The sequence below is a fragment of the Grammomys surdaster genome, unplaced genomic scaffold, assembly GCF_004785775.1.
Source record: "Grammomys surdaster isolate TR1022 unplaced genomic scaffold, NIH_TR_1.0 207, whole genome shotgun sequence".
Lineage (NCBI taxonomy): Eukaryota > Metazoa > Chordata > Mammalia > Rodentia > Muridae > Grammomys > Grammomys surdaster.
In genome coordinates, this window is record NW_021604652.1 from 664,267 (window position 1) to 736,355 (window position 72,089).

General features: G+C 40.1%; 1 long non-coding RNA gene across 1 annotated transcript; it reads left to right on the plus strand.

The window, feature by feature from the left end:
* The first annotated feature begins 41,347 nt into the window (after positions 1-41,347).
* On the plus strand, positions 41,348-58,204 carry LOC114624455. Its single transcript, XR_003711929.1, has 5 exons — positions 41,348-41,627; positions 43,183-43,256; positions 45,173-45,227; positions 47,994-48,190; positions 55,411-58,204. It is a non-coding gene; the product is annotated as an uncharacterized LOC114624455 (long non-coding RNA).
* Positions 58,205-72,089: the final 13,885 nt, after the last annotated feature.

Sequence of the window (72,089 nt, forward strand, 5' to 3'; positions counted from 1 at the left end):
ATGCTACAATGTGCTTGCAAGCAAGAGCCTAGCATAGCTGTCCTCTGAGACACTCTACCCATCAGCTGACTAAGATAGATGCAGATACCCATAGCCAAACATTGAACAGAGCTCAAGGACCCCTATTGAAGAGTAATAGGTAAGATCGAAGGAATTGAAAGCAATGGCAACCCACATGAAGACCAACAGTGTTAACTAACCTGTACCCCTGGGAGCTCCCAGAGACTGAGCCACCAACCAATGAGCATACATGGGCTGGTCTGAGACTCCTAGCACATATGCAGCAAACGTCTGTTTTGTCTGGTCTCAGTGGGACAGGATGTGTCTAATGCTGCAAAGACTTGATGCACCAGGGTGGGGAGATACCGAGGAAGGGTACCCTTTCAGAGGTGAAGGGAAGGGGGAGGGGGAAAAGAACCCTGTCAGGAGGGACTGGGAGAGGGCAGCATTTGGGCTGTAAATACACAAATAAAATTTCAAAACTCAAAAAGGAAATAAAATTACAGACCAGTTTCACTCATGAACATAGATACAAAAATATGAATAAAACACTTGCAAAACATATCAAAAAAGAACATATCAAAAAGAAAATCCACCTTGATCAAGTGGACTTCATTTCAGATATGAAGGGATGGTTCAACATACAAAAATTAGTAAATGTAATCTAATTGAAAGAAAACCCCCACATGATCATCTCATTAGATGCAGAAAAGGCCTTTGATAAAACCCAACGCCCATTCATGATAAAAAGTCTTGAAGAGATTAAGGATACAAGAGACATACTGAAACATAATAAAGGCAAGTTATAGCAAGTCTAGAAGGAACATTAAATTAAATGGAGCAAAACTTAAAGCAATTACTCAAAATTCAGGAACAAAGCAAGGCTATCCACTTTCTCCCTATGTATTAAATAAAGTCTTAGCTAGAGCAATAAGAGAACTGAAGGAGATCAAGGGGATACAAATTGGAAACGAAGCAGTCAAAGTATATTCACTTGCAGATGATATGATAATATACATAAGTAACCACAGAGATTCTACCAGGGAATTCCTACAGCTGATAAACACTTCCAGCAAAGTACCTGGATACAGAATTAACTAAAAGAAACTAGTAGCCCCCTTATACACAAATGACACATGGTCTGAGAGAAATCAGGGAATCAACACCTTTCACAGTAGCCTCAGAAGGTATAAAAATACTTTGGGGTAACTCTAACCAAACAAGTAAAAGACTTGTATGACAAAAACTTAAAGTTTTTGAAGAAAAATTGAAGAAGATATCAGAAGATGGAAAGATCTCCCATTTTCATGAATTGGTACATTCAACCTAGTAAAAGTGACTATCCTACCAAGAGGAATCTATGGGTTTAACACAATCCCCATCAAAGTTCCTGTACTTCTTACATAGGTCTCATTGTATGACTTTTGTGCTTTAAAAGTTCTGTTTTTAGTGTTGAGAATTTTTTTTTTTTTGGGTGCAGCGAACGTTTATTGATGGTATCTCAGAGAGTAAGGAGGGCTTCCTAGGCCCCTCCTGTTGTTATCGGGGTCCGGGAAGGAAATTGTGAGGGAGATGCTCAGTGTTGGGGACAGGGACTCCTCAGCAACCGAGGGCCTCTCTCTTGCTCTCAGTGTCCTTGCTGGGGTGGGTGGTCCAGGGTTTCTTACTCCTTGGAGGCCATGTAGGCCATGAGGTCCATGACCCTGTTGCTGTAGCCGTATTCATTGTCATACCAGGAAATGAGCTTTACAAAGTTGTCATTGAGAGCAATGCCAGCCCCAGCATCAAAGGTGGAGGAGTGGGAGTTGCTGTTGAAGTCACAGGAGACAACCTGGTCCTCAGTGTAGCCCAGGATGCCCTTCAGTGGGCCCTCAGATGCCTGCTTCACCACCTTCTTGATGTCATCATACTTGGCAGGTTTCTCCAGGCAGCATGTCAGATCCACAACGGATACATTGGGGGTAGGAACACGGAAGGCCATGCCAGTGAGCTTCCCGTTCAGCTCTGGGATGACCTTGCCCACAGTCTTGGCAGCACCAGTGGATGCAGGGATGATGTTCTGGGCAGCCCCACGGCCATCACACCACAGCTTTCCAGAGGGGCCATCCACAGTCTTCTGAGTGGCAGTGATGGCATGGACTGTGGTCATGAGCCCTTCCACGATACCAAAGTTGTCATGGATGACCTTGGCCAGGGGGGCTAAGCAGTTGGTGGTACAGGACGCTTTGCTGACAATCGTGAGCTAGTTGTTGTACTTCTCGTGGTTCACACCCATCACAAACATGGAGGCATCAGCAGAAGGGGCAGAGATGATGAACCTTTTGGCCCCACCCTTCAAGTGGGCCCCGGCCTTCTCCATGGTGGTGAAGACGCCAGTGGACTCCACAACATACTCAGCACCAGCATCGGCCCATTTGATGTTAGCGGGATCTCGCTCCTGGAAGATGGTGATGGCCTTCCCGTTGATGACAAGCTTCCCATTCTCAGCCTTGACTGTGCCGTTGAACTTGTCATGGGTGGAGTCATACTGGAACATGTAGACCATGTAGTTGAGGTCAATGAAGGGGTTGTTGATGGCAACAATCTCCACTTTGCCACCAGATGGAGAGCAGAAGGCAGCCCTGGTAACCAGGCGCCCAATACGGCCAAATCCGTTCACACCGACCTTCACCATTTTGTCTACGGGATGAGGCTGGCACTGCACAAGAAGATGCGGTGATCTCTGGAACAGGGAGGAGCAGAGAGCCTAGTGTTGAGAATTGTATTATAAGGAATTCCAGTAAATACTTTTTGCATTGACTTTGTATATGTCCTCTGTTGATTGTGTCTCATCATTCTCTTCTTTGTTGGCATTACTTGTTTTTCTTCTCTATGTGGGTAATTATAAATGGATTTTTTCTTGAGTAGGTGAATGCACTCACATTTGAATTTTATTTTTATTCATGTTTTCCTTCAGCTCTAGATTTTCTGTTTTGAGATGACTTTGTTATTATTTTTAAAAATATTTTCTTTATCGAGAGTCTCACTTTAAGTATAATTTTTCTGATTTTGTTCAGTTTTTCTTTTTTGCCTTATCTTCTAGTTTACCAAGTTATCCAAACCAATCATGTAAAGTTTTTCATCAGGCAATTTGTAGAACTCCATTTATTTGTAGATGCTTACTGGATATTACTGTGTCCCATTGGTAATATCATGGCTCCTAAATTTTTGTGTTTCTTAAGCTGTTTTGTTACCTTCTTCACATTTGAAGGACCAGTCACCATCTCTAGTTCTCACTGACTGACTTTGAAAGAGAATGCTCTTGTCAATGAAACTGACTAGGAATTCAGAGGTGCCATAGATATATATCTGATTCACAATTCCTTTTATTTCCCGTTGTTCAGAAAAATCTTAAGATTGGATGACCTCTATCCATTCTCCAAACTGTGAAAAGTGCTGAGCCAGCCTCATTTGTTTTCTCTAGGGAGGTGCTGTGAAAGGTGCAGGTGCTGTCAGTCTTACTAGAATTTGGCTGATTTCTGGAACTTGCTTACAAACCATTTCCAGAGGCTCCTATCAGAGGAGATGTATGGAAAACTGCCTACAGGGCTGGAGTGAGACACAACAATGGAAGTTGGATTACCTATGGGTCATCTGCTGTGGAAGCTGTGTCCCATTGGTAATATCATATTACCAATATGATATTACCAATAGAGCATTCTTTGAAAGAGCATTCTCTTTCAAAGTCAGGCAGTGAGAACTAGAGATGGTGACTGGTTCTTCAAATGTGAAGAAGGTAACAAAACAGCTTAAGAAACACAAAAACTTAGGAGCCATGATATTACCAATGGGACACAGTAATAATTTTACAGAATATTTGTACATAGCTGAAATATTCTGTGAAGTCTTGATGGAGGCCTCTCAAAATTAGTAGAATATGTGGCTTGTGGCTGAGTTCAGAGCAATGATTGCTTTGACTCTGTCTCTTCTATGAGGTTGTCATTTTCCAAACATTCAGCTGTGTGTGTGTGTGTGTGTGTGTGTGGTGGTGGTGGTAGTGGCGGTGGTGAGAGTATGGTGTGAAGAATCCCACATGACTGAGTAAGTCAAGCTATCACTTAGAGTATATTTACTTTCCTTATAGGTAGAATTGTGATGAGGGGTCTGGATTGGCACTGAGTAGTACTGCTTTGAGCTCAGGTTGGTACAAGTAAAGTGAAACTATTCTTACTCTGACTCAGCTTCTTCAGCACAATGATGATGACATTTTCCTGTTTGGTGCATTGATGATACATTCCTGTTTGGCACATTCATTCTGACATTTTTCTGTTCTGCACATTGAGGATGAGATCTTCCTGTTTGGTACATACATTTGGACATGTTCCTGTTGAGCATATTCATTCTGACATTTTCTTCTTGGGTGAATTGATGATGACACTATCCTGTTTGGTGCATACATTCTGACACGTTCATATTTGGCACAATTGATGCTGACATTTTCCTGCTGGACACATTCATTCTGACACTTTCCGGTTGGGCTCATTGATGATGACACTTTCCGGTTGGGCGTATTCATTCTGACACTTTCCTGTTTGGCGCATTCAATCTAACACTTTCCTGTTTGGCTCATTCATTTTGACATTTTCCTGTTGGGCGCATTATTCTGACATTTCCCTGTTTGGCTCACTCATTCTGGAAGTTTCCCCTTGGGCACATTGATGCTGACACTTTCCTGTTTGGCGCATTCATTCTGACAGTTTCCTCTTGTGAGCATTGATGATGACACCTTCCTGTTGGGCACATTCAATCACACACTTTCCTGTTTGGCTCATTCATTGCGACATTTTCCTGTTGGGTGCATTCATTCTGACATTTTCCAGTTTGGTGCATTGATGATGACACTTTGCTTTTGGGAGCATTCTTTAGGACACTTTCTTGTTTGGCTCATTTATTGGGACATTTTCCTGTTGGGCGCATTCATTCTCATATTTTCCGGTTTGGCGCATTCATTCCGACAGTTTCCTCTTGGGTGCATTGATGATGACACTTTCCTGTTGGGCTCATTCAATCAGACACTTTCCTGTTTGGTGTATTCATTCTGACATTTTTCTCTTTGGCACATTGATTTTGATATATTCTGGTAGTGTAATAGAACCTCTCCTCTCAACTCTCAGACTTCTACATAAAGAGTCTTGTCTGTAAGTTGTCAATATTTCTGAGTAGAGGTGTAATTCAATGTTCTGTTAGTTTGACATTCAGAATGCCTACCACCGTAGAAAAAGATCAGTGCTTCTGCAGGGAGATGATGTTAGAAAGCTGCTCTTCTGCCATGTTGCTAACATCCTCTCCACACTAAAATATAGTGACTTACTCAGTGGGGTACTTCTTGGGCCTTTTGAATCCAGAAAATCATAATTTTTATGTTTGGAGGATTAGAAGAAAATCTGTTTTATTGAAAATGTAGTATTTTTTTTCTTAAACATCTTGTCTTGTCCCAGAAGTCATAGTCCTACAATTTTATCTGCTCTCTTTTCCATCTGTCATTTTGTTCTAGAGATGGATGCTTTGATTAATTTTAACATACAATCTGTTGAAATTTTGACTTCTGTTGTCTTAGTGTCCATTTCTAAGAGCCCCTATAAGTTTTGTTATGTTAAAATTATTTAAATATTTTATACATGTATACAATGTATGTTAAGCAGATTCACCTCCTTCCTACAAACTCCCTGGGGCTGCACAACATATATTCCTTTAAGCTTCATTTCCTCCTTTAAAAAATGAATAAGTCACTGAGTCCAGTTGGTGTTGTGCCAATGTGCACATGGGTGTGGAGCCATCCACTGGAGCATTGGAAAATTTCCAGTGGCCATATACCTAAAGAAACGCAAGTCTCTCTCTCCCCCAATTGCCACCAACTGCTAATAACTCCTCATCTAGGGACTTTAGGAACCCCTCCTCTAGCCACCTCAGGGCAGATGAATTATGAGGTTATCTATCCCACACTCATGCCTTCGGAGAAGCTCACCCATGTCCCTGCCACCAGAACCAGCTCTACTGTGCTGCTTTGGAGAGATGCAGGTCAAACTCTCCCAAGTGCTGCTACCAGTGAGAGATGGGGTCAGCTCTCCAGAGTGTTCTAGCCAGTGAGCGCGGGGCCAATCTTACACAGCCCTTGGATATCTATGTGGTCCCAGACTGCTGCCCATATCAAGGACATTTCCACAGTCTCTAATGGTAATATGAGCTACAGATACTGAGCTGAGTGGCAGCTGGGCACCAAGTGGCATAGTGGTGAGCAGGTCTCTTAATTTTAGATAGTTCGTTGGATTTTAAAAAAATCTTCTATTAGCTCTTTGACAATATTTATTGTAGTTTACTATACCATGTATTTTCCCTACTTCCTAAATCAATAACTGGAAACATTTGGTTTTCGCATTATTTTTCTGGTTATGCTTATTACAGATTTCTTAAATTCATGATGGATGTTGTCACTCCCTTAAGAGTAAAACCTTAAAATTCTCAAAGCTTTATGAAAATGATTAGGACTTGAAATCTGTGTCTTCTATAATAGAAGCATATAACTTAAGCTATTTAGTTTGGAAAACCTCCATTGTTAATCAATGAGGTCTTTGTGTGAGTCCAACTCTCCACATAAAGTTCTTAGTATCTCCTGCCTCATGAAAGGAAATTTCTATAAGCATTGTTTAAGCAGACATTTGGAAGAAGATGAATATAGATATATATGTGTGTGTACCTCCTCTTCTTTATGCTCAGGTAGAAGAGGTCACATCACCAGCAAATTCATGATGGTTGTGATGGCAGCGTCATCCTCCACAACATTAGGCATGTTGTTCAGGTGTCAGTGCTTCTAGGAACAGCATAAATCATGCATTATTGAAATTGTCAGTGATAATGTCTTGTAATGGCCATTTCTTTTGTAACGGCCGGTTCTGCTACTTTGTAATGGCCCGTTCTGCTGCTCCAGTCCACAGGTCAGGGTCTAGCAAGAGAGAGCGTGGGGACGGAGGAAGGGCGAAAGAGGGGCGAGAGACACAAAAGATGGATACAGGACAGAGTCTGGTCAAGTCTCTTCAAGTCTCTTCTTTATTCTTCTTTAGTCTCCCTTAGTCCCCTCTATCCTCCTATATTCTCCTTTATTCTCCTTTAGTCTCTTCTATTCTCCTATATTCTCCTCCATAGAAAGGAAATCCTGGGTATTTATGCCCTTTACCACGTGCCTTGCCATCGTGGACAAGCTCAACTGAAGGCACTATGTCACGTGCCTTGTAGCCATAGATACCAGGAGCACCTTGCAGCTGGGGGCACTAAACAGTGTAACAAGATGTTTATCAGAGTGCGCTCAGCTGTTGTAGGCTATTGAAAACAAGTCTCTTGTCAGGGTATATGGCCTGAGATGGCTGTAAAAGTGATAGCGGCTTTCGGCTAAGAGTCGGCTCTCAACACCTGAGGCCTCCAGTCTATTGAGGGTTAGGTGCATCTTCTCTCACTGAACCCAGACCCGGCAGTCCTCTGCTGTATATATGTTGGGAGCCTCATATCAGCTGATGTATGCTGCCCGGTTGTTAGTCCAGTGTTTGAGAGATCTCAGGGGTCCAGGTTAATTGAGATGGCTGGTCCTCCTACAGGGTCCTCTTCTTCCTCAGCCTCCTCCAGCCTTTCTGTAATTCAACCACAGGTGTCAGAAGCTTCTGTCTATTGGTTGAGTGTGAATATCTGCATCTGACTCTTTCAGCTGCTTCTTGGGTCTTTTGGAGGGCAGTCATGATAGATACCCTTTTTGTGAGCACTCCATAGCCTCAGTAATAGTGTCAGGCCTTGGGACTTCCCCTTGAGCTGGATCTCACTTTGGGCCTGTCGCTGGACCTTCTTTTCCTCAGGCTCCTCTCCATTTTCATCCCTATAGATCTTTCAGACAGGAACAATTATGGGTCAGAGTTTTGACTGTGGGTTGGCAACCCCCTCCCTCACTTGATGCCCTGTCTTCCTGGTGGAGGTGGGTTCTATAAGTTCCCTCTCCCTATTGTCGGGCATTTCTTCTAAGGTCCCTCCCTTTGAGTCCTGAGATTCTCTCACCTCCCAGGTCTCTGGTGCATTCTGGAGGGTCCCCCCAACCTCCCACCTCCTGAGGTTGCGTGTTTCCATTCTTTCTGCTGGTAATGACTTTTCTTTGAGACAGTAGCTCCAGGATGTCATGCTTTCACAGGAATGCCTATAGAAGTGTTTTCTTGAGGTCAGTTGCCTAGAAACTCAGACACCACTTCAGCTATGGTCCAGAGAAGGCAAGAGACCTTGGCAACATCAACGTGATGCTGCTTTTGCCGTTTGCAAAAATGCAAGCACCTATGGGGTCATAGAGGATTCCATTCAGGTTTCAAAGGAAGGTTTGTGAGGCTAGACTTTGTGTGGCAGGCAGTCTCTGGGTGATGCATGAAGCTGTGAGAACAAAGCTTAAGATATAGTGGATATCCTAGGGTATAGAAAGTGCCAAGGATATAGAATACATACAAAGGAAAGCTGCATTCAATAAGTAAAGCCAACTCAATAAAGAGAACATGTCAGCAGCAAGCAACAATGTCAAAGAGATGTGGCTACCTAACACTTCAGAGTTCACACTATTGTATCATATTCCATGATACCACATATGGCACTATGAGAATTACTGTTTGCCTTGCTGGGTTTCGGTCTTTCTTTGCTGTGAACCTTCATTATCTTTTTTCTCCTTTTAGAATGAGAATGTTTAGTCATTGTATGTTGGAAGTATATAACCTATTTTTATATTTATTAATGCTTATGGTTAAGAGCTTGCTTCAAGTCTTGGAGAAAACTGGACTTAAACTTCTGAACAGTGTTGGGCCTGTTAATACTACAGAGACTCTTGAACTTGAATCAAATGCACTTGGTACTATAAGCTTGCCAAAGAACTTTGAGGGGCAAAAGGCAGAATGTTCTGGTTTAAATAAGAAGTGTTCCCAAATGGAGTCATATGCTGAATGTTTGGTCCTCAGCTAATGGCACTAGCTTGTGAGGTGACATATACTTTAAAGAGGTTGGGACTAAAGAAGAGGGAAGCAGGTCACTGGAGTTTATAAATTTATAAAGTTTATAAGTTATCCAAGGTTCCTTCTCCCTTTCTTACTCCTCTCTACTGTGAGATGAACAACCTCCTCTTCCCTATGCTCCCACAGCAATGATGATTTCTGCCTCATGACCCATGGAGCCATGGACTATGGACTGAAATCCACATTTGTAAATATGAGCCAAATAATATCATCCTCTTTTAGATTATGTTTGGTATTTCGTAAGAGTTACCAACAAGAATTACTTTCTGTTTTGACCATATTTTTTTCCAAGACAGGGTTTCTCTGTGTAACCCTGGCTGTCCTGGAACTCACTTTGTAGACCATGTTGTCCTCAAACTCAGAGATCCACCTACCACTGCCTCCCAATGCTAGGATTAAAGCCTTGTGCCACCATGCCCAGCTCATCCACATGATTTTTTTGTTAAAGTTTGGACTTTATGTGTCATTTTACTGAAGAGAAATGCTTGCATTTTGTGTGTTCTTTTACAGAAGAGAAATGATTGGTGTGAATGAGAACTTGACTAGTGTTAATACAGACACAAATCTATCAAGATAGACTTTCAACTATTTACTCATTTAGTGAATTATTCGGTAGTTAATTTGCTTACTTTATGTGCATGAAGTTTTTATCTGCATGTATGTAAATGCACAATGTACATGCAGAACCTGTAGAGGCCAGAAGAGGACATTTGGTTTCCTGGAACTGGAGTTATAAATGGTTGTGAGTTAACATGTTGGTACTGGGAAATAAACCCAGATCTTATGGAAAAGAAGCCAGTGCTCTTAAACACCAAGCCATCTCTCCAGCCCCAAGTTCTCTATTCTTCTATAGCTTATGGTATAGTTTAGTATAAGAGGTGATGAATAATGAAGCAGCAAGAAAATGTTAGATAACAGGAAATATTAAACTAAAAAGCATAAAGTGTTATGATATAGCATATCACTTGTTGACATTAAGTTGAGAACTCAGCCAAGTAAAATTTGTAAGAAAAGGATTCAAAGAAGAAATACAAGTATCCTATATCAATAGGACAGAGTGGACATTATAGTTAAAGTAAGGTGATAAAAAGGGAGTGCTATCAGATGAAATGGGCAGGGATGGATTATATAGTGACTAGCTGTGTTCAATAAAGTGTCTCACTTTCATTCTGAGAGTAATAGTGTAAAGCCATTGAATGCCTTTTGGGAAATTTAATGATCTAACATATTTTAAAAGAATGATCCTGGCTATACTGGGAAGATAGTTCACAAAAATGTCCAGGGACAACTTCCAGGATGCTATGGTGGTAAATCAGTCAAGAGAAGTGATGAAAGTCATTGGAGAGAGAGAGAGAGAGAGAGAGAGAGAGAGAGAGAGAGAGAGAGAGGAAGGAGGAGGGAAGAGGAGGAGGAGGAGGAGGAGGAGGAGGAGGAGGAGCTGAGAAGAGAAAGAGAGGAGAGAGAGAGAATGTAGTGTTATCTGTGGATGTGGAAAAAAGTGGATGGCGATGGGATATGTTCCCAAGGAGGGATTTATGTGACATAATATGATAAACTGGGTACAAGGTTACAGGAAAGGAGAAGTATTAAGAAGGACTCCATTTGGGGGTTCATGTCTTGAAGTTGAAAAGAGTTTAAGGGTCATACATGTTAATACATGGACCAGAAGATCCCTTTTTGACATGTCAATTTTCACATGCCAATTGAACATGCAAGGGATGAGGCCAATTTTATAGTTGGATATATCAATTTTGAATTGAAAACATATAGTTAAAATGGTGGAACTCAGTGCATATAAATGGTTTATGAAGCCAATCTATGAGGCTAAGTAAAATTTTTATGTGAGAGTATATAAATGGAAAGAAAAGGTGTCCTAGGACATAAAAGTAGTAAGGAAAGGTGAGCAGCTCAGTAAGATAAGAAAGAACCCAGTGAATATGATATTTTTTAGGTAAGAGAAAGGGTGTTTTAAGACAGAGTGTGATTAATAAAGTTGAGTGTGGACTAGTAGCTGAATAAGATGAGGACACAGACTCTTCTACTGTAATAGGTAATATGAATGCCATATGAACTCAGTGAAAGAATTTCAGTGACATTTTTATTAATACAAACTCATTTGGAATGAGTTTAGAAACAAAGGTAAGGAAGTGGAACTGTGGGTTGAATGAAAATGGCTCCCACAGGTTCATAGGGAGTGACACTCTTGGGAGGTGTGTGTCCTTGTTGGAGTGGGTTTGGCCTTGTTGGAGGAAATATGCCACTGCGGGTGAGCGTTGGGATTTCAGAAGTCCAAGCCAAGCCCAGTGGCTCTCTCTCTTTCTGCTGATTTCGATATAGAACTCTCAGCTACCTCTCCAGTACCATGTGTGCCTGTGTGCCACCATGTTACCTACCATGAGAATAACAGGCTAAACCTCAGAAATGTAAGCCAGCTCCAGTGAAATGTTTTTCTTTATGAGTGTTCCTGTGGTCACGGTGTCTCTTCACAGGAATAAACTACTAAATAAGACAACTATAGACAAATAATTTGATGATTTTCCCACTGCTAAAGAACAGAGAATTTAGGCAAGAGTAGGAAATACAATAAGTCTTGAGAAATCAAGGGTTTTTGTTTGTTTGTTTGTTTTGTATACTGATAAAATCATTTATTAAAGCAGAATAAATTAATGATGCAGGAGAGTTTAGCTTCCAGAAAAGTATGTGTTACTGAAACAAAACAAACAAAACAAAAAAAACACCCCAAATCAAAAATAAGAGCAACAAGCACCCCGAAACAGCAACATCCCAACTTGATTGAAACTAGACATACTGAAATCCTTTAGCCCTTCCTTACAGGCATCCTATGCTTATTACTTCTTTCACTTACCTTCTTCTCTTATTTAGGAACTTGTTGTTTGCATCATAAATGAAAGGTGATATTGCTGTAAAATGGCTCTGAGACCTGAAGTAGAGTAACTACCTTGCCCTGCTTGATTAACTTTTTATTACTACTAGTGTTAATGAATTAGTGTTCTGGGGTGGGGCAGGTACTATTATTTGTGACAGTGTATGATTCCCATTCAGATACAGGCACCATCAATAAAGATTAATGATATCTGAGATCTGTGATATTTAACATGTGCAAATATGGCTTATGCTTTATAAATTTTGAATTTTAATAATATCAATTGTTACTATTGATAGAATGCTTACCTTACGCCAAGCACTACACTGGCTAGTTTATATGTACAGGATCTTGTTTCATTTAGTCTCTGCAATAAATTTATTAATTTGGTATAATTATAAGTCCAATTTTATAGATTAGGAAAGTGGGTGTTAAGAAGGGCAGTATGAAATTTATTTCACATTCTGTTTGACTATGTACTTAATGTTCAATTATATGGCTTAATTTGTGTTAATAAATTTTATCAGTCTAGTTTGTTGCTATAATAAAGTACCTGAGACTTGGTACTTTATAAAGAAAAGATATTTCATAGTTTTGGAGGCTGAAAGGTCAACATTAAGTGGCTTCTTCTGTCCAGGCTTTGATACAACTATGTCACAACATGGCAAAGAAATAGGAAGGGGCCTAGCTAAGCATATAACTGGTCAAGGGATTGGGATGGCATTTTATAATAAGCACTCTTATAAGAATTCACTATGGAAGACCAGCATTAATCTCTCTTTCTAAATTTATTGGTTACTTTATTTATCTACATTTCAAATGTTGTCCCCCTTCCCTGTTTCTCCTCTGGAATCCCCTATTTCATCCTACCTCCCCATTGCCTCTATGAGGGTGCTCCTCCACCCACTCATCCACTCCTGCCTCACCACTCTAGCATCCTCCTACACTGTGGGTCATCAAACCTCCACAGGATCAAGGGCCTTCCCTCCCATGTGAGAACCATTCATCCATGACTTAATTACCTTCCACTAGATTGTAAGGTAGTTACCTCTTTAATGAGTTTTGCAACCTCAATACTATCACACTGGGAACCAGGCTTCCAGCAGTGAACTTTACAGGGACACACCCAGATCATATTCATAATAGTAAGGATTGATTGAGCTAATTCTTCACATCATTTTTTCAAATTCATATTTAGTCAGACAGCAGTTGCATTTTTCCCAATCTCTCTTTCCAGGGGTTATCTTGTTGGGCTCTCATTAAAGGCAATACAAATTAGAGCTGGTGTGCTAACAGGACCCAAGGACTTCCAGTGTTTTTTAAGACCCTTATTAATTTTGGAAAGACTACCTTATCTGTCTGTCTTTCTGTTCATCCATCTGTCTACCCACCCATGCATCCATCCATGCATCCATCCATTCATCCATGCACGCATGCTTGCATCCAAACATCCATCATTTGTCTATCTATCTATCTATCTATCTATCTATCTATCTATCTATCTGAGCCTTGAACTTGGGGCAACCCTCCTGCCTCAGCCTCCTAAGTATGAGGGTTATAGATTCAGCCATGCCATATGAAAACTAGTCTTTTAATCTGCTCCCTGAAGTCAAAGGACTTGGAGAACTAGCCCTAGCTTAATTGGATCTTCACTTAATATTACTCCTCAGTGAGACTGTTAGTTGGCATCTCTTGCTGTTTGATGTTTGATTGAACCCGACCTGTTCCTAAGTTAAAATGCACTCTGGTAGCAATAGATGGAGACTACTATTTCAGCATATCTATTGCCACCTTCTGGAGTAGGGAAGTCCTTTGTTAGCTAGATAACTAAAGCTAGAGGGTAAGATACTTTCAGTACCAGGGAAGGATTTGTAGGAAAAAAATATATGGCAGAGTACTCTAGGGGAATAGAATAGATAGAAAGTGTGTATAAAGCAAATTCATTAGAATAGCATGCAACTGATGGGGGCTGGATAGTTAACAGCAGTGGCCATCTGCACACTGGAAAGGCTGAGAACCTAGTAGTTGCTCAGTCCATGAAAATGGATGTCTGGGCAGTCCCAATGTAGAGGATTCCTCCTGAGTGTGGTGGCAATAGTAGCAGCAATACCAGGAAGAAGAGACACACCAGCAGATAAGCAGCACTGCCCTTTCCTTGGACCTCTTTATATATTTGAGCCACTCACCAAAGGGCTGTCCACTCCGGGAAGGATCTTCTTCATTAATCCTTCTTAGAAATGTCCTCACAGACCTTCCCAGAGGCTTTTCTCTTAGTGATGCTAGATTCTGCCACAATGATAATCAAGATGATAGAGACTAGTAAGAGTACTTTATAGTTGTAACTTAATCAGAACCCCTCCCCTCCAAATTTGACTAGAGAGAACCACGTTGGGCCTCAGTTCCCTTTATAGCCCTAGCTATAAATGAAAGACCTATAACACACATTAGAGTTGTTGTGTCTGGACAATTTGTACATCTCACTTATATTGGGAGGGGTGATGGATCCTTGTTGGTACAATGATTGGTGGAAAGAAGAGAGGAGTCCAGGTAGTGGAGGAAGACTACACATGCCATTTCTATAGATTCAAAGAGTGTTGCATCCCAGAAAGAAAGCCAAATGAGCCAAGGAGGTAAAGATAAGGGGACAGAAGTTGAGGGAACGGAGTGCACAGTAAGTTTCCCTTAGTTGCTAGACCTTGCAGTGACCTCTGGGTAAGTCTGAAGGACAGCAAGCCATTTACACAGCTGGCCTTCCCTGATGTTTCCGTTCGCCGCTTTTTGCCCTGGTAGATTCTCAGTCACCATGGGCTGGGTGACCTCCAGTCTCCTGTCCTCAGACTTAAGAGTCTTTGGGCAGACCAAATGGAACATTCATGTGCAAGCTTGGTGATATAAATCAAGTGGGGAAAAATCCATTTTGGTGTGGTCATTGTGTCAACTCTTATTATTTCAGTTCAGCATGGTCTCATATATAAATCTCCTTTAAGGAACCAGAAACGAGCTATGTGAAATAACATTTCTAAGAGGCATGGTCACTTGCTTCTATTAATAATTACTACTTGCAAAGCCTGGAAGTGCTTAAGATGTTCATAGTTTTTGAACGATTGACTGGCTCCTTTATTTATACATATAAGAAAAAAGCCAAGTGGGGAGAGGAAATCGTCTGTTGCTGCAGAAATGTGAAAGTCACATTTTTGGCCCTGTTCCTTGCTTGATGTCATCCTGGGGAATGTGCTAAAGGCCATGATTTTCCAGAGGGAATATATATGTGCACGAGCACGTGTGTGTGTGTGTGTGTGTGTGTGTGTGTGTGTTTTCATAGCCAGCTGTTTGTGGGCACTTATTGCCCCCTCTAAAGTCAGGCCCAAACCAAAACGAAGCCAGGCCTTCTCTTGCCTTGTTTGACAATACTAGGCCACACCCACTGTGAAACAGCATTCCAAGAGTTTTTCTGGTTACTGTGTCTGGCCACACCCATCACCCTCTTATGCCTTCTAAGTTGTCTCTTCAGGAGCCTCTTAGTTGCTTGGTCTCTGCACAGGCTTCTGGGAAGATTGGTTTTCTCCTGCTGTGGGGAAGCACTAAGGGCTTCCAGTGTGTGTGTGTGTGTGTGTGTGTGTGTGTTAGTGTTTGGAGACAGAGTTTCATTATATATCATAGATTGGCTTTGAACACCCTTTGTAATCCAGACTGTCTTCAAACTCATTATCCCCCTGCCTTTGCTATCCAAGTGTTCACATTACAGGTGTGCACCACTTTATTTTTAAGGCTTCTGAGACTTCAATTTTTATCTCCATCAGATTCCAAGACTCATTCATTATCACATCAAGAATACAAGCTCAGAGGATGAAGGGCAGCTGAGAAGTACTTTTCCTAGAGGGCCATTAGTAGGGACAATAGAGTTATGTACAAATCAGTTAATTTATTTCTGTAATTAGAAATATCCTCAAAAGGACCTGCCTACGACTACAAAACTGGTTAGCCACAGAGGGAGTACTAGTAGGACTCCTAACTATAGCTCTAGGGCTCATTCCAGTAGGTTGCTTTGTAGTCTTGACACATCTATTTGTCCCCTTTAGTTCTCGAAAGATTATATTTCTTCTCTGTGTCTTAGTTCTTAATTTTCTTATCCCTAAAGGCATAGGCGCTAGCAGATAGGTCTCTATTTCTGGGCCATATTGAGGGGATAAAGGCACAGAAGCTCTGTCTTTGTGTGCATTTGCTGGAGTGGCATGCAGCTGACAAAAGTCATGGAGCCTATAGTAGGCACTGAGACTCTGAGGGCTTTCGATTGCTCTGGAAACAAACATCCCAATATCCTTTTGTTTTTCTTTTACCGTTTGAGATTCTAATATAATTACATATTTTTTCCTTCTCCTCCAAACCCTCTCGTATATTCTTCCCATGCTCTACTTCATGGCCCCCCTTTTATTCATTTTAACACACACACACACACACACACACACACACACTTAAATGTAAACTACTCAGTCTATAATGTTACTTGTATGGTAAGTTTTCAGGGCTGACCATTTGGTATTGGATAACCATTTGGTGTGCTTTTCCCTGGGGAAGACTATTTTTTCCACTCTCAGCATTCCGTAGTTGCTTGTAAACCTTCTTTTTTTGTGGGGGGGGGGAGGATGTGATCCTACTGCAGTCTGAAATGAAGGTAGGGGTAGCTTTCATAGAATGTTTGAGGCAATTTGAATCTGGAACCTGGTACTTTTGACCCCAAGAGCAGTACTTTCTGTGCAATCATACTGCCTCATTGAGCTGGATACACTGTGGCCAGGGAAGCTCAGAAGCTTTGGGAACTGTTACAATTGCAGTGTGGGCAAGAGTGTTTACAAGTGGTTATTATGGAGGGGGAGGGCCCTAGATTTTTGAGTGAAGAGGAAGGTCCATTTGCCTCCCCAGATCCCATTTGAATGTTTCAGAGATTTTCTTGGACCTAAATCTCTAGCTGAATGGGCTCATGGGGAGTATGTAGTCCTACTTTTCTTCTCTTTCTTCCTTGTTTCCTGTTCATGCTGACTTTCATCTCAGGCTTCCATTCCTAGCTTGCCACCTTCTATTCAAAAATAGAGATAATTAATCTCTAGACTTATTTACATCTTGTTTTCAATACCCCCATAATCACTTTAAAAGCAGCAAAACATCCCACAAACCACTTTTGCATTTGCTTTTAATTTCATGCTGCTTTAGAGATTAATTGATTTTGTGCTCTCCCAGAATGCTCTGGTGGGGAAAAGGAGAGAGGAGATAGCTAAAGGCCACCTTCTTCCCTCGTTCAAAAGAACTCAACTTGCATGGTACAGGACCTCTCACTCATCACTGTGTTTACCAGATTCTTCTATTCTTTGGATTGGTTCAAGTGGTCTCCAAGCAGTTGGAGTCTCTTCCCTGTAGGGATTTGAAAGGGAAAGGAAACAAGGAGCTTAGCTTTTGATATGATGAATTCGAGAATTCTCTTTGACAACTGAGTGGAGTTGTTGAATATGGCAATTCGATATATTAGTCTGGAACTTGAGAAATAGCTGTGGCTGCAAGTATAATTTTGAAGTCTTTGGCAAAGAGATGGCATTTGAAGCCATTGGAGCTGATGATATAAATGCAGCACTACGTGGAGAGGGGAGAGGGGTGTGGGAAACTTCTCAGGCCCTAGTTTCCCAAGGAGCTGGGAAACAGTGGAGACTGGACTCATCTTCCAAGAAGAAGCAGTTTTGCAATCTCCTCCCTCCAGCTGCTGGATTGGCATTCTGTCACCCAGTATGGTATATTGGAACAAGCTAGGCTACTAGTTCATTACATACTAAATGCAAAGTCTTTATATATAAGACCCCATACATGTGGGTCAATGTTTTCCTATATATATGAGAAGGGATAGATGGGGTAATATTAAATTCTGGTATGCTTCATCTTAAAGAATTTGTATTAGTGGAACTGGCAAAGTCCTACTAGTATGTGCTGTTAGGATGATAGGTATGCAAACTGTCTTTGTGAAGTGATAAACTCTATGTAGATGATAATTATCATTATTATGGTTATCATCAACTTTATCTACTTTGTACAATGTTGACATGTTTTTGTGTAGTGTTAACTTTTCTTGGAGCGAAAAGAAAAATAATTCTCCACATTTACTCTAGATAGGACCTCAATAACAGATCAAAGAATTGTTTCCACCTAAGACAAACTTGCTAACACAACAAGTTCAATTGGCATTGCGTTCAGGACCATGGGTGGGCTATTACAGGAGTTAGAAGTGGGTATACCATCCCTAAAAATGTCCCTCAGCCCAGAAACCCTTTGGGACAGAGAGGACCTTGTGTGTGCCTAGTGGATTGACTCATGGCTGCTTATCTTTTGCCTCCTGACCCCTCCTTCTCCTCGATGAGGGAGGAGTATCTTCTTTCTTTCCCTCTCAGGAAACCATAGTTGATCTGTATGGTTTCAAGATTTCAATGGCTACGTCATAGTGGGAAGAGAGAGCCCTATTACAGCTGGTAAATCAGCACATTACTTTTTCTATCTGGCTCTGAGTAATTTTGGGAACATGTCTTTTCTCCAATCTGTTCCTCAATTCTCACATAATCATAGTGGGGAATCTTTGGTTCATTCTGCCACTGATTTTAACAAATATTTTTAAAAGCAAAGCAACTGATTTTAGAAATGAAATAGATGTCTCTGATCTAGTAAGGGGAAAGCAGTCTAGATGCAGATATCTCAGAGTCCATAGTTGAGGCACTTCTAGAACCCCAGAACATTAAGAAATGCAATTTAATCCTAACTGAGCTCTCAAAGTCCATTTTAGTCTGACATTTGGGACATCAAGGGTTCTAAAGTCCAAGGGTCAACATGCTTTTCTATAACTATGATTTGCTGTTGGCACTGCCACCATCACCTTCCCCTTTTGTTTCTGAAGTCCCTTTAAATGTGTCAAAAAACTTTCCTCAAATTATCTAAAGTACAGAAACAAGTCATAGACAGAACTCTACATCTCATTCACAGGTTGCTAAACCCTACATAACCTACAGTGTGGCTACTACATAAACATCTTGCACAGTGTGATCTGGTGCACGGTAAGTAAGACAAGTGCATACAGGGCATCCTCCATTTCCAACAGGACTTGCATATGACCCGTAGTTTCCAAGCTTCTCTTGGTTGGGGATATAGGTCAGAGGTGGAACCTGAGCCTTAGTCCCATCTGGAGTTCTGCTTGAAGCAAACTAGGCACCTCATCAATCCCCTTGGCTGTAGGCCTTTCCATCTGCATACAGCCTCAGGGAAGGCACAGCTAGAAACAGTGACCACAGCTGGCTCTGGGCCAAGAAGGGTGGCTCTTTGTTGCAGACACAGCTGGGAGAAAGGGTGGGGGCAAAGAGGATCATCTAAACATGAGGCCAGGCAGTGAGGGGAAGAGCTCTAATTGGGATCAGATGTCTCTGCAGAGCAATAACATTCCACCTGGTCATGAACATCTTAACTGTGCAAGACCCAAAGGGCTTTTCCAGGCAACATTTAATTCATCTTCATTGTACTCTGGGGAAGGAAGAAAGGAGGGGATCTGTTTTAGCTGTGACAGGGAAGAAAGTGTTACATGGCTTAGGAGTCAGGAGTCACAGCTTGGTCACTGACTCCTTGGGCTATCTTTGATAAGCCTCTTTTTCTTGCTTGGCTTTGTTTTCTTCATTTGTAGAGTGGTAGGATCAGACCAGGTGAGTGAATCCTGAAATAGGATGCTCAGATCATCATCAGCAATATTACCTGGGAATTCAGAAATACCAATTTTCAGATATCATCCTAGACCCAGCAAACCAGGCAAGGGGTAAGGGTGTGTGGGGGGGATGGGTCAGGGCCTTTGAGAAGCCTTTCAGGCAAAAGGAATCAGTGGTTGGGAATCATCTAAAGACTTTCCAGCTTTGAGTCTCTAATTGTATGTGATAATGAGTACAAAACATAATTCAAATGGTGGTCTAGATATTTCAGAGATGGTTGTGGAAGTGGTGATAATGGTAAGATGATGTTTTGTTGAATCCATCAGCCACTAAATCCGTCACCTATCATCATCTACAAAATTTCTGTCAAAGCCTGAAAGACAGACAGATAGCCTCAGGAACTTATGCCCTGTCAGTAGATGAGCTAGGCAAGGCACACTGTTCTTTATGGTTGACAGAGAAATCACAAGGTGACTCTTATAAAGAACTGAAGACTAGGCACAGCCATTATTATAGATAGCAGCATGAAGGACAGCTCACTGGGCCAGGGGGTTGTAGCCTAGTCCTCCTGTAGAAAGCAGTCAGTCCTAATAGAATGCAATGATTTCTTAATTAGAGGAGACTCAGCCGTGTGTGTGTGTGTGTGTGTGTGTGTGTGTGTGTGTGTGTTAGTAAGGGGTAATGTAAGGTAAAAAAGACTCTAAGAAACATGAATGTGAAGGAAAAGACAAACGTAGAATAATTAGCATGTTACTTTAGCTTGCATAGCATTAAAACTGGAGGAATTTTCATTTATCTATGATTCTGGGTGATTTTATAGATGTTGGTTATAACTTAAGTAATGTTTCTCCCACTCTGGAAAGCATAAAGGAAAGAAAGCAAGCACTGGGAACAATATAGAGAGGGGCTAGACCGTGTTCCAGTATTTATAAGCTTGTGCAAGCAACTATTATGATTAAAGAATCAGAAGCTGTAAAACTGACAAGGAGTGAGAGAGATGTGGGAAGAACCAGAGGGAGGACATTGTCTTCTATCCACACATACAAACACACAGGGAGATTAAAAATACCTATACTCTAATTTAGTAGCAAATAGATTCAATATATTTTGCAACTAATCACACCATTGAAGAGATTATGGTGACATGAATACATGACTTAGATAAGATCATCGAGAAGATTAATGTAAAAGCTTAGACTGGAACCCATTCTCTGGACTCCTAGTGCAGTGTGTTCTCCATGTAATGCATGTTTTCTCTGCGGCTTCTGGAACAGAGACATTTAGCCAAAACACAGACGGCATTCATTTAAGGCGCAGCTGGAAGCAGGCTAGAGCAAGATGGTTCAGAATCCGGAACGCCAGAGTGAAGCTTTTGGTCCTGTTGGGATTGGGATGCTGCTGAAGGTTCTGGAGCTAAGTCATGTCACCGCTTGCAATTTAGTAGGCTACTGTAATAGCGTAGTGCAATAATCCCTGGTGGGATAGTGCTTGGAGGGAGCAAAACACTAAGAAGAAATCTTTAAAACAGGATGCAAATGATACAGGGCCACCCCTCTTCCCGTGCTGAGAGTACACCTGTGTTTTACAACAAAAGAGGTGACTTAGCTTAACAACCCAGCGTTTCCTCTGTGATTTCAGCCATTAGTGATGATATTTGGGAACTGGAGCCATTCTGGCCCCGGGACACAGCAAAGCTCAATCGAGATTCCCGTCAGAGAAGTCCTAGGGAAAGCCCAGTGCTATTCTCCACTATCTGCATTTCTTCTGCATTCCCATTTCTACATGCTAAAGTCCCTGGATCCACAGTTCAGACAGACTGTGGATCTTCCTTCCTGTCCTCTCACAAAGCCCCAGCTCTAGGGAGACTCCTGGCACATGGCCTCCATGTCAGCTGTATCACCTAGTCTGCTTCTAGGACCCTAGTTATAAGAAAGGGCCCTACACCAAGGCCTGACACTATGCTATGTTGTGCTTACAGATGGGAGCCTGGCATGGCTGTCCTCAGAGAAGCCATACCAGCAGCTGACTGAGACAGATGCAGATACTTACACTCAACCACTGGACTGAAGTCAGGAACCCCTGTGGTTGAATTAGGGGAAGGATTGAAGAAGCTGAAAGGGAGGGCGACCCTATTGGAAGACCAGCAGACTCAACTAACTCAGACCCCAGGGAGCTCCCAGAGACTGAGCCACCAACCAGGAGCGTACACTGGCTGGTCTGAGGCCCCTGGCAAATATATAGCAGAGGTCTACCTGGTCTGGACTCAGTGGAGAAAATGCGCTTAATCCTCCAGAGCCTTGAGGCCCGAGGGAAGGGGGAGGCCTTATAGGGGGTGGAGAGCACCCCCTTAGAAGCAAAGGGGAGGAGGGATGGGATGAGGGACTGTGAGGGGGGACTGAAGGAGAGCAATGATTGGACTGTAAATGAATAAAATAATTTAAATTAAATAGTAAAATCTACAAAAAGGACCCTATAGTTTACAACTTTCAAAGCTCTCTTGTACCCACTATCTCATTTGTTTCTCAAGTTTTAAATGAGATATCTGCCATATTTTCAGGCATCTGAATACTTGGTCTCCAGTTGGTGACAGTGTTTGAGTAGGTTTAGGAGGTGTGGTCTTGCAAGAGGAAGTATGGCACTGTGGCTGGGCTTTAGGGTTTCAAAAGCCATTTTCAGTGCATGCTCTCTGCTTTCTGCTTGTGAGCAGAGATGTGAGCTGTCATCTGTTCTGTCATCATACCTGGTGCTCTCTGTGGCACATCCTTGCAATGATGGTTACAGACTCCTAACCTTTTAAAACTGTGAGCCCAAGGAAACCCTTCCTTCGACAAGTTGCTTATAGTTACAGTGTTTTATCACAGCAATAAATAAATAAATAAATAAATAAAGCAGCTGATATGCTTTATGAAGTGGGCAGAGTTTATTATCTTTGTAGATTAATGTGAGGAAAGTGAAGGCCAGTGTAGGGAAGGAAATTTTCAGATATCTAGTGAGTGGCACAGCTCGCTTCTACTGGTTTCTGGGTAACAGTCCAGTGCTATCACTCATGCAGCTGTTGTAAGCCTGGTCATTTAACTTTTTTAAGGGAACATTCGGACTGTGTCTGTGCACACACACACAAGCACAGGTGCAGGCAGAGGCCGGAAGAGGGTGTCAGTGTCTTCGAAGCTGGAGTTACAGGCAGTTGTGAGCTAGCCCCTCCCCCCACCCATGAGGGAACTGCAAACTGCTTTTAACTACTGACCATCTCCAACTTTCCTTCTCCAAGGGTGGCTGCTTTATGAGCATACTGAGAATCTCGTATTTTAGAGAGGGCCCAAGCTGGAGTATGGAAGGAGAAAATCAGGAGTCCAGATTTCACTTCTGGTCCAGAGTTGCTCCTTTAATATGATGCTGTCCCCTAGCCCCAATCTTGGTGGGAAATCCCTTGGCCATGGCTGATACCAGCATCACTATCCTCAGCTTCTTGGGCTTTCTTTTGGTTATCCTTTTCTCTTACTTTAGGTAGCTAGAGCAAAGATGCAGCCAATCACTTCCTCTTGTGCTACCCCAAGTGGTAATACCTACAGCCCCAGATCTTCCTTGGACAAAAGTACAAAAAGCCAATCATTTTCTCTGAGACCGGGTCAGCACTACACCCTTTAAAATATGGATGGCACAGGGTCTTCGGCTGAAGCTGCTTTAGCCAAACCTTTCCAGGACTCTGACTATGTCTTCAGCGTGAGCCAAAGGCAACACCAGGCAAAGTAGCATCAGCCCGCCTTTCAGAGTTCATACAATGTCATGCTGTCTAGATTTTCATCATGAATGTTCCTGAGACTCAAACGCAAAGGGAATTGGGTTGATTTCAACTGGAAAATATTCCTGCCATCTCAACGTTCTCTGGAATAACCTGCTTGCAGCTGTCACGGGGAGGCCTCCTCCCTGAAACGTGTGGCTTTTCCAAGGCTCAAGCTCTGGGGATCTAGAAGGGAAGAGGAGGGGGAGGGGACCAGATTCTGTACTGCACCCCCACAGCCTGGCTGATGTTTGCATTTTTCAGGCCTAGAATTGAGCCTCTGGGGTTGGGGTGGGGGTGGGGGTGGGAGAGACCTGTTCATAGAACCAGCTGCTATTGGGTGGATCCTTGCTTGCAGCTGGTTGCATTTCTTTCATTGACAGGCTTCCAACAGGAAGAGGTCATCTTCTGATGAAGAAGCACGTTCCATTAGCTGGTAGGCAGGGAGTGGGAACAGAAGAGCTGGGTTTAGTTCTGAATCTGCTACTACTGTACACTGTGCACTTAGGTAAGTCAGTCATTACTTCCTTGTGTCTTAACTTTTTCCATTTATAATGGAGTTCTTCATATGTTGTTCACATCTGTGATGTAAGAACAAGATAAGGGACTTGCTGAATGTGCTAAAAGAAATGAAAAAACTGCTGGACTATATTACCATCTGTCTTAGCTACTTTTCTACTGCTATAAAGAGACTCCACGACTAAGTCAACACAGAAAAGAAAGCATGTAACTGGGGGCTTGCTTACTGTTGTAGAGAATGAGTCTATGACTGTCACGGTGGGGAGCATGGCAGCAGGCAGGCAGATAAGCAGGCCAGCATGGTACTGTAGCTAAGAGCAAGTCACAAGCTGAAAAGAGAGAGAAGGGGGTGGGGGCTGGGCATGACATGGACTTTTGAAACATCAAGGCATTAAACAAAACCAAAAACATACACAAGTAGCCCAAACATTCAAAAATGAGCCTATGGGGGCCATTTCTAACCACCACACCATCTCTTCCCAGATGCAGTAACTCTTCCTTTCTGTTGTCATGTGGGATTTACATGGCCAGAAGGCAAGGGGAAAGTCACAGCATAAGCAGTATAACTTGTTATGAAGGTGGAGAAATTGTAAAATCTGGCACCAGAGATGTTGGCAACCAACTGGAAGCAAAGTTGTCTAGTAGATACGGGGAAACAAGATGTTGAGATCAGAGATGCCATCTGGGTGGAAGCAGAGGGTATCAAGGGTATATTGTCCATGTGCACCCTGGACTTGTGCCAATATAATCTTAACTTTCTTTGCCATGAGCGTAAACCCTTGGGAAGTCCTTGTTTCATAGCCCCTTCGAAAGAGTATTCACAGCCAGTTTTTCCCTTGAGTCTTCCTAGCTCTGTAGGAAAGATAACAAATGTTATTGTAGCCATCTGACACACAAAAACCGGGGATCACTAAGCAAAGTGATGGGCACGTGCCCCTAGTTAGTCAGCTAACAGAGAAAACCTGGACAGCATGCTTCACTCCTCTCTACTGATTGTTAATTAACTGTCAAGTATGGATGATTCTCATCCCTTCATTCTCAGTTCGCTTCTCTCCACCATCATTCTCGTGGTAACCCCAGACTTGCAGTGCATCTTCTACTCTAGAATCTGAGTGTGTCCCATGTGTAAAGCCAACTGTGGCATGCTCCAGTCTCAAACTCCTTAGGCTCTCCAGCAGGCTCTTGAAGCTGCCATACACAGCTCCATATGCTCCGTTCAGCTCAGCTTTCTAGCATGTGTCTTCCTTCTTTTTCCTTGCACTTTGCCCTCTTTAATAACCAAACAGTGTGTGGTCTTTGAAGATTGCTGTATTGCTTCCGAGCTGTGCTCAACTTTGACCTCTCTACTCCATTCTGAACTCCACATGGCAAAGTCTAACTTCTTTTAGCTCCAGTTCTAACAGTGTCTCTTAGGGAAGTGTTCCCCTGACCTCTCTCTTAACCCAAATTAGGTTAGGAAAAAAGGCTATATTCCCATTTCTTCCAAATTTTCATGACACTTAAGTCTTGCCTGTTAATATAGCTGTTAACTACCCATATTATAATAATTTGTTTGTCTTTTCCATGAGATTCCTAGTTCCTTAAGATCAACAACTAAGCCAACACCTACCACACAGAACGTGGCACATAATGGATGTTTACAGATATTTCTTGATTAGTTGAATGGATGGACAGATAGAAAAATAGGTGATGTGACCTGGATCATTTACCTTGCAGCCCAGTGATCTTGCTATTCGAGAGTAACATGTTTGAATACAAGCATAGTCATATTAATAGTTTATGGTTACCATGTGAGTGAAACTTTAGAGCATTATTACAGGATCACTGTATCTAGTGATGCAGATATAGAAATATATTTTATAGGGTCTTGTTATGCAGCCCAGACTGGCTAAGGCTAGGCTCTAACTCATTATGCTCAGTTTCTGGAATTACATCATGTGCTATAACATCTAGCATAGGACCTTAATCTCAGAGGAGGAGTCCTAGCAATCTGTTTCATTCATTTATTCCTTCATTAGGCTTATCTTATATATCAACTACATGCCAGTAGAAAATATTATTGTCCTTATGGATTTGGAAACAGAAGACGAGAGAGACAAAGTCACTTCATCCTCTTGATGGTAGAACTGGGATTTTAATGTAAATTAAACAGCTACAAAATAGACCTGTTATGTTGCATTGACACAGACCATAGATACCTAAAAATAGGATGTTTATTCTCCATGTTATGAGGTATACAAGAACAAATTTTGTATACTTTTTAAAAAATGATTTTATAAATGACCAAGTTGATAGGTTTTTAGGAACTTCGAGAATAGAACAATTTGAAAACATTTTAATTGTACTTGTTGTACATGGTACTGTGTTGCATAGGGCATGTACACGAGTTTACACTGTAGACTGAACACATTCCTCAATATTCTCTACCCTTGCCTTTCTTCATGTTCTCCTTTCCCATTGTCATCCTTTGTTCCCCTAGACAGTTTTGCTACTACTTCTGTGCCATACAGACATACATGATTTTATATATCTATAGAAAATATAGAGACCAAAAATGAGAAAAAAATATACAATGTTGTTCATTCTGAGACTAGCTTAATTTGCTTAAAATGATTATTTACATGTGCATCCATTTTTTTTCTGTAAGCATCATAACATCGTTCTTTGTGTCTAAGAAATTCCATTGTTTACCACATTTTCTCCATCAATTCTTCTGGTATTGGGTAACTATGCTGTATTTATAACTTAGCTATTGTGAACAGTGCTTTGATAAACATTGATGTGCAGGCATCTCTGTGACATTTGACATGGAGCCTTTGGGTAAGTATGCAGGAGTGGTATAGCATGGCCATATAGTAAGTCTATTATTAGTGCTTTGAAGAAGCACTATACTGATTTTCATAGTGGATAGACTAGTTTATATTCCTATCAGCAGTGTATAAAAGTTCCCTTATATCCACATTTTGTGACCATTTCTTGTTATTTTCCTAATGATTGCTATTCTGACTGGGGTAATATTAAATTTCAATATTGTTTAAATTTTTATTTATTTTATTTATTTAACTTTTATGGCTAGTGAGGTCAACTTTTTTATATTTTTATTGGTCATCTCTATTGATTGGTTTTTTTTTTATTTCTTGTTGAAATTTTTATTTTTTTGTGTACTTGTATTAGGGTTCCTTAAAGGAACAGAACTAGACAGAACTAGAACTGACTGAATGAACACACACACACACACACACACACACACACACACACACACACAATTGCTTAGAGGCTGTGGCCCAGCTAGTCCAACAATTGAAGATCTAAGAATCCAGTAGTTAGTTGTTCAATCCTCACATCTGTATGTCTCAGCTGGGCTTCAGTATATATCAGAATCCCAAAGAAGTGGACTCTAATACCAGTGAAGAAATAAACTTGCCAGCAAGAGTGAGAGCAAGCAGGCAAAAACAAAACAAACAAACAAACAAACAAACAAACAAAAAACCAAACAAGCTTCCTTCTTCCATGTCCTTTATATAGTCTGCTATTAGAAAGTGGGGCCCACCTGCTGGGCATAGGTGGAAGATGAGATCCTTGACCTCATGAAGGCTGGACGCCCCAGGGGGTGGGAATTTTGAGGGTGGGGAAGTGGGAGTGGGGGGGTAGGTAGGGGTTACACCCACAGAGAAGAAGGAGGAGGGGTAAGGGGATAGGGGGTTCCCGGGTGGGTGGGGGATGGGGTAAGGGGAAAACATATGAAATGTAAATAAAACATCCAATAAAAAAAATGACAACAACAACAACAAAAAAAAAGAAAGTGGGGCCCAGATTAAAGGTGGATCTTCTGACTTTGGGATCTGGATTAAAAGTGGATTGTTGTAGTTCAAATGATTTAATTAAGCAAAAAGCCTCACAGGTGTATCCAGCCATATGGGTTTATTTAATAGTCAAGTTGACAACCAAGAATAGCCATTTTAACAATATTTTAGTTATGCTTCCTGTCATATGTGTAGCTGGTAAAGACTTTCTTCCATTCTGGAGGCTGTCTCTTCATTTGATTGTTTCCGGTGCTGTGCAGAAAAGCTTTTATGTAACCACTTGGCCTTTTAACCTGTGCCCCAGTTCCTGAATGATGACTTGGAGGCTTATTATTTATCAATAAATGCCTAGACCTTAACCTAGTTGGGTTCCCCAAAACTTAATTAACCCATTTATACTATTCTATGTCTGCCATGTGACTGGTTATCTCTCCTCAGTTTCATATGTCCAACTTCTTCCAAGTCCAGGTGGCAAATCCTTCCTATTTCTTTCTATTCCAGAGGTCCTCTCTGCCAGATGTCCCACCTTCTAATCTTGCCTCATTTATCTGTCATCAGATTTTTATTGACAGGTGATGCTTCCACACAGTATCTAAGTGATTATTCCTACACTTTTAATTTCATGAGATTCCATTTGTCAATTTTTGAATTCTTTCCTGAGTAACTGGAGTCCTCAGACTAGGATATACTTTTCTTCAGTAGCTGGGATGGAAGTTTTTAAGTAGGGCCAATAAAGAGAAAAGCTAGTGTATAGAAATAGCAAATCCAAACCCTGTTTTTTTTGCGGGGGGGGGAGTCAGCTGAAAAGAATAGTTTGGGGCTGTACTAATGACAGCATCCTAGAATGGGGTTCACTGTTGTTTTAATAACACTTCTAGGCTGCATACCACACTGCAACAATTTCTAGGCTACCTTTTTGTGTCCTACTGAATATGAAACTTAGATCTTTACTATCCAACAAATCATAGATACTAGACAACAAATACTAGACAACAAATCAGGTTTTTAAAGTTGCCATGTTGCTTGAGCCAGGTAATACAGAATGAGAAACTTACAGATTCCCCAATTACTAAAATCATGTCATAAATAGCAGGATATAATGTTACTGAGCTTATGATATTTTTCTGAGGAGAGTAGCTGTCTCAGACATTTATGGGTGTATTAAGGGTTAGGTAATAGAACAATTAGGCTTATAAAATGTTCATAGATACTAAAGTTATTTGCTTTGTGAACTCTAGCCTATTGATTGTTTAATATCACTTCTCCTCTTCTGCACTAAAGAACAGTTTAAGCTAGACACAAGGCTATGTAGCTCAAGAGTATTCCCAAGCCTCTCTGGAAGCTATATATGATAGTTTTACTGAAATTTGCCTAAGGGATTGGTATAATTTGGGGGATATGTTTTGTCACTTTCTCATTCTTTTCCCTGTACCCAACTAGGACCATGAATGAGAAGCTACATGCTGCAAGTGACAGAACAAAACGGGAACTTGTGTTCTCAATAGTATTGGCACCAGTCAGTTCAATGTTTACTGGGTGACTGACATCTGAAGAGCACCATTGGAGGAACTGAAGATAGGGCAGTAACCAAAATACCACTACTTACCAGCATAGTGCTTACCTTGTGTCTGGAGGGTGTGACAGACATGATGGAGCAAGAAATACAAGGACAAAAAGGGTTAGCATGATCAAGCTATATATGCCATTCTTGAAGCTTGACCAAAAAGGAAATACTGACCTCAAGCCATGGATAATTTTATCAGCAGTATCTGCAGCATCAAATCTCAGCAGAGTAGGAAACAGTGATCATGGGAGTGATCACAGGACTTTTATTGTCATGCATGTTCTTTGATTATTTGTGTTTGTTGTCTTGCTTTTTCCTTGACTATTTGCATCTATTGTATTGCTAGTTCCTCAACCTAGAACTGACCTTAATACTTGCATGTAATTAAAATGGTATAAAAGCAAAAAGGAGGAGGGGGGATGGGATAGAGGGTTCACGGGAGGGGAATGGGGAAAGGGGATGACATCTGAAATGTAAATAAATAAAATATCCAAAAAAAAATGAAAATAAAGAAATACTAAGAAGACAAAGGATAAAGGAGTGATAGAGAAAAAACATGATTTTGAGCCTAGCAAAATAAGACTCATATCCTATTTGTACATCATAGCAAAGATAAACAAAACTTAGCCCATTCAGACCAGGCTTTCTGATATGGAAATAGTCCTTGAAAAGTGATGGGGAAATCTAACTGATGTCTCTGAGCAGTGGGCACATATGGGATCCAAATATGTGAGAGCTGACCACCTGAGAAATGTAAATGACTAAGTCTAGATGAAAACAAGCCATCTGAATTATAGCAGGAAGGGCACATGGCAGAGAGTTAGGACACTTAGGTGTAGGCTATGAATTTGGGTAGTAACTGGATCTTCTCTTCTGGATCCTATCACCCTCATCTTATCCCCAATATAGATCTTCCCTCTTCACCTTTTAAAACCAGCTGGAGTCTTTGTCTGTCTATGTATCACAGATAAATTCACACACTTGGTCCTGCCCAACATCACAGTACTTGAACTCTCTTCCATCTCTAGTCACACCATCATTGAGTCTCTCATTGATTCATGTATAGCTATCTGTGGTTTTTCAATCAACTATCCCCCACCCCATTTTTGTTTTGTTTTGAGACAAGATCTCTATATAACCCTTAATGTAGCAGAGCTCACTCTGTATATAGACCAGGCTGGACTCAAACTCACAAAGATCCACCTGCCTCTGCCTCCCAAGTGGTGGGATTAAAGACACGTGGCACCGTATCCAGACAGCTAGCACACTTTTAACATAGCCTTCTAACTGGTTTTCTTGTTCTAATTCCTGCTTGCCTTTTTTACAAAATAGTCTCAAGACAGGGCCTAGTATTGCTTTCAAGATACAGGTTATGCCGTATCACTTCCTGTGAGCAGCCTTGCAGCAGTCCTCTGACTCACCCTGAGTAAAATCCAGTTTTATTATGTTCTACAAGGGTTTTGTTCTCCCTGCTGCCTCTGCCTCCTGTTTTACTGTGCTCTTACTCTGCTCCAGGCACAGCAGCCTCTGAGCACGTCTAGCTTATCCTTTCACAGGACTTTTTACTTTTTGTTTATCATCCTGGAATTATTGTCCCTCTGACATGTACACTGCTGGCTCTCTTACTTCTTTTATGTCTTTAATAAAATGTTACTTTGTAAGATGGCCTTTCTTGATTGCATGTGTTCTTTTCCATTGCACTCAGTGACACAGTGTAACTTTGATTATAATCAATCTCCTAATTGGAATGCCAGGAGTTAGAGAATTGGGATCTTGTTTTATTCAGTGCTACAGTCCCAGATTCCAGAAGAGTGTTTGCTGCACAGTAGACAAAATAATATGTGCAGGGAAGCCTAGGTCCAGCCTGTGCGTGTTCTTTGGTTGGTGGTTCAGTCTCTGAGAGTCCCCAGGGTACAGGTTAGTTGACTCTGTTGATCTTCCTGTGGAGTTCCTATCCCCGTAGGGACTACAATCCTTTCTCCTATTCTTCCATAGAATCCCTAAGCTCCATCCATTGTTTGGCTGTGGGTGTCTGCATCTGTCTGACTCAGCTGCTGGGTGGAACCTCTCAGAGAACAGCCATGCTAGACTCCTGTCTGCAAGCATAACAGTATTATTAATAGTGTCACGGATTGGTGCTTACCCATGGGATGGGCCTCAAGTTGGGCAGGTTATTGGTTGGCCATTCCCTCAGTCTCTGTTCTACCCCTCATCCCTGCACTTCTTGTAGACAGGATAAATTTTGGGTTGAAAGTTTTGTGGGTGGGTTGGTGTCCCTATTGCTCCATTGGGGTTCTTGCCTGGCTACAGAAGGTGACCTCTTCAAGTTCCATATCCCCAATGCTGTGAGTCACAGCTGAGGTCACCCCATTGATTTTTGAGCACCTTCCTTATCCTAGGTCTCTGTCTCTTCCTGGAGATGCCCCCTACCTCCTCACCCCTGTCAGTCAAATTTCCATTTATTATCATGGTCATAGGGTCATACCTTCTGTCCTTGTCCACACTTGATCCTGAACCTCCCCCATGCCCTCCCCATCCCCTCTTCCACCCAGTTCTCTCCCTTGAACTGCCTCTTCTGACTATTTTATTCCCCCTTCTGAGATGTAAGCATCTTTGCTCATGCCTTCCTGAAGCAAGTATTTCATAACCACTTGATCTGTTATACTATAAATAACACCATTTAGAGTTGTTTGTTTTATTTTTTAAGATTATAATATAATGACATAATTTCCCCTTCCCCCTTTCTCCCTTATACCCTTCTTGTTCTCCTTCAAATTCATAGCCTATTTTTCATTGTATATAGTGAGTATATTTGGGGGGGTCTACATACTTGGGGTACTTTAAGATTTTATTTCTGGTTCTTTAAGGGTGCTCTATGGGGCTGGCAAAATGTCTCAGAGGGTAAAGGTACCTACCACCAAGCATGATGACTTACATTCAATCCCTGGAACCTGCACAGTGGAAGAAGAGAACTCATTCTTACAAAGTTGTTCTCTGACTTCCACAAGAACGTTATAACATTTGTATGAAGCCACGTGTTACACACACAGAAATACACATTCTTTTTTAAAAAACAAGGAATAGTCTAGTAGAGTAGTGGAGGCAAGACTCACATTCCTGAGACAAAGGGGTACCAAATTATGAAGTATAGACATGTTAAGAATAGTGGGCAGACATTGAAGCTAAAGCAGAATGCCTTACAGAGGAAAGAACAGGCCTTTGCATATATTTCAGGCAGTATTTTTGCTGATGCTGTGTGTTCCTTCATTCACAAGTGGTCACTTACACCTCTGGCCCTGATTCCCTACCTCCATAGGAAAGATGTTTTGGACATAATGACAGTCACCTTGGGTCCTCCTCCACTGATACCCGTACATGGGGTCTGCTGTCAGTTTAGTCTATGCTTGCTGAGGATCCCAGGCACTGGGTTGAGGGCTTAGTATAAAATAAGAGCAGAGTACATTTGATTCTGCTACACCATTGTTACATAGGATAGTAATACACAAAGATTTGTAATATAAGTTACTATTTTTAATGTGTTTATTGGCCAGGCATGGTGGGACACACCTGTAACTTGAGTACCTACAAGGCTGAGACAGAATTATGAGCAGAAAGCTAGTCTGGATTACAAAGAGACACTCTGTCTCAAACATTTTTATTTATTCCTATTACCCTTATTAAAAAAGAGGTTTGAAATGGCAAACATAGTGCGTTCTGCTTATGAACAAATTGTTATGAGAGGCCAGATGAGAAGGAATGATGTGGAAAGTCAGCCAAAGCTTCCCAGACTAGAAGACACTGGATTGAACTTGGTGGATGACTCAGAGTTTTCTAGGGACTCCAGGGCTGGGAGTGTGAGTCGGGGGTGTTCTTCCAGATGACAAATGAAACAGTGCACAAAGGTGTTGTTCTTTCTCTAGGGTAGGTATGGTGAATGCCTGGTACGATCAGCGCTCTTAGTTACTACCCTGCCCTTGGCAGCAATTGTTAATCAGACATGGTGTTCTTTCCCACTTAGCCTGGGTAGGACTTCCAATCTTCACCACAGCACACCACAGTACTCCAAACAGCGACTTCCAGCCAAGTTGAATTGATTCATGAGGTGAAACATACTTGCCATCCTTGGCTGATCTGTGAAGCTTTTCAAATTACAGATTTTCAGGAAACCAAATCTTGTTGGGAATCTACGTTTCTAAACATACTACTCTTCCATCTCTTCCTGGCCCATGACTCTGATCTGTTGAGTTCATCGGGTTGCTGTGGTTGATTGTGTTACTAAGTTTGCAGCCTTCTACAAAGAAGCTTTTAATCAGAGCAGTGCTCTGCATTTTAGAAAGCTGCCTTTGGCAATAGCATAATGAAACCTGTAGGATAGAAAGAAAGACTGCTCTCAGGGAGGCTACTTTATATGCAACTGTGGTATTAGAGGCAAGAGATGAGTGTGCAGGGGGAGAGGGTACATTAGAAACTGTAACTGAGGAAGATAATGGAAATCAGGAAGACCCAGGACTTAAGTTCTTTGAGGGAACGTGAAAGAGAAGGAAACAACTCCTAGGTTCAGTGGGGAGGCTGCAGTATGGGTGGAATTTGAGCTGTGTACTGTGTTTGAAGGATAATTAGCTCCTGACCCTGAGAAGAAATAGACCAAAGCCATTTATGACCTTTAGACCAGGCAGAGCAAAGACGTGACTGTGAAGAAGTGACAATGACTAGTAGAATTTGGCAGGTTTTAGTTTGGCATTCAGAGGTGACTTTCTTCCCCTCATCACCTTTGTCCCTAGATGAAGTCTCTCACTATCCAGCCTGCAGGTGCCCTAGAAACATAAATTGGTATTAATATCATCTGAAGAGTGGCTGAATGAGGAAGGCATCTTTTCTGGAAGAATGCTGTTGTAGTACAGGTTCTAGGACTATTTGCCAACCTTGAGCACTGCAGGATAAAGTCTGTGGACTGTTTAATGGAGAAAAGAGAATGGTCTTATAGCAACAAGAACAGCAATCCACCCAGGTGAGTGGATATAGGAAGCATCTTTATGTACAATGGCATGCTGAAGCACTCTGAAGAAATCTCCATGTAGGTCAAGGCAAAAAATATGATTTTTAAAAAGTACTTCAATTACATCATAAATTATCTCAACCTTTCTACAAGATTAGATGTTCCTTAGGTACTTACTAATGCATTTTGGTTCTTCATCTGGACTCAAGGAAAGGCCCCATGGTTTTACCACCACTGCCCCTGCAGCATCAGTGTATGCTCAGCTTAGCAAAACCCCACAACATTGCAGCATTCTTATGGAAATAGGATGAACTTGTAAATTTTCTAAAATGATCTCAGTGACCCCAGGATCACATTTTGAGAACTGCTAATTCTGAAGATTGTTTTGAATTTTGCAATTGCACAACCAACGCATTGATATTATTCAGCAAATATTCACCACAAACATCATTCTCTCAGTCAGATTTAAAGAAGTAGATGTTGTACTGTATTGAACAAATATATGTGCTAAATTCTTTTAAAATTAAAAATATGGGTCTTGAAAATGTTTTCCTTTAGTGTCCATGATTAGGCATTTAGTTTTCATGAAAGTTTAAGCAATCTGTTCTTTGAAGTAAAAGCATTAGCAGCTGCAGTGGCTTGGAAAATGCACTGAGGGTTACAGAGATAGCTCAGTCACTGAAGTACTTATACACAAGTATGGGGACTAGAATTAGGATCCCCAACACCCATGTAAAGGTAGGGTGTGGTGTGCACACCTGTGACCCCAGCTGGAAAGGCAGAGGCAGGAGGTTGGATCTCTAGGCAGAAGACAGATTAGTTGAATCAGTGAGTTCTTACTTCAGTGAGAGACCCTGTCCCAAAACTAAGGTAAGGAGTGATTGAGGAAGACACCTAACCTTGACCTCTGGTCTCTGCATACCTATGCATACATACTTATACACACACATGCACACAAATGTTCACACACAAAAACTGTTTATATAATGTTATTATGCACTATGTCAAGATTATCCTTGTATTATTAAAATGCTGATTTCTGGGCTCCCATTACAATCTTTATTCTGAGAATCTCCTGAGTCAATATTCTGTAAATATTACTGCCCAATTATTCCCTGATTGGTCAGTAAAGAAGCTGACCATCCAATGACTGAGCAGGGGAGAGTAGGGCTAGACTTCTTCCCAACCAGGGGAAGGGGCCGGAGAAAGAGAAGTGGGGATTCAACCATGAGAAGAGAGGGTCTAGGAGACATCATAAGAAAACGGCTGGAGCAGTGAAAGCCAAGTATCTTGGGGATTTGGGCTGGGAAGTAGCCAGATTAGACATAGAGGATTAAAATAGATTAATATTGCTCAATTGTTGTACTTTAAAGCTGTTAAATAAATAAAATAGTCCTGTCTCAACTATTTGGGAATTAGCCAAAGAGAAAACTGCAACATTTATAAATTTGCACTAACAAAAACAAAAACATTGTGTTAATAAGATTGTTCCACAATATTAATAAACAAATTTTCACCTAAAGAGAATTCTATATTCCATATTTTGATAACTATAATTTTACCTTGGATCCATATTTGAACATTATGTTATCATATACTTAAACTTTTTCTAAAGTTTTTAATAGGCTAAAAATACTTTCCAACACCCAGGAAATGAAAGCAAAACTACATACCTACTAGAAAAATGCAAATCACTTTTCTGAGCAGCTGCTATTTGAAGTTTCTGCTAGATCAGTGGAATACAGAAGATGAGAAGACACAATTCTTGTCCTTAAGAAACTCTAGCTGGTCAGTGGTGGCGCACACCTTTAATCCCAACACTTGGGAGGCAGAGGCAGGTGGATTTCTGAGTTCGAGGCCAGCCTGGTCTAGAGTAAGTTTCAGGACAGCCAGGGTCATACAGAGAAACCCTGTCTCAACACCTCCCCCCGCAACACAAAGAAACTCAAAATCTGCCAAGACAGATATCCATAGATAGTCACAAGTCAATAAAATAAGTGGTAGCGGAAGAATCTGTACAGCCATGTGGTGTTTAGAAGGAAGGAACTACTGCCCAGAGAGGCATCAGAGTGTAAAAATGGCCAGAGGTTTCAGCTATCAAAACAGGTCTCACTCTATGATACAATTACATTCTTGGAGCTAGGACAGAAGAGAGGATTGGATTGGTATGTTTTGGGGGCCGTCCTGGAAATGTCTTTGGGGTACTCTGATTGTAATTAGGTGGCCACATTTGTGGTAGTCATCATGCTACTTTTACCATCTGTATGCCGGTTTCACTGAGGCCATGATTCCTGCCAGCAGTTTCTTCACTGACTTCTGTCACGTTTGATGTGGAGTGTTAGATGTGGTCTAGTTGGTTGAACTTTGCCATCCATAGGTATTCCACATGCACCTAGAGCTGAAAGTTCAATCCCTCAGGCCACCAGAAATTGTAGTAAGAATAGGGGTTGTTGGCTTCATTTTGCTCACCAGTGGCAGGGGAACTGAATGATTAACATTTGTCTTCAGTTTTTGGAGGGTCTTCTGACACATTGTAAGGCACTACAGATTCACTATACAGTGGGAAATAGCATAGTTAAAGAAGTAACTATAAATAAATAACTCACCATATATGGTAAAATTGTGTATAATGGCCTATGTATATTCATTGAATGGAGAAATAAATTGTGTTATGTAGTTCATATCAGTCTTCTGTGGATAGTTGACACTGAAACTAGGTTCTTATGTGTGCATGGGCATAGTGAACATTGTGCTCAGTGGTTTAGGAAAGTAGTTCCCACAAAGGATGTTTTGATTGCAAATGATGTCAGAGTCAACTTAAATGGACATAAAATAATGCTGAGGATTTTTTCCTCACATGACAGGAAAACTCAGAGTTTGGACAGGCTGCACACTGATTCATCTATGACACTGGTTCCTTTCTTTCATGGTTCTCTCAACTCTTCTGTGTTTTGTTTGGTTAGTTTTGATTTTTGTCTCTATTTCGGGAGAGATCAATGACAACTAGAGCTATTTTATATTCCATCCAGTAAAATATACTGCTTCTTTCACTATAGTACAAAATTAATTTTAAATGCTTTAAGACAATTAAAATTTAAAGTAACATCCGTACCACCACTGCCTATATACTCAGAAGATTCTAAGTCAACAAATCACAGAGATACTTGCCATTCATGTTTATGAGGCACTAGTCACAATAGCTAAGTTACAGGGTCAGCTTCAGAGTCTGTTGATAGATAAGTAGATAAAGAGAATATGGTACATATGAATAATAGAGCTTTATCCACCCATGAATAATAGAATTATTTTGTTTGCTAGAAATGGACTACACTTGAGATCATCATGTTAAGTGAAATGAGCCAGACAAATGTTGCATGTTTCCTTTCATTCATGTATCCTATATCATATATAGACACATAAGGCCATATCTATAACATAAAGGCATAAAGGAGACTACTGGCAGGAGGAAGAGAAGAGGGCAAAGAAAAGAGATTGTTCAGAAATGGATATAATTAGAGTACTTTATATACTTGAAATTGTCCTTACTAAACCCATCATAATGCTATGTACAACAAATATATGCTAATAAAACAAAAAATAAATGTACTTCTTTCCTTATACCTCGAATAGTACCCTTGTTGACCTACAAATCAGGTAATTCTATTCTAGAATAGTACTAGTATTTCTATAGCCCATAGCATACTTTGTCCTTTGAAGACATTCCTTCAACATACCTGGAGCTAATTATGCAGGAGTAGTCTTGTGGATAGGTTAAGAAAACAGGCTCTGGAGTCTCCCACAACTGTGCTCTAACATTTTCACTTGCCTGAATACCCTGGGAAAATGATTTAATCTTTTGGAGCCCTAGTTTCTTTATCTAAGAAATGAAAATAATATTAGAACTTACCTCATAATGGCTGGAGATTATATGAAATAATACACACAGTGCATATACAAATTGCCCAGTACTTTTTGGTTCATTGTATTCTCATTGCCTTGGTAATTTTCTTTATGGTACCCCTAAGTGAAAAGAACTATGTCACATGTGTGTTTATTGAGCAATTAGGTGTAAAAAATGGTAACAGGGCTAGTTTATGAGCTGTATGTTTCCCTCAAAAATTTAAAATATCTTACAATAACCTTGTGAGTTGTCTGTCACCCTGGGGTGTGTTGGTGACCAGTTTAAAAATAAAACATTGCTGGGAACACATTTCTCATTAATTACAGACTGGTTGTTATGGGGAGGTGTCTATTATTATCATTAGAGAAAGAGGTTCTTTAGATTAGTTTCTGCAGGAGCAGTTGAGAAAATTTCATAACTAATGCATTGTCGTTTTCTATGTTTGCTCTTCCACTCCCTGTCAGCCATTGATCACAAGCCATTGCTTTAAAAAAAAGATTTCATGTACTAGTTGGACATACTTTCCTTTGCTAGGCCTATAATCCTAGCTACTTTGGAGGCTGAGGCTGGAGGATCACATTTATATTTATTATATATTATATTCAATTTATATATTGTTCAGTATTATATTATTATTCAAGGCTTGACTGGGCTACAGGCTGAGTTCCGAGCCATCTTAGGCAACTTAGACCCTTTTTAAATATAAAAAGAAAAAGAATGTCTAGAAGTATACTCTAGTGGTAAACTACTTGCCTAGTGTCTATGAGGCTCTGGGTTCAAGCCTTAGTACTGCAGAACAAAACCAAGCAAGCAAGTTTTTCTTTAGTCTCTTCTTGGCCTTTCTCTCCTTTTCCTTTGTTTCTCCTCTCTTCTTTTCTCCATGTCCTTCTTCTCACTCAGTATCTGAATACTGGCTCTTACCCAAGCTCTCTTCACAGTGAGGGGAGACTGGCTACCTAATTCAGGAAGAATGATTGGTCTGACTGTTTTGATTCTCTGTTAGGCCCATGAGCCAGCCAGAGTACAAGGTTAGCTCATTCCTGCATGTATCCTTCCTTCCCTTAAGGAAACAGAAGCAACCAGTTTAAACTGAGGCTTCAGAAGGTGACCTGAGAGGTTGAGGAGACTGAATCTTTGAAGCTGAGGCTCTTGGATGATCTCTGACTTTTTCCTAGAGGCGAGGGCTGACTTCAGTTCTATTTGGTTTTTCAGATTCACTGAAGGGAAATCTGATGTCGGAGTAATTAAGGAGGAATGAAATAGCAGACCCGTGCATACACTGTTGACTCTGGGCCTCCTTGGTGCTGGCCGGCAGAGGTCGGGGAGCGGCTGGCTGGCTGTTAGCCCCAGCCTGCAGCGTTTGCTTTGGCCATTGGGGGAAAGAGCACTTTGTGGAAAGCCAGCCTTCCCGGCCAAGTGCCTATTTTCGTCCTGAATCTGTTGAGTCCAGCCTGAAGGTTGGCTCCAGGATCAACAGAGGCCATGGAAAATGGGATTGGATGCCTGGCAGACATCATTGTGGGCCTTGTCTTCCTGACCAGGTTATTTAGCCCCAGCCCATAAAGGCAGGCACAATGGGGAGCTAAGGACCTTGCAGCATCAGTACCAGAAAGAACTAGCTTGCTTGCATGGTCCCTCTTCCCTAGCTGTCTGGTCTCTGAAGGTGGATGTGGAGCAAGGGCTAACAGAGAGTCTCCAAACTATTTGTGATCTTCTAAGTGTAAGGCCATCAAGTTACAGGGCTAGTTGTCTTTCTCAGCTAAAAAACCAGGCCTCATGAGATTCAGCATGTTAATGATTTTGAGAACACTTCTGGTTTCTACGTGTCTATTCAACTCTACCTTTGTGACAGGAACGCAACCCTATGTGCATATAACCAAAGAAGCATGCACTGCAACCCTTGCTTTGCTTTAAAAGGGGTTATTTAAAATGTTAAAACCATTCTTAGGGGCACAAAAATAGTCAGTAGATACGGCCTGGGAGTTCTAGTTTGCCTTTATTAACCATTTCTCTAGAGGACAGAACAGAAACTATGGGGCCAAAATGGGAATATTTGGCTCCAATAGAAAAGGGATAACCAGAGTTACAGGAAAATGAGATTTGTTTCCCAGGAAGTTACAACCACTACCTTAAAAAAAAAAGATAGAAAAGATATTCAAAAGGCACTGCTTAGGGATGTCATAGGAAGACTCTAAGGCCTGACCAGGGATTGATTTTCCTCTTTCAAGTCTTTATGATGGCCACCGTGTCAAAATGTTTCCTCTTCTATGCATCCATCATTTCTCACCCACTCACTTCTATGTTTATATTTGTTAGGTCTTTGTAGATGATCCATTCCTTCTTGTCTAGCATGTGTTGATAATTGCCTCAACTTGTTCCTCATTATTCATGCATCTTATTTTCTTTTCAGAAACTAAGGGGTTAATGTCAAAAGGGCAAGGTTCCTTGGGCAGCTGCTGCACTGTTGCCTAGCAACCCTGAGGGATAGCTCAGAATTTTTGCAGAAGCTTTTGTGGAAAGATGGTTGGATTCAACCATCAGGGCGGAGTAAGGAGCAAAGGAGATAATGTATGTTGAACCCATGATAAATCATGAAACAGGATTTGATTCTGTCTCACAGAATGTTGGATCGTCCTTTATGTCAGTAGGGGAAACGAAATTTGCTTGAAGAGAGTTCAGCTCGTTCTTGCTCCCCTCCTTTCCCCCAGTGGTTTGGTCCTGCTTCTCAGAACAGCATCCTTTCTACTAAACCTCCAGAGTGGCCTGCTCCTGTCTCACAGATTATGAGGCCCTTTATGCTTTTATTTTCCCCTAGTTATCTAGCTAATAACCTGGTGTGGTTTGATTGTACCTTACACTAAAGCATCCCCACTCAGTTCCCTGTTCACCGCAGTGGTTTGCTCCTATCTGCTAAGCATCAGCATCTTTCCCCTCCTGTCTCACACGAATGATTAGATACTGCGTCACTGAGCATCAGGCTTTTAGCCCCTCCCCCGGGGTCCACAGTGGTTTGATCCTACCTCATGGACTATTAGGTTCTTTCTGATTCCCCCTCTAGCATCACCATTACTAATGGTATGGTCCTTAGCATCAGGTCCTTTTTGTCCCCCACTGGTCTTCTGAGCAGAACTGACGCAGCTTCATCTCATTCCTGATGTATCCTGGGCCCCTCAGTGCCTTACTCCTGCGTGAGCGCTGTGAACTGGAGCAAATGGATTGAAAATGGCCAGAAGTTTCTCTTGATCACTTTAGATCTTTTATGACAAAGAAAAAAATTTCAATTTCTGTCCAGTTAAAATCCATTTGAGCCAGTTTAAGCTAATTGCGCAGAGCTGGAGCCTGAGGTCGGCAAATCCAGGAAGATGGCTGAATACTATGCTGACTCAAGCCCAGACGAGGAGCCAGGTATTTATAAAAGTTGAAAGCAATCTGAGAGAAGGAAAATAGTCTGATTAAGGAAACAGGAGAATATAGGAAGTAGAGATGGTAGAGGGAAGGCTCAGAAGAGGTTGATATAACTCGAAGCAATTTTTTTTTTTTAGAAGTTTAGAGGTCATTTCTAGGAAGCAATGCAGTCTGGGGCTCTAAATTCAGGTGTCTAGGAGGCAGTCTGGATGCTGACATCACCTAGTAGACTGGAGCAGAGACTGGGTGGTTTGTGGTGCAGTGATGATGTCTGGCTCTGCAGGCCTGCTCCTAGGCCATTCTTTACATGTGTCTCACCTCAGGGTATTTGATAGTTCCAAGCTTACAAATGGCCACCTTTTCACCCCTTTAACGGAGCTGGTCATTTAAATTAGGAGGGAGTGAGCCATTTTGGAGAAATAGCAAATTATAATAGGGAAGACAGGTGTGCATGAATGAGTTGATTAGAATTGAATGAGTTGATTAGAACTGAGTTGGGGCGCTCACTTTCTAATTTCTGTTTCAGCAAGGTAGTTGGGGAAGTGGCAGGTTGAGAATAGTACATCTTTTCTCATCTCTGGCATGGGTTATTCTCAGGGCTGTGGGTTGATGGTCTGTGTGGTCTGGATTTCTGTCATGTGCTTGTGTTCCTGTCCTTTGTGGGGACTGCAGTGGAAAGGTTGGGGCTGAGACATGGAGGATGAAAACAATGACATTTTCACAGACTGCGGCATTTCTGATGCAGTGGGACAGTGGGCAGGCCCAATGATTTGATGACGACTGATGTTCTGCTGCAAGATGGAGGGTGGGGTTGAAGATGGTGCAGTTGGGGGTGGTGCATGTGGTTCTCTGTCTTCCTTCCTATAAGCAGAAAAATAAAGCTCTCCTAGAATGATCTAGAAACTTGGCTGCCTGGAAGGGAAGTTGATCTTTAATATAAATATAATATTTGGAGAATTTGTTAGGATTCTGTATGTTTAGGAAGATTGCTTCAGTTAGCCACTGCCCATTTCTCCAAAGGGAGGATGGCGGCCATTTTACTGAAGGCAGCTGAATGGCCTTCTCAGGATTGAAGTGGAAAAATTAGAAGGTTTAGAGTCAGAAAACCCAGGCTTTGAGTATCATTCCTGTTATTTGCAATGTGAACTTTGAGTAAATTAACCTCCTAAAGACTTGTTATGATATTTTATAGTCTTCTTTAAAAGATAAGAACCTTAGAGTTTTGTGTCTTTGGGGGCAATATAGCTGACATCCAACCTTTTTATTTTTTTATTGATCTGGAATGTGTGGTAGAGATTATTTTTGTGTATGTGTATGTGCGCATAGTTTAGCTTGATACAATTTTTTTTCTAAATTATCTTTAGCAATGCTTTTCCACAAATGAGACCACTGGACTATTTTGAGAATCAAAGGGAAAATTATTTACTGGAGATGCTTACAGACTATAAAGCATATATGTGACTATTTGCTGTTTCTATAATAACTTGTTGATTATTACCCAAGCAGTACTGGAGAAACCCAGTGTAAAATGTGTTCTGATGTTGCACACTCACAGATTTCTTGGATTCCAGATTCACTTCTTCCTTGACTTCACCCTGGACCTGTGGTGACTGGAGGCTTTGTGACATGGTATGCAGCATCATGAGCCATGGAGGCCCAAGATTTGAGAGGCTAGAGTGGGGGAGCTGGGGATCGTGTCAGAGATTATGGAGTATCACAATCTGCTCTTTAGCCATACAAATGTGGAAAACTACCTGATTTCAAGACCAGCTTTGGTCATCTTGCCTGAGTTCTGTTACTGTCCCTGTAAAAAGCACGATCAGGTAAAGGATTATTGGAAGGGCAGTGATGTGGGCTGTTGCTAATGTGGCTGTCCTGATGCTGCCATTCTTGCCTGAGGGGAAGGACAGGAGGAATAGCAGAGCTTCAGTTTGAAAACAAAATCAATGTAGTGTAGTTAGCCACAATATTCCCACTGGGGAACTGTGTTATATGGTCAGAATTGGGAGCCAGGAAATGTGGCCTTTTTGATGGTTACAACATGTCCGTCCATAAGACAAGAAGAGCATGACGAAGCTTTTTGATGTGGTGCTCTCTGAACAAGATGGAGGATCTATGAGTCAGCATTGCTCTTCTAGTTAGATCTGAATAGGTCTTTTCTTTTTAAATTAATCTTTTATTGATTATTTACTATGTACTCAACATGATGGATGATTAACATACATTACTTATTTTCTTCCCAGAACCACCCATGTATGTGAAGAAACCATTCACAAAGGGTGTCACTTATTGTCTGTATTTTTCCTGGAGTAAGAATTATTACTCAGTATGGAGGATGAGGACCCATTCTCTTTGGAATTAACAGAAGCACATGGAGAAAGGCTTTTCTCCTAGTTCAGCTTTTTATCAAAAGGCCTGCCCCTCCTGGGACTCTAAAATGCTGTATGAGCCACTGTGATGGTGGAAATGAATGACTGCAAGGTTTCAGGCACAGCAAGCTAGGGAAAATGTCGGATTTCACCATTATAGAGATCTTTGGCAGTAGGCTGCAGTGCTTTACCTGGCTTGGGCTTGATTTCTTCATTTTAGTTCCTGTCTTGGGTGGAGCTATAGAATAGCACACTCTTGAGGTGGGAAGACAGAACTAGGAATCTATAAAGAATTTACTAGAACACAAAGATAATCCAACAATAACAAAATAAATTTGATAAGAGCAAGTGTGACATTTTGTGCTTGGTTTATAAAGCAGACAAAATTCTTTTTAAAAAATTTACAATTCTAGAGGATGAATCCATGCTTAAGGAGGAAAAGTCAATGTAAATTCAGGTTATATTAATGATAGTGTAGGCTCTAAAATTGCAGGAGTAGATTGATTGTTTTTATTCTGACCAGCATTTGTAGAACCAAACCTCAAGTACTGGGCTTGGTTATATTGTCTTTAAAAAGGGAACAAGATGAAATGAAGATGGAGAAAAAGAGCCTAGTGGGTGACTAGGACAGGATTGTTGTCTCCTGACATCTTTAGACTTGTCATGACAAAAAAGGTTTTATCTGTACAATTTCACCCCAAGAATGAGAGTGATGGGTGAGAGTTGCTACAGAGCTGACTGGAGAAGCTCAGTCAGAAGGAACTTCTGACTCAGGTAGCAGGAAGCACAAGGCACCTGATTTGTCCTAGTGACTGAGGCTGTGAGTCCTCAGATGCAGCCTTAGTTCTTTGAATATTCTTTGGCTGGTGCACAATGGGACATTGGCTGGCCTGACTCAGCCAAAGATGTGGATTTTCGTAACAATTAGGCAAATTATATATTACTAACCATTTTTAACATGTTACCAGGTTAACTTTAGACTTGCTTTGTAGCCGAGGATGACCTTGAACTTCTGATCCTCCGACCTTTGCTCTTAAGTGATGATCTGTGTCACCAACTAATTGGTTTATTTGGTGCTGGCATTGAACTCTGGTCTTGGTTCATGCCAAGGAAGTACTCTACCAGTCGAACAGCACCCCTAACCTTGTGTGTTAACCCCTTTTCTTCTTTTCACAGATGAAAAAACTGAGGCTCCAAGAGCTTCTGTGACTTGTCCAAGGCCATGCAGCTAGTAAGTAACCTGGGGTGGGGGATGCATCAGACTCTTGAGTGCTGGGAGGGGTACTGCATGTGCTCAGGGTTTTCATTCTCACCTGATCACTTCTCCAGTTGAGTAACATGCTGATATTGCCAGAGGCGCATCAGGACTGTGCACAAGTACGTCATGTTGGGCTGGGTGCCTGGAGTTGATGAGAGTATTGTGAAGATATATGATCAGCCTGTAGCTCAGCAGGTCCTGGAGGATGAGGTTGGAACACAGCTGAGCTATTACACAGCCAAATAGCATGAGTACTTATTCATAATGTCTGTACCTCCCCAGAACATTGTCCTCTATAGACACTTGGAAGGGCACATTTGTAAGAAGACATGGAGACCTCCCCATTAAAAATTAGGGAAGTGTGGTCAAGAGAGGGACAGGGACCTCTCCAAGTTTTTCTATGTAATGATTTTGCCCCTGATTGTGCCAGAAATTAATTTTTAAATATAATCTAGAAAATTTAGGCTTTGAGCCCATTTGCTTTCGAGGCAATACCTATTCCCCTGTGAACCTTACTACAATATAGGTCTGTAAGGTAGTATTTTCATTTCTTCCTGATTACTATATAAACTAGCATCATAGAAACATAAAGATACTATACTTCAGAGTCATCCAGATTGGAACTAATTCCTTTTCTAAAGCCCAGATGGAAATCCACTAAGATTCTCCTGGGCCCCAAGTTCTTTACATGTAAAAGTAGGACTAACAATTTGATTCTATTCCTGTGGAGTTGGAGGTGACTGGAGAAGTCCAGAGGGAATCAGGGAAGGGCTGAAGCTCAGAGAATGTCTGCTTCTAGATAAACTGATAACAAGAATTACTAGTCAGGGGACTGTACAAAAAGCCTCATGAGGCCTACACATGGCCTCACCTAAGCAGAAGAATCTGTTCCACAAGATGGCTGTTCATCCATGCTTGATAGCTCTAGATATTAGCCTCCAGACTTAACATGTTTAATAATTCTGCATTTGTCTTGGATTCCAGCTTCCTTATTAGATCATTTGTCCTTTTGAGGACACAGAGTATTTTGTTTTATGTTGTTTTGTTTTTCACTCTTGGTATAAGGTACTTTAAAGCTAAACCTAAAAAGGAAAGCCACCATCTCCGTCATTCCAGACACTGTCCTCTTATTGGTGTATCTTAAGACTTCAATAGTTCAGTTTTGTTTTGTGGCTCAATACAACCTTACATATATTTGTATATGTATTAGAGCTAAATTCCCTGACTTTAGCAGCACATCATACTATCTTCCTGAGTCATTATGATATGCTGTGGTGTTGACACTCATGAGCTTCACCTGGGAATCTTTTTATAAGGCCAATTCTGAGCCAATCTGGGTGTCCTTTGTTGTAAAGAAGGTTAAAAAACCCTGCCCTCATATGAGTCTTGGTTTTTTTATGTATCTCAGACTGTCCTTGAACTTGCTATATATCCCAGGTTGGCCTCTAACTTGTAATCATCCTGCCTCAGCCTCCTGGGTTTTGGGATTACAAGTGTGTGGCATCATACTTGGCTTTCAATTTGGTTTTACATACACTACTTTTTCTTCAGAACTGTGTATCAAACCAAAGGCCCTGTATTTTCTATACAAGTGCTACCATTGAGCCACAACTTCACTTCTTTTTATTTTGGTTTTGGGAGAGGGTCTCATTAAGTTACCTAGTTGATCCTGAAATAAACATAGCCTAGGGTTGTGTTAATGTCTGTAGGGTATTTATCCCTACTTTATACCCATAATCAGGAAGAAATGAGTGTATACCCATTGTCTATTGATATTTAGCATGTTAGGACTGAAAACAGAATTTAAAAATCTAATTCAAGGACAGTTGCAAAAAATTCAAAACAGTTCACAAAAACCTATTTTGAATGAAACAGTGTTTTTCAAATAAAACATCTACGAGTTGTGGTCTTTCATTTTTTGGTAACTGTCCTTAGTGTCTTCCTCATTCAGTCTTTTGCTGTATCACATAGAGATGGCCTCTGGAAACCTCATTTGGGGAAGGAGGGAGAGTGAGTAAACTTGCAATTTCTTTCTCTTTTATAAGATTTATTTTTAAGTGTGCATGTGTCTGTATGTCTATGCATCTGTGTATAAGTTTGTATAACTAAGTGCCAAAGAGTGTATTGGATCCCCTGGACCCTGAGTTCCAGGCAGTTGTGAGCTGCCTAATGTAGGCAATAGGACCTGAACTCAAGTCCTTTGCAAGAACCTTAATCTCTGAGCCATCTCTCCAGTCCTATCACATAGTTTCTTAGTATTAGGTAATTTTGACACCATGAGTTCTCTGGCAGGGTTTTTGGACCCTCAGAGGTTCTTAGGCAATGCAACATTTTCTAAAATAAGTTATGCTGCATGAGACATGGATGTATTTTCTCATGAACCATTTTCTCATTGAAATAAACCCTGGTTTTACACAAAAGGGCAAATACTGTAGGGGTCTACACTATGGGTTTCCTAGAATATAGACATTCAGGAGACAGAGTAGAATAGTGGTTAATTCTGGTGAGGAAGGAGGGAGGATTAGAGTTCTGTGTAATGGGTATAAAGTTTCAGTTTGGGCAGCTGAGAGAGCTCAGTGGATGAATAGCTACAGGCAGTGGGAGTGTGGTAAATGCCACTGAACTGTATAATTTAAAAATATTGAGTGGTAAACCTCATGTTCTATATAGTTTACTATGATTTAAAACATGCAGATTCCAGATCATCAGATCCCAGTCATCCATGTTCTGGTTCAACAGGTTCACAGTGAGGCACAGAATCAGTTGTAGAAGCACTTCAGGGAATTCGGATACCGTTTTGTGGCCTGGCAAGATCAGCACCCTTAATACCTTAGCCCCTGCCAGTCATCAGCCTCTGATTTCCCTGTTATCCTGCTGCTCCCTAGAATGCAGCTAAGAAGTGGCCTAAGAGACAGCACGTTTACGGAGTAGCAAAGGTAAGGCCATTCTTCCTTGTTTTCTATTTTCTGGAAATTGCTTATGCATTTCAGAACTGGCCTACCCGTGTTTGAAGGAGCCTGCACCGAGAGATGGAAGGACACAGTGCTTATGCTGGGGTCATTATGACTTGAGTTTGGTACCTACCCAAATGATTTCACACTGTCCATCAAATAAAGTTTCAGGTCTATTATTAAAGAAAATATTTAGAATACTAAAGCACATACACACATATATCAAGAAGTAGGTGACTACATTATTTCAGCTTTGGATGAACTAAATATATAAAATAACAAAAGGGAAGAGTTACATGTTTGTCTAATTAAAAATGTAAAACTACCAAACATGAGTGACATTAAATATAATTGGTCATCTGGGCACTCAGACGATAATATAATAAGATGTATTCTGTCCTTACATGATTTGCATATTTGCAAAACTGCCATTTTGTGCAATTTAGTGATAAACCCAAGATCAATTGTTATATTTGTACAGTCATATTTGGATAAATACAGTGACTGAATACCCACTGTGTAGGATTTTAGTAGAAGCCCAGTTATGGTTTTTAGTTTTCAATCTTACACTGTAAATAAAAATTTCTGCATGCTGTGTTAAGTGTCACAATTCTCATATTTTTTTGATAATTTCACTGTACAAAACACTCCCCATGCATAGTGCTGTTGAGTGCTTCTAAGTGTAAGAAGTCTGAGAGGTCCCTTACAGATACTATGGGTATCACATGAGCCTCAGCCATGTGTGACAGTGCTGCTGGCTGTAATTTTGTTAATGAATCAGATTTATGTAATGGGTCAGTATCCACTAGAATAGTGTTTGCTATGATTTTTCTCAAAGTTATCAATTATGAATAACTAGAAGCATGATTACTATCAAACATGCTGATTATATAAACTACATTTCAATTTATGAGGGAAACAATGTGATCTTCATCAAAAAGAAAGCTAAAGCAATACATAGGTTAAATGACTGGACAGGGACAAACAAATCATGCATGTTAACATTATTGGACAACTCTCCCGTTTACTAATGATAAAGGAATTCAAGTTGGAGTAACAATGACAGGTCAGTGTTGTTGCCTATCATATTAGAAAAGATTTATGAACTGTGCTGGCCACAGTACAATGATCTTATTATTCTTTTGTATACTACCAGTGGATTAAATCAGCACGACATCATAGGAAGTGGCCTAGTGGCCTCTACAAAAACTTGTACAAATTTTAATACATCATGACTGAGAAATTGAACTTCAAAGTATGTCTTCTGAGAAACAGATGTTCAGCTACATATGTATACACCTTTAGTATAATGTTACTTGTAAAAACAAAAATAGAAAAAATATAGGAGTCCTTTAAGAGGGAGAACAGATGAACTGTGGATAGAAACAGGACAAAAGCCTTACAAAATCCTTAAATTATTCTCAAAGAATAGCTGATGATATGAAAAACATTTTAACTTCATTGAAATAAAGTAGATGACATAAAAGTTAAAAATCAAGTTACACTTACATCATATACACTGAAGTAGGTCAAATTGAAAATAAATCAATTTCAGGGTGAAAGCATTTTAAGTGTAATCCTGTACATACAAGTGGAGGGAACCATCTAACCTGCTCCTCAGTAGCCACACATCTTATGTAGTTGGGCATGCTTTAGGAGGTGGGATAATGAGTTGGTATGGGCAATGGAGTCTTGCTTTATTAATCAAACCAGAAAGAACAGACTCACCCTTGACTGTGCACAGAAAGGAAAAATTTCATTGAGACTTCTGTGAAAATAGATGAACTGTCCCAGTTCTTAGAAGGGAAGAAGAAGAAGAAGAAGAAGAAGAAGAAGAAGAAGAAGAAGAAGACAACTTAGGAGCTGAGTCTTAAAGGATATGTAGAATTTTAGGGTTGAAACACAGGGTAAGTACTGACCTTTTCAGCATCAACAGTGATCCCACTCTATACTCTGAAGTCAACGACTTTAAGAGGCATTGAAAATGGTTCTCTTTTGGGATGTATATACCTGGAATTTTCTAGTACTTTCCTCTAGGGTTCAGGTAAGTTGCCATGATCTAATACACTGATCCCAATTTCAATAGAGAAAAGACATAAGAAATATTTCATGAATTGCATACCATCTGATGTGCCACATATGTACATAATGTAGAGAATGGGTGAAGGGGGGAGGATATATAGAGAGAAGGTGAGAAAGAAGCAAATATTTGTTAAGTACTAGTGAACTCCAATAGTACTTAGGCCATTTAATTTTACCTAATATGCTTGAGGCCCTATGTAGGCATTCATTCCAAATTCCAGCATTGCCCATGAGAATCGATGAGGGCATGAAGGATAGTTATGTGAAAGGTAGAGTTACAAATGGACAATGGAAGTGGTTAGAAGTAGTTATAGGTAAAAATATTTTTTCAAACTAGCTACAGTGGAGGTATAGGGATTATTAATTGGCCTAACTCTAATACAAAGATAGATAAGGGGAAGATTAATTCATAGAACTCTACCAAAGGTATATGAAATGGGCTATGACCATACCCCACAAACTGACAACCATAGTACCAATAGGAGGTGATTAGAAGTTGCAACTTGTCTCCCCTGGAGGATGGGAATGGCTACTAAGAGTGGTTGAGACTTAAGAAGGGTATATAGGATAAAAGAGAGTATTCCCTACTTTGTTAACACTTATATATCAGCTCATTCTGCTTAGGGTGTTTCAGACCATACTAAGTCAGTGACTAGAATATAGGTGTGCCAATATTTATAAATGTATCCAACATCTCTAGAAGGGCATAGAAGAAACAGTGATCACTCTCCAAAAGGAGAACCTGGTAGGAGTAAGAACACTTAGTCAATTCTGTACCTCTTGCTCTTGCATTATATACTACTGCCTGCTTCCAACAAGAAAACTGTAAAACACACACACACACACACACACACACACACACACACACACACACCTTTATTTTTATCCAGAACATTTCCATCTGTTGAACTGTAATCACAAAGTGTCCCCTACCTTGTCCAAAAACCCTTTCCCTGACCATTTTATATCACATTCTATCCTTACTGACCATTTGGCATAGGATCTAATTGGCAGAATGGAGTTAGCAAAGGTAGCCTCCATGTGGCAAAGGAAAGCATACTATGTCAAGTGGGATCCTGAAGTCAACAGTAAGTTTAGTATTAGTATTTTCTTCATACTATTAAGTAGAAGAGCAAGAAACCTTCACTGGTTTCAAGGTGGAGAATAAAATCCTAGAGACAAAGATTTATTGAGAGAAGCTGAAGAAAGGACCGAGGAGAGGTCATGCCACAGCTTAGTAAAGTTTAGCTGTTTTAAGATAGAGTTGCAAGTGAATGTGTTGCCCTCCGGCTGTTCAGAAATCCCTCTGTAAGCTACCAGACCCCATAACAAACATACACATGGCCATTTATATGAGAAAATCTTCAAATTAGGTTTTTTTTTGGATTCTACTGGGTTTATCAGGCTTATTCAACAAGATTCGAATGCCTGTTGTGAGGAGTGGCTGTGGGCATTCACAGAGAGGTTTCTGTGAAAATCAATGCTTCCTGAACATTGCTTTTGTGATGGATTAGGGGCCAAGTGTTGTGGATTCTAACAGAGCCGATATAGTGCTTGGTTCCTAGTAGGTGCTCAGTAAGTGTTTGTAACATAATTCGTTTATTGAGCACCTCCTATCAATCAAGCACTGTGCTAGGCTCTGGGGCCACATAGCTAAGTTAGACAAGATGTTCCCTTTTGAGGTCCTTATTTCTAGTAGTGGCTATAGTAGAATGATTAGTTATAACAACAGTAATGACAGTGATAAGAGGATATGCCCAGGAAACAGAAGCAAGTTGCGCTGTGGGAAGAGGCAGTGAATATACACTATTTATTCCAAAACCTTAGGAAGGAAAGGAGAGAAGGGGGCAGCAAATGGAGAGGTAAGGCTGAGAAGCTTTACCTTAAAAATGAGATGCTTGAGCATAATGTTCCCATTAGAAAGGGTAGGGTGAAGATTCAGGAGTTAAGGTAGTAAGCAATGGAAAGTCGTGTCTCAGGTTGTAGAGGGGATGAGAGTGGAAACTGGCCAAGATCTCCAGAAGAACTCTTCTGAAGCATGAGGGTGTGGACTTGCAGGTGGCACCAAGAGACAGTTAAGAGTATGCAAAGGGCAGTGATTGCGATAATGAATTGTAGGTCTCAAACCAGTTTGAGAACGTAATTATTCTGAATGAGTCTGATAAATTAGAAGAAACCAACAGTTTAAGATGCAAATGATTGAAACAAAGAAAAGGTCTTACAGGGGGCCTGAAGTAGCCAGAGAGTGGAGTATACAAATAGAGAATGACAAAAAAGGGAGGGCTGGGCATTGGTGGCGCATGCCTTTAATCCCAGCACTTGGGAGGTAGAGGCAGGTGGATTTCTGAGTTTGAGGCAAGGCCAGCCTGGTCTACAGAGTGAGTTCCAGGACAGCCAGGGCTACACAGAAAAACCCTGTCTCTAAAAACAAACAAAACCCAACAACAATAACAAAAAAACCTCAAAAAACCAAATAGAGAATGACACAGGTGTGGTAGTTTGGAATGACAAAAAGATTCTGGGTGTGTCCAAGGGCATGAATAAATGGTGTAGTTTTAGCAAGATACTTGAACCAAGGAGTTAGGGCTTTCTGGTTTTATTTCCCATGGATGTTTAAATCCATCTGATTATACACCAGGAGTCCAGGATTAATTTTTGGGATTAAGGTTTAGGAGAAAGTAAGTGGATACCAGTGACAAAATTTGCTGGTTGGAGAATGTAAATAGCCTAGCTGTCTGTTACCTGAAACAGGAGGTGAGCACCTGTGAACTTGGCTTCTTCTCCTCACGGGGTTCTTATGGGAATGAGATAGAAGACTCTAGCTACAATGGAAATCAACCAGTGTCTACGGAGTAGAGTAGCCTGTCCCAACAGTCCCAGCTGCCTAAAGGTCTAGCTATCAGGATAAGGCAATACATTGTCTGTGGCTAGTCAGTAACATGCAACTCTGCAGAAGCACCAAGAAGCTTAGGAATGAAGAAAAACTGAATCACACAAAGGAATAAGTATATTCTAGGTTAATTCCTAGAGAGTGTGGTGCATGCTACTCTGTCCATGCCTTTCCTTGGTCTATACAAGAATAGTAGTGAGTAATGACATGTGAAACAATTTGTTTGGGCAATGCTGTGAGAGGAATGGCAGGCAGGGAGAGCAAGCTTGTTTGTGTGTCCAGAAGAGTTTTTGAGGTACAATTTTGATTAACAATTGGTGGGAAACCAATTTTTTGAGAAAGAGCAGTGACAAATATTCTCATCTTTGGAGAAACCTGTGATTAAAAACTTCAGAAAACATGGAGTAGCTTCAAGAAACTCTTAAGATGTTTTCTTTCACAGCAACAGCATTCAGAACCACAACAAACAATAGCTATAATGGTGACAGTAGCTAATATACATATAGTCTGATCCCATGGAAGGCTCCGTTTTAACACGCTTATTTGCATGAATTATTTCATCACTTAACAAAATCGTTGTAAAGTCTAAGTATCTATAGTTAGTCCATTTACTGTTGTGTAATGAAATACATGAGACAGGATACTTTATAAACCAAAGACTACTTTAGCTCAAGACCCCTTGACTTTGCAACCAGGGTCCAAAGACTGTATATAGAATCATATGACAAGAGGCAAGGAGCATGTATAGGACTCTGAGCTTCCCTCATTCCTTAATCTACCAGAATTCAACTATGAGAGCCTCACCATAATGGTCTTATGTAAACGTAATCATCTCTTATAGGCCTTGTGTCTAAACAATATAATTGAATTAATTTTGTATCCTCTTAATGTATTATAAGGGGAATAACTGTCGACATATGAAGTTGTGAGGTACCCTCAGAACATATACAAATCATTGTGGTGCTCAGTGGTAAACTGCTTAACTAGCATGTGTAAAGCCATAGGCTTAATCTTTAGTACCACTAAGTAAGCACTTTAGTACTAAGTAAACACAAAGCAAGAGTGTACTAGAACTCAAATCTTTGTAACCCATTCTGATGAAGAGATGGGTATGAAGAGTGTCAAATATCTATTTTTAGTCTGTGTAGACTATAAACTATAGATTGTACACTTTTAAAGTTTGTTTTGGATCCTCAAAGCTCTTGCCATTCAAAAGAGTTATTTCCCATATCCATGTGCCCTTGTAAACATCTCTTGCTGCATTCTTCCTGGTAGTTGGTTCCTATGTATATGAAATAGACTGGTGCCTGCCTGAACTTTTGGTGATTCTGACATGCTGTGAAAATTACATGTTGCTGTGAAAGAACTCTGACAGGGAAGAAGCCTTCAAAAGGGCATATGATTAGCTAGAACATGCTTGGAAAATCGATTGTCTTTGGAAGATGAGACAAGGAGCTTATAAAATGTTTCCCTGGGCTGAAGAGATAGCTCATCACGTACCGAAATGAAACCAGAGCTGTTCAGATATCTGCCATTGCAGTATAAACACCTTGTGTAACATTTTGTTGAAACCAAGTAGCTCATTAACTTGACCACCACGGGTAGTTAAAAAGGTCTTGAACTTGTGATCCTCCAGCCTTAGTCTTGGAATTACAGGCCAGCAACATCAGGATTGGCTGGCTGGGTATTTATTTTAAAAGAAATATCCCATTTCAATTACATCCTATAAATGCTTATATTAGTTCATTTACTATCACCTATGAAAATTATGTATATGTATGGCCATTCAAAAGAGTTATTTCTCCCTTTGTGGTTCATTGCAATCTCAATTTTAGTATTGAAAATCAGCACAACTGTTGTGTGTTCAGGTATAGCACTTCCTGTGCCTCTTCATCTTTCCTACTGCCATGCTGCTCCTTTCCTTCAAGGTCACATATGAAGTCCGTTAATTCTTTTTATATTTTAACATTTTCCTGCTTTAACTTCCTTGTATAGCTTACAGCCTCTTTCTCCTATAAATTCAGAATCACCCTGTAATTTGTAATTGATAGTCTTTGGGAATTGCTTATTATAGTTAGGCTTGAAGATAATTAACATATCTCTATGGCTACTTCCTGTGATGTAAGTCATTGGTTCCCTTAAAGCAAGTACTTTACATTCTCAAGGTCAAGTTTTCTTAGTTAGCTATACTTTACTGTATCAGTATTTTTGGTGTCTTTGATTTTTTTCCTAGGTTCAGCCTAGGGAATTCCCAATGCTTGAACTAACAGCAACAATGGTCTATATAGTCTCAAAGATGGTTGTGTAGAGGCCTTCTGAACATTTCCCATATCCATCTGCCCTTGTAAACATCTCTTCTTCCTCTGTTGTACACAAGGAATGAACCATAAAAGCAGAAACTCCATCATTCTTATGAACCATTTTCATGTGTCCTCTATTTCAATATTACTTTTCCTGTTTGAGCTTTACTTTGCATAGTAGACTTGCTCAACCTGCTCTCTGTGGATGAGAACCACATTGTTGAAAAGCCCTTCGATATGTGGAGTGTTGAAAACTGTTGTGTGGTTGAGCCAGTGAGTTCTGCTGGCTCTGGGATGAGGGCTTCACCTCATGTATTTGCACTGCCCTTATACTAGTTACTGCTAACCTCAGAATCAGGTTGAAAATTCAAAGAAAATCAAACCCTTATGTGTTGCCCTAAGGCAAAACTGTCCCTTACCACCTTAAGTGCCCGATTTCCATTAACCATTTTTTTTCCTGGTGAAAATTAATACCACATTGAAGGAAGATAAAGTCACATGGTCTTTTGCCCAGTGCCAGTACATAATTGTGACTATTGTATAGAGTCAAGAAAAGATAGGAAGATCTGCTCTGTGACAATATAGACTTGATCTATACTGTTAGTAAACTGCTTTTTAGGCCAGGGTTGTGGACTTCCGGCACCATCCAGCTCTGACTGGGCTTAGATGGATGGGACACATCATGCTATAGAATTATTCCTGGCTTCTTTTCTAAACACATAGCACCACAATGAAACAGAGCAGGAAGAGAAGGGCTCTGGTAGGAGCTAGAATGATATTCTTGCCTTTCTTCAGCTCCCAAAGTAATCTAGTTTTGCCCTAGCTCAATGTCTCCTTATGTCAGTCTTAATTAACAGCAACAACAAAAATCCCCAGGGGACTGAGCTTATCATCAGAAAGAGATCATAGAGGTCATCGAATTCACACATACCCCAAGCCCTGCCAAACTCCTGTATGGGGGTTACACCTAAAACAAGCTCTTTATGCAGGGCTTGTCAGAAAAGACTGTCCTCTTGTTTTTCTCACTCAGGGAACCTAGAGTGCAAAAGAGCAAAGTAATCAGCAACTTTACTGGCTTTACTGGCCTTCTTGCCACATGCATATACACTTCTCACAAAGCCGTCTTCCCCTATCCCCAGGCTCCAACTCACTTCTTATCCTTAGTTCCTAGTTGCCACTGAGTGTGGAACACACACACACACAGACACACACACACACACAGACACAGACACACACACACACACACACACACACACACACTCAGGCACACTCAGGCACTCACATGCTCCTGATGCTAAGAGCTAAAAATATCTAGGAAAGGACCATGTAGGATACAGCTTCTTTATTCATAACTGGCTAAAGTGATTTTAATGTGGATGCTTATATTTAAGAAAGGTATTAAACATGCAAGTATCACCTTAATTTTCCATGCAAATTTCAGTTTAATGACTATGACCATGAGTGGATCAGAGTTAGACACTCTTAGAACTTATAACACAGGGTCTGTTGGTCGTTCTGGGATAGGACATAGCTTTCAAGAGTTGTGTGAAGTTTAGCAGATGACAAACAATATTGTGAGACTTAGAGGATGAGAATGAGGGAACCTTATTTCTTTTGAATTTTCATTTTATTCTCTTAGCTATGTAAGATACGTTAGTTGTTTAGTGTGTACTAATTTCTTTATCCAAGAAAACATTATGAGACAATTATTTTAAAACAAATGGAAATATAAATGGTATAAAATGTAACCAGGGAGAATGTCAAAAGGTAAAGAGGGGGATGGGAAGAGGATGGTAAAGGGAGATAGAGGAAAGCAAATAGAAATGAAAAACAAAGCAAACAAGTGTCAAAGAAAAATAAAAGGAAATGATCTTAGAAAGTTAAATGAGTGAAAAACATATGGAAGGGTCATGACAAGGAAACAGAAAGACAGTCTGAAAGAACAGGAACAACAGGATAATGTGGCACTGGCCATCTTCCAGAAGGTGGAGCTTGAACCTTTCCATCCCTAGCAAGGATTTGATTCCAAAAAATGGAGTCCAGAATAAAAGGCAAAGTCAGTTCATAGTGGAAAAATACAACAAGCACAAGACTAAGGTTAACATCATTGAGTGCTAGCTGAGATCCATTCTGCAAAACACCTAGCCATTATGCCTCAGAACTATCAATATAATCGAAAACAATGAAAAGTCAGACCACTGACCAAGCAAGAAGAGTCTAGGGAGGTGCAAGAAGTGTTATTGTAGGATCCTAGATGGGATGCAGGCATAGAGAAAGGACATCGGATAGAAACTACAGGCATCTGAATAGAGAGCTGATTTTACTTAAGACGTGATAGATAATAAAATGTATAAAAATATGTATCATGGATGAGAGATGTTAGTAGTAGAGAAAGCCAGGTGTTGAGGATGCTGAATCCTCTGTACCATCTTTGTAACATCTCTAAATCTAAAACTGTGTTAAAATAAAGATTCTGCTTCAAGTTTAAAGACAAAGGAAAAAACATGATACAATGGTGGAGGAGGAGAGAGAAGTGGATCTCTATCTCTTTCCTTTTTGAGATAAGATGATGTGTAAGTCATGCTGCCCTTGAACACATCATTTCCTTGCCTCCACCTCCTGAGTGCCAAGATTACCAAGGTGCACCACCACAGATGGCTAAGAGACAAAGATTTTTTTAAATTAAAGCAAACAACATAAAGGAATTTTTAAAGAAAAAAAACTACCAAAAAATGTAAAAACAACTTTTCACCTGCCTGCAAGCCCCCTAATAAGGAAAACAAAAATACAAAACAAAAAACACCAACAGACACCAACAACAAAAACCACTCACTCACACACACACACACACACACACACAGAGGGAGAGAGAGAGAGAGAGAGAGAGAGAGAGAGAGAGAGAGAGAGAGAGAGAGCAATTAAAACCAAAGGAAAGAAAAAAAGCAAAGCAAAGAAAAATTTAACCAAACCCCATTTCTTTTTACAAAAAACAGAAGAAATAAACACAAACCCCATAAGACAACAAAGCAAAACTCATCAAAAACAGAGTAAAAGTACAGTCTACTGAACAAGAAAAACATTATCAAAAATAGAACATGAAGAACAAGGAAATATAATAAAGAGAGGAATCGAAAATATTCTTAGCAGCAATGAAAAAAATTAAGAGAATAAAGAGAAAAATTGTAAAAGGCACTAAGAGAAGGAAAACTCATGATAAATATACAATATAAAAGAAAAGAAACTTTGGGAGAGGTAGGAAGGATTTGCTTGTGGAGTGGGAGGTAAGTAGTCAGGAAACATGGCTGTCCACAGTGTCCTTTGGGAGCTGTTGGAAGGAATGAAAGGGCATGTTATTGTAACATAGGCAGACAGGCATTTAAGTGGCTCATTACCACCATATTAACTTTCTCATGTGAGTCTCAGAAGCTGACTGTTTTACCCAAAGCCCCCATGTCCTGTTTTATTTCACCAGTGTCTGAGAGATTTGTTGATGGGCCAGATCTATAATCTGTACTGGGATCCTGCCTGCCCAGAGATAGATATGAGTTCAACTTTTTTCCCCAAAAGCTATATTGAAAATGGTGCAGGTTCTGTCTGGGCCACATCTAGGTGACTACTAGATCTTCCCTTCAAGTACTTTTGCTGAGTCAGAGTCCTGAAACTTGTCAAACTCACCAGGAGCCAGAGGCCATTTTTGTATTCACTTAAAAATGTAATGTGATTCTTCCCCACATAAATGGGAAAATTATATATATATATATATCACCATAAACAGCTAGGATCCCAACTAGAAACAACCCTAGTCGCAGTTTTGAACAAGAATCTCAAAGGCATTCAGCTTTGAATTTGGAATATTGTGGGGGTTTTTGGCCAGTATTATTTATTCTATCTTTGAAATTCTTCTTGGTTAAGATTAATGGCTAAATCCCTTTCTATGATCACATTGACTTTTAATTGAGTAGTACAAGGTGGTGCCTAGGAGGTATTCAGCTTTGGATTTGGAATATTGTGGGGTTTTTGGCCAGTATTATTTATTCTATCTTTGAAATTCTTCTTGGTTAAGATTAATGGCTAAATCCCTTTCTATGATCACATTGACTTTTACTTGAGTAGTACAAAGTGGTGCCTAGGAGGAAACATATTCCTAACATATCCTTTAGTTGTGCCATCCCAACAAGGATCAGGAGAATTTGATAGCAATGATTATAGTGGATATGTATTTTGACATGTAGGTTTCCTGTTCTGGCCTTTATCTGGCTGGAAACGATAGCAACAGGGCAGCTGCAGTGATAGGACAACTGGGGCATGGATTTCCCACAGATCACATCAGTGAGTGGTCAGGAGGCAGACATCTTTAAACCCTCAGCAAGTCTGTAATTTTTCTGTGACCTGAAGCCTGGTGCTTCTTGGCTCTGGTATGCAGAGTGGTGCTTCTCAGCATTTGGAGGGAGGAGAGCAGGGAGTGTTGATAGCACATTTTGCAGTGCCACCCAGTGATGGATCATACTAAGAAGCTAAGTTAACATACACGCGATAGGCATGAGGGCTAGAGGAAGGACTTAGATCTACAATGAAGCCCAACCTGGAAGAACCATGTAATTTCAAGTAAGTCCCGTAACCTCTCTAAACATCTAGACAAAGAACATACTACATGGAAAATGAGTATTATGACTTTTTTCCCTCGTGAGGAAAATTTAAAAACAACTCCAAATCAAAAACATAACTATATAGTAGCAGAGATATTGGCCATTAAAGCAGGATGTAATGGTAATTTGAAGTTGTCATCACACAACAACAGAAAACAAAACCAAACAGGCTGAGAGGTTGAGCCCAAGGCAGCCTGCTTCCCCACAGTCTTCCAAGCATCCCATCTCTTCCCTAGTTCACTCTCTACAAACATCCCAGCCAAACCTTCTTATTTCAATTGCACTATTCCATGCCTAACACTCCAGTGGCATTTTCAATGGATTCCAAACTTATGCTCAAATGAGAACTTGGATAGACTGGTGATATGCGGCAGGGGACTGGACTAGATTAATGTTTTTACATGCCAAATATTTGCCCCCAAATACTGATGTGTCACGTGGAGCTTCTAATTTATTAGTTCTACTGGTTATATTATAAAATACAGAAGACATTCTAAAACAATGGTTACTTTCTGGGGTCATCATTTGCTGAAAGAAAAGATATTTGACATTAAAAAGAAAGAGATGATACAACATCAGGATTAGAAATTTTAACTTTGTGGAATAATCTGTACAGTCCTGCCTTTCTCATTTACTTTTGGAACTGTGAAATGTTCAACATGAAGAGCTGGCAGCTGGGCGCCAGTCTTTTCTCAGGGGCTAATAGTAACACTCAGATATGCTGGTTTCCCATCGAGGGCCTTGCTTTTCTCATCTCTACAATAGGGGCATTTAGTCTGAATAAAATCCAAAGAGCTATCCAGATTCTAGAGCTTCTCTCGAGTCCTGATAGTCTTGAATTTTGAAACAAAATCTCACTTCTAATCACCAAACCCTGTAGCAAGTGGCAAGTACTTCACATTCCGGGCATGCATGAAGGAAAGCCTTTGCCAGCAGCCATGGTGTAAGGCACCAGGTCTTTTGATTCTCTTCACAGTTCTGGAGGGGTTGCTTCTGTACCTTCACAGTACTGTTTCTTGAGCTTTCCCTGTAAACTCTCTTTTAGGCTGTTTTGCTTCATGCTTACCCACAAATTGTACAACTGCAAGCCTCTTGGGCTGCCTCTGCTCTGTGTGTCTGTTTGGGCTTGGTTGCTATAGAGAGATTTTTTACCTCTTGTCTCTTTCCTCTCTCCCTTTTGTCTCCCCCCAATATGTACTTTCCATGAATTCCTCCCTATTGCTTTTTCCTCTTGAGACAGAAAGCATGACCTCAACTGTTGGCATGGTCCATAAATGGCATTATCTGAATTCTTGGCAAAATCCCAATTGGGGAATATTGGGCTGTAGTTGGTTCTAGGTAGTTGGAGGAAATATAAAATTAATTAGTAACATAATTTCGGGCTTTACCTGCCTTGTAAAAGTGCATTAGTGTTTGTACTAGAAAGCACTTTCTGGCTTTAATCCTTCTCCACTGTTTTCAGAAGACTTGGAGTTTAAATGAGACGTTTTGAGCTGAGTGGTCATTTTACTGGCAACCCCAACTTCACTAGTCCTGGGCAGGAAACACAAGAGAAAATGTGGGACTTGAAGGCTACTGTCTTGGAGTTTAAGGCTAGCTCAGTCTGCACTTGTCTTCGTCAGTCCTGCTTCCTTGCCTGCCTCCAGTGTCTCATTTCAGATTGTTTTCTTGGCATCTTATTGTGTGACATCTAAAGAATGGGCTACTGAGAGAAAACAATAACCAATGAATGAATGAATGAATGAATGAATGGATGAATGAATGAATGAATGGACAATGAAAACCACCTCCCCAAAACACTCAAGAGGCAGCCCAAATTACAATGGTTTCTATTATTATTATTATTATTATTATTATTATCAAATTTACTTAAAAATAAGCCAAAGTGATACAATTCCAAAATTCATTTTGGATTCAGTACCTGTAGTTGTTCACTGTTATGGGTAATGTGCTGTTTTGTCTCTGGGAAGGCCCTAGCTGAGGCAATTTCCCTGGGAGCCACAGCCTACCCAGCCCCCTGCCTGCCTTTCAATCTCAGTCCTCTTCAGTGCCCTAGAGCTGGGCCTTCGAAGCCTAGGGTAGTGGAAGCATGGCACAGTGCACTTCTGGATTCTTCCAGCTGTACTCTCACTGGGGAAAATCAACTTTGAAGTAAAGCTGGGGGCCTGCCAGGAAACTGAAAAGGGGTTATTAAAAATGGCCTTTTTCAAACCACCAGTGATGTTTTGCTAGCAGAGGGTAACAGGTTACTTGGAATCTGAACTGCTTTGGGTTTTGGATTAAATTGCAAAGTTGGCTGAGATTTCAGACCCCCAGGGTCTTGAGGGCTGAAGACACAATTGAAAGCATATTAGATGCTGGCTGCATCTATACAATACCAACCAATGAGTTAAAAAGGGAGAGTTCACTAAAATCTGTTTATTTAGTGTCATGAAGACAAAAACATAAGCTTGAATTTAGCCTTGTTCTTTTTAATTTAGTTTTATTTTAATAAATCCAGACTAGAATATTTTGAAAATGGAAATAGCCTGCATTTCTACCAAGCATACTGCTTTGAATTCCATTATAGTCTCCCTCACAGCCCTCCCCCAACTTTAGGTAGGGACTATTCTATCTTTAGGATCAAAGAAGAGGGTCACGTGGGGTTCTTTCCAATGCTGCTGTTTTAGTTTCCAAGCTCTTTCTTGCCACATCCCAATGCACCTGCAATTGTAGAATTAGCCTTTTAACCTTTTGTTTATTGAGGTCTTGAGAAAGCTTTGGTTTCCAAGAGTTGCTGTTCCAATATTTATGGTTGTCCGGGCTTTCTCACCATCTCCTCATAGTTGAAATCCCTAGCTCATAGATGAAATCCCTGGCCATGCTGAGCCATGTTCTCGAAGGTATTTCTCATTTACCTAGGAAGTTTGCTTGTTGAAAATCTTAGGAAAAAAATCTACTATGAACTTTATTAATGTATAAACTAGCATCTCTGGCCAGAAAACCCAGAGTTTTAGGTTCTTCTTGCTTTGAACATGGCCACCTGGACTTTTATAATGGATTTGGTATTGCATGGCCTGCTTGTACTTCTCAGGGCTTGGAGGCCCCCAAGAAACATGTCCAGAGGGACCTGTGGCCAAGGGCTGTCAAGGTTGCTAGGGTTTGGAAATGGGGTGGACAGTAACTTATATGTTTTTACAACTTAGGACCCCAGAAGTGACTTGAACTGCTTGATTGCAGGAGGTCCCTAGCAGTGACCTCATGTTTCTATGATGGGAGAACCAAGGTTGCAATCCAGGTTTGGCTGAGGCATACTGTGAGCTGGTGGAGAACAGGGATGAGGGCTTTGATCTGTGGAGTAAGTTGTTTTAGTCTGTAGTTGGGAAGCAAGCAGTGGTGCTGAGTGTCAGTCTGTGACCAGTTCTACTCCCAAGGAACTTGACACATTCTTCCTCCCAGTGTTCATTTCTTAGGAGCAGAGGTAACACACAAAAACAAGTACATAGAAGATGCCAACTCAAGGTTAGCACTTCCCACCACATCCTAGTCCTGTTAGATCATCTTAGGTTCTGCCCTGGCCCTCCTAGTTGTCCCTTCTTATGGGATATCTGAGGTGGGGGCTTGTCCTTCATTCTCCAAAAGCAGTTGATGGAGGGAAGGTGAGGGAAATTTTCTGCTGCCATGGAAGGCCAGTGCTGGCCAGAGGCCAACTTTCCTGAGTTTCTCCCAGGCGGATTCCACAATAGATGGGGGTAGGAGGAGGCACAATTGGCCCAGACTGTTTTTATTTGGTCTGCAGTGTGGGAGATCAGACGTTCTGAAGAGAATTGAAAACACTTCTTTCTTTGGATTCCTGGGGCTGTTTAGGGGGAGCTTGGGCCCCACTTGGCACAGAGTTGATTACAACATTAAAAAAAAACCCTCCAATATTGTTGCCCAAGGCTGAATGGAAAGTTTTCCTTCTAGTCAGAGCTGACTCCTAAACCCCACACCTTCTTAAGCCTTTGATTAGCAGACACCTGCCACCAAGGAGAATAGAAAACAAAGTTGCAAGGGGCTGCTCACAAAGCTGTCCAGGGTGGATCGGCACCAATGGCTGGATGGGAGAACAATGCTCTACCACCTCTGCTAGACCCCAAAGGACCCCAAGCTCAGAACTTGTATTGAAAATTAACAAAACAAACAAAACAAGGAGAAAACCAACTCTCTTTGAATCTGCTGAGTTTTTAAAAAAACATTTCTTATTCATTTATATGTACTGAACTAATCAAAAATATGATTTCATTAAATGGCACTGTGTCCAAACCTTAACCTCAGCTGATGGCTCTGTCAGAGGCAGGAATGCCAGCTGCCTCCCATTTTATCATTGCTTTCTATTTAGAATGTTTTAAGAGAAGAGAATAGAGACAGGAAGATTGCTATATTACTGATGACCATTTCGGGGGAGTTTGTGGTTGACAAGATGGTGTTGGAAGAAACTTATAGTTGATGCAAAGGAAAAAAAATAACAAGGACACACAAACAGAGGAACTCTGCACTTATTAGATCCCTCAAATCAACTGCCAAACAAACGACCTCTGGAGCTAAGCCACTTTTCATCAGTGCAAAGAATTTTGTGAAAATATTAATGATTACTTATTTATAACCCCATGTACTTTCAAAACATATTTTGGATCACAAGGCATACAGATTTTGATCCAATGGGAGGTCATTGTAAAATGGCTCCTTCTGCAACTGGCCCTGATGAGCTATTTACCCAGAGCAAAGCACATTGGCCCAGTTGTCTTGGTGATAGACAGCTTGGCAACAAGAGCTGTCTGCACAGCTCTGAGGTGGGGTTGAACTGTCTGTAATGTCTCCATTCAAGTTTGGCTAATTGAAATCAGGAAGAAAAATTAATGTAGAAAGAAGGCGAAAAAAACTACACCTCCAGTCGAGTTTTGCACGCCTGTTAATGTGCTAGATTTTTAAAAACATGGTTTAGGGAATTCTGTTCTGTTATTTTTACTGTGTTATTGTTATATGTGAGATGGCACATTAGCTTCCAAGACAGGGCTAGCAGTTGTGGCAGCATGCCAGTTTCCCAAGGACCCCAAGTCAAATTGAGTTAAGCCATTATCCACACTCCATCAGCAGAACATCTGAGGCAAAGAGCAGGAGTAAGTACGGAACCTGTTTCTGGAAGGTTACATTGCTAATGCCCTGCTAAAAATATTGTATGCATAGACAAGAAAGGAAACGATGTGTTCAGAGCCAAAAGAAACCAAGACAGGAGCCCTTAACATCAAGGCTATGGACCTCCAGAATTATATGCAAAAAGTTGTGTGTATTCGTATTGATTTTTTTTATGAGTCCTTGACTTTGATTATATTGTCTAAGGATGTGGACTATTTCTACAAGTATTCATGTTCACAGGCTTATTCCTATTTAGTTTTCTTGGTATTCAGTAATTAGGAGACAAGGGAATGGGTAGAAACTTTAGATCCATTATCAAGACATGCTATGTAGTTCATGAGAACTAGATGTGGAGATATATTACTTAGCATATTATCTTTCACATAAAATGAAAAGAAACATTTCCCTTCCTCTTTTCATAGTATGTAACAGAATAAAGTTTAGACAAGTGTAAAAACATATATAGGTTTAATATTTTTCTAATTTTTATCTTTATTGAATTCTTTCTTTATTCTTTTAACTTCTTTCACTTCCATGAGGTAGTGAAATTTTTCCTCATGTCTCCATTTTGTAAAGTTTGTGCTGTTGGTCATAATGGCACTTCATTTGATGACACAGTTTCCCTTACTCTGGCACCACTAGCGAACCAGTTTCTTTTAGCGAAACCCTCATCGTTTCCAGCTTAGTACTGGAGGCAGGGATCATGACTCAGTGACCGAGCTGTTGTCTAGCATGGGCAAGGCTCTGTGCTTCATGACTCTCACTGAAAAACTCCAAAACAGGACATCTGATATATTTTTATGAAGAAACCAACAAGGAACTATAACTGTTTTGAAACTATTGCTATGTGTCATAACTTCTCTACCTGACTGCAGTACCAGCTAGAGGAGAAGTTTACTTTTTCCTTTGTTACTTTTTTGACTATTGTTCTATTGCTTGGGGTGCATGTATATGTGTGCTTATGTATGTGTGCACATGTGTGCATGTGAGATTGAGGAAACTACAAGTCAACATGTAACTTCTTTAATCCCTTATATTTTCTAGTGTATATCTATAGGGTGTGTATGTATCTGTATGTGTGTGGTATGGTGTATATGATATGTATGATACATATATATGAATGCATGTGTACATGTTTGTGAATGTGGCTGTGCATGTACTTCACCACATATGTGGAAATCAGAGTATAACTTTGTATGCCATTATCTGCCTTCTGCTTTGAGATAGTTTCTCTCTCATTCCCTACTGTATGTGTCCAGTTTGCTGGCCCATGAACATCCAAGGATTCCCATTTCTCCACCTCTTTCTTCTGGTAAAAGTTCTGTGATTACAGATGTTCCCACATGTATATAACATATAATTTGTATATATGTATATATATATATATATATATATATATATATATATATATATATATATACAGAAAAGTATAAAAATGCTTTTATGTAGGTTCTGGGGATTTGAACTCAGGTCCTCATGCTTGTGTGGCAAGCTCATCATCCACAGAGCTATCTCCCCAGCCCTCTACCTTACTTTTTGAGATAATATTTCTCACTGAACTCACAGCTCACCAAATCAGCTAGGAGTTCCAGTGATCTGCTTATCTCTACTTAATCAGAAATGGGTGCACTGTCATGCCCAGCTTTTCTTTTTCCTTGATGTTCGCGATCTGAACTTGGGTCCTGATGGCAAGAATTTTACTGAGCCATCTCTCTAGCCCCTCTCCTGTGTTAACTTCTTGGTTTCAAAAATATCAGCCATTATTACCTTTTCAGTTAAAAACAAAACAAAAGTATCAGCCATGTTAACTTATTGCCTACTTCCTTCCTTCACCTTCTCTCTCTACCTCTCTGATGCAGACCAAACCTAGGGTCTGGCAAATGCAAGCACTATACCACTGAGGAACATGTGTCTGCAAGTTGACTTCTAGGTTGTGTCAATCATACTTTTAAAAGTCCCCAGTTAAAGGAATGTTATAACATCTTGCATGAAATTGCAGTGAGGAATCCAATTAAAGATTTCCTGTAAACTCCAAGACTAATAACAAGATAATATAATGTTGCTAAAGCATCATTTCTCTTTGGAGTCATTGAAATATATATATATATATATATATATATATATATATATATATATATATATTCTAAAGATCCACGTAAACTCTCTGAGAATGAGAATATGATTTTATGATTTGTTGAGTAGAATTGTTGAACTTTAGAGATGAGTAAAGGAGGCCGGGCCACCATTCTTTGTAAATGGAAAGTATAAATATGCCAGCTCTACTCTGTACCTTGTATTTCACCTTCTGGTAAAGGCTAGCATTGGGGCAAGTCTCAGGGTAAGGACATCTGTTTTACACATTACTTGGTAATTTATAAAACTGACGAAAGCATGATGGTTTATTTATCTTAAGCCACATCAAAATGGCTGGGTAAAAGAAGCCAGGTCAAAAAGTTCCTGGCATAAAATGGGTGCACAAAAACTGGAACTGATGCATAAGTGCTGCCCTTTTCAGGGGGCTTTCTTAAATACCGCAGTCAAAATGAACTGCTGTCCTTTTACCCTCATAGGCCCCCTTCTGTATTCTATTCCAGAACTTATTTTATAACCAACTAAATTACTTGTATGGATTCTTATGTTGTGAATTCTTTGAGAACATGAGACAAGCCTTCATCATGTTGGCTGGTGACTTAAGTGCCTTGTAGGAATTAATTGTTTTATTTTTAAAACATATATTTTATTTTTCAACATGTATTTAAAATATTTTCATATATATATCTCTATCTCTCTATCTCTCTATCTCTCTATCTCTCTATCTATATATCCATATATCCATGTATCCATATCTATCTATCTATCTATCTATCTATCTATCTATCTATCTATATCTCCAGACATTCTGGTGTTAGGGGCCTCTTGATGAAAATATGTAGTTTCTCCTCTCATTGAGCCTAATGACTAATTAGTTATGTATTTTCCTACTTTATTCTACTATTTTGGTTTACAATAGGACAAAAATTATGCAGGAAAGTGTTCATATTCTTTTGTCATTCTGACGAACATACCATTTCCAATTTTAATCATTTCAAAAGAATGTATGATTATAGACATTTCTTCACAATTACTAAACATTTTGGGGGTAATATGGGCCGAGAAATTAAGGTGTTAAGTGAGACATTTTATCACAGCCATCTTAATTAGAAATTGTAATGCATTGTGGATGGAGGCAAGATGAGAAACAGAGAAGAATGCATCCTAGAGAATTTAAAACATTTCAGGAAATATAGCACATGGCTCTGTGGTCTTCATGTGAGCAGATGAAGAGAAAGTGGAGGTGTAAGCACATCTGCTTGAACATGGGTTTCTAACTTTATATCTTCTGTAATTAATTCACAAAGAGTTGGAGATACCCATGGTATGACAAGGGTATATACTCATAAGATATATTCATTTTTGAACTAGAAGCATACAGGTTAATAGTTATTCACATTCTAGATTTAATATTTAAGTGTAGTTTTTAAATACTTACCATATATACCCTGTAGAAATTTTGGTCAATTTTTTCTGTGTGGTAGCTTTCTTACAAAATAATCTTCAATGCACTGATGATGTTGAGATTCACTTATAGAGTGACTTTTAAAAGATATGGATTGATTGAAAAATCATTCTTGCAGTGGAATTAAAAAAACTGGAATATTTCAAAATGTCAGAGACAACCAAAAATATCCCCACAGGCTATCATGAACTCATAATTTTCATTAGTGAATAGCCATTATTGGTAATTTTATTTTCTTATATATTGTTCCTTAAGGTTTTCATGAGCTTTCTTTAACTTGGCACATTTAATATACACAAGGAAGCCAGGTGTGGTGGCACATGCATGAAATCCCAGCACTTATGAGACAGAGGCAAGAGGACTGGGCCACATCTCAAAAACACCCATCTGTGTATGCATATATATACAAGGAAAGCAATTTATCTCTAACTTCATTTGTCAACATCTTACCAGAACTCTGTGCCATCCTGTCCTAAGCATCTTTTTACTTATTTATCCAAGGGAATGAATACAATCTATTAAATCTTTACTGACAATAGATTGGTTGATCAATTTATAAAACTAAAACAATGTTATACTGAATTAATTAGTTATGAGGCAGAATCCAGCCATTATTAAACAGAATTATATATTTGATTAAAGTCATCAATTGAACTGATCAACTGAATGGTTTTTAGATAAAAGTGACCTAGATATGTACTTGGACATGTAAAAGTGGACTTGGATGTTTTTGTGAGTAGATCAATTATTTTTGCTAAAGACAACTAACTTATTAAAATTAGTTTATTTGACAATTATGTTGACTATGCAAAATCGGAAAGCACTTGCAAAATTGGACATTTTATATCTACTTTGAATATACAAATTTTAAAGGAATAACAATTGAAAGTCTACTTGAGAAGTTTGAAGCTTAAAAGAAACCTCGTAGCCCCTGCTAGCCCTTATTATATCTACAGCCCCATTGTCTGCTGAATTAGAGGCTCATGCTTCACTTTTATTTTGAGAGAGTGCAGTTTTCCAAAAGTAACAACAGCAACTTTCTGCTGGGCACTGGCTCATTCCTGGAACCAGATGAAAAAGTTAAAATTAGTTATTGGGAATTGTGTGTGATCTACAGAAGCAACCAAAATAGCTCATTTCAAAAGTAACATCAGAAAAAAAATGTTGGGGGAGGGCAGAGAAAAAACACATGTACTAAAAATACACTTAGAATTCACTGCAAGTGTTATAAATTCAATTTTAACAGACTGTTAGAAATCAAAACAATGCTTCTCTATCTACTGTCATACGAGTGATTCTCACAGAGGTGTCGCAATCTGAGCTAAGCCAACAGAGTGACCTTCCATTTTCAAATCAGGTTTTTTGACACAAAACTATTTGATGCAATAGTTTCTCTCCATTTTGAGGTTTGTCCATCAAGAAGTTAAAATGATAGTCAATATTTTTATCCTTTAAAATCACCCTTAACTCTTAACCTACATTTCACAGTCCCTTTTGTTTCAAGACCACACAACAGTATTCCATCTCCAGAAGTCTGTGGCTTTAAGATCAACAAGGACCACCAATTCCATGCACACTGAGAATTAATGTGTAAAAATTAAACATATTTGCTTTCTGAGTACCACTTACCTACCTTTTCTTTTTCTTCAGTTCTGAGTTAAAAATCTTGATAGTCTCTTCTGAACAGGTTTGAGAAACTCATAGTACATAATCATGGCTGAACTGGCTTAAGGGAGTTGACTTACTCTTATTTACGATTCTAAGACAATGAATTGAAAAGTATGGGACAATCATCTTTCATTCCCTGGTGATATTGCTGAGTCAAGGAAGCTTTGACAATCGGTTTTCTCATTAAGCAGGAAAGCTCAGTAGGGGTTGGGAAAGAGTTTTTGAGGAAACCTTTGTATCACATCTATTTGAGGTGTTTGTGTGTGTGTGGGGTTGGCTTTTACATTGGAACTATGTAAACCTGGTTACTAGAAAAGAACACGGTTTTCAAATTAATGAAAATATACTTAATCTTGAAAATATTCTTAATCTGAAGTGTTGGAATGCTCTCAAGCATTGGCCATATATGTTACAGTTTGAAGTTGAGAATAAAATTTAGAGGCAATTCTTTCTCTGACCCTGCTAGGGTTCAGTACTTAGGGTTTGGGAAGCCATAAAGCATGTACAGCTTATGTCTTTACTTTATGGATAACTTGACAGTCACTACCACAATCAAGTGTTAGATAACTGGAAGCATTATCTGGCATCAAAGTATCTATGATGTACTAGGATAATATTTTAAATACTTCATATGAATTTTCTCACTATCCTTCAACAGAACCTAAAGAAGTATGATTATTAATTCCATGTTACAAATGAATAATGTGATAGAAGCAGTTCCTGATCAGGTGACTGATCCAGAATTCAAATACGAAGCAGCCTGTCTCCATGCACAGTGAGCTTATACTAACTGCCACTATAACCATGAGTCTGCATTTATAAAATTATTTTTCCACACAATATTTGTATAAGACTATTTGTAGCAACTTAGCCCAACATGTATAATGGCTTAGGACTCATGTAATTCATAAAATACAGGTGATATTATTTTTCTAAGTGAGGAGACATGTACACAGATAAATCATGATGCAGGATAGATAGGACTGTATACTGAGTTTACTGACTCATACAGAATTATATGTAACTATTTGACAATTCTTGTAAGATATATGTAATTATTTGACAATTCTTGCAAGGTCTGTGAGGCAAAATTAAATGAAAGAGAATCTGAGAATAATTTAATGTGTAGTAATATTATTCCAATGCCATTAGAAAATACTGCTAGATATTTAGCAGGAACTGAGATACACCATTTTATGTGCTGGTACCCCACAGACAAATGGGAAGAGATCTTTACCATCAAGGAACTTGCAGTGCACATGGAGAGTAAACTAGGGTTATAGTGCTATGACCCATACTACAGTGAGAATTGAGGCATGCAGAGAGCACATTATAAATGGTCTTGGGTATTATTCATAAAAGGTTCATGTCTTTATCCCCAAAACAATGCAGAACTATTTTCCTAATGCAGTAATCTTATTAAATCTGCAGGAAAAATTCACTCTAAGTAGAGTGAGCAGATTGGAGAAAAATGAGATTATATGCTCCTAACTTTGACCTTTTCCTGGTTTTTATTATATAATTGACAGCACTCTTATTTATTAGTATCTTGATCTATCCAAATATATTGATATGTATACTGGTTTTG